Source organism: Gossypium hirsutum, chromosome A12, assembly GCF_007990345.1.
Source record: "Gossypium hirsutum isolate 1008001.06 chromosome A12, Gossypium_hirsutum_v2.1, whole genome shotgun sequence".
NCBI classification, from domain to species: Eukaryota; Viridiplantae; Streptophyta; class Magnoliopsida; order Malvales; family Malvaceae; genus Gossypium; species Gossypium hirsutum.
In genome coordinates, this window is record NC_053435.1 from 30452628 (window position 1) to 30524716 (window position 72089).

At 35.6% G+C, this 72089-nt stretch overlaps 1 long non-coding RNA gene and 1 pseudogene across 3 annotated transcripts; one reads left to right on the forward strand and one right to left on the reverse strand.

Annotated features, from left to right (window-relative positions):
• The first annotated feature begins 37430 nt into the window (after positions 1 to 37430).
• Positions 37431 to 40143, forward strand: LOC107926199 (cytochrome P450 81Q32-like; annotated as a pseudogene).
• Positions 40144 to 41246: 1103 nt separating this feature from the next.
• Positions 41247 to 44939, reverse strand: LOC107926210 (uncharacterized). Of its 3 annotated transcripts, none has more exons than XR_001692172.2 (4): positions 44347 to 44939; positions 43698 to 43761; positions 42758 to 42832; positions 41247 to 41453 (listed from the first exon to the last, which is right to left on the reverse strand). It is a non-coding gene; the product is annotated as an uncharacterized lncRNA (long non-coding RNA). The 3 variants fall into 3 exon arrangements; XR_001692171.2 differs by having other exon boundaries at positions 41542 to 42832; XR_005906636.1 differs by having other exon boundaries at positions 41247 to 42832.
• Positions 44940 to 72089: the final 27150 nt, after the last annotated feature.

Sequence of the window (72089 nt, forward strand, 5' to 3'; positions counted from 1 at the left end):
GTGCTCTTGACACGCCTGTATCTTCCAACCGTATAACTCTCTGACTATGACGTCGGCAACAATTTAGGGTCACACAGCCGTATCACACACCCATGTGGCTAGACCATGTGGTCAATTAAAAATAAAGGAATTTTTCATAAAAATGGTGCAGACTTCACACGGTAGAGTACACGCCCATGTGGGTAGGCCGTATCTCTCACACGGCCAAGACACACGCCCGTGTCCTAGACCATGTGTTTATTACTGGGCATACTGACTTACAGAATTTAGGTGTAGGGGACACATGGCCATTCAACACGCCCGTGGGGTAGACCGTGTGTCACACACGGCCTAGACACATGCCCGTGTGTCTACCCATGTGGACCATTTATAAGCTATTTTCCAAGCCAATTGTCACCCTCAATCATTCAACACCATGGCACTTTCACATCTTCATAAGGTCGTTCTATTACACATTCAATTAGCCACACCATTTGGAAGCATTCTACACCAATTTCATGCATAATCAAATGTGTTACTATAACCTCAAGTTACACATTCATGTCTATAGTTAACTAAGTTATTCCTTATTTCCAAGTACTTAATTCATTCCTCATTACATATCCATCAAACAAACCACATAGCACATCATCAAGGCATTAACACATGCATGCATGAACAATTAGACATTACAACCCAATAATCAATTATGAGCCATATCACATTCACAAAATAACCAAGTCCCCTATACATGCCATACTAAAAATAAAAATTTCACTATACCCAATATTCTTTTGATAGTGTGATCGAATACTCTGACAGCTTTCAATCCCAGAGCTAGCTTGGCGAAACTATAAAGGATGGAAAGAAAGGGGGTAAGCATTAAAGCTTAGTAAGTCCACATGCAAATAATATGCAATGATAGTAAACCATAATCATACAAAGACATAATATCATAATCACAAGAATTAATCATCATCCAATCATTTTGGCTCTTTTATCAAGTGTTCATGTATATACTTTCTCATCACATATCATTTTTTATCAAGGCATTATTCATAGGTTTAGCTTACATACCTGTACACATCGTAGTATATCATATAACCATACCTCTTTAACATGCCCTCCTCAGGACTTTCATCACATACATTACATTACCCGTTGAACACTCAGAATACTATTGGATACGCAGAAAACTTGCACATATGTGCTACATATACATACATAGCCAAAGCTACCTCATAACATGTAACACTCTCAATGGAGCTACTCACAGGCTTGCTCATATAAGCTATCGGTCAAGGTGTAACTACACGGGTTGCTCACACAAGCTGTTAGGTATCACATCCATTATGAACTTGGACCAACTCAACGAGTTCGGATGCTCGCATCCATAATGAACTTGGACCAACTCAACGAGCTCAGATGCCTCAAATATATCACAAACCTAGACCAACTTATTAAGTTTGGATTTCTTAATTCCTAATGACATGTCACTTGTATCCTAGACTATTTGTAGCATCCCGATTTTGGAGCTAGTCGGAATAGTGATCTCGGGACCACAAATTCAAAGTCAGAGAAATATTTTATTATTAAAATAGAGTCATAGCATGTCTATAATGGTGCATGAAAATTTTGGTGAGTTAATTTTGACGTTTGTGAGCCTAATTGCAAAAAAGGACTAAATCGCATAAAATACAAAAGTCCTAAATTGATAGCTAAAGGTATCAAATAGTTAGAGAACCAAATTGGGGGTCTTTAGAGGGTAATTATACCCCTAGAAATAGAGTGGCTGGCCATAGGAGACATATGTGGTCAAAATTTTCAAAATTTGTTGGGTTAGGTGACCAATTTTGACTAAAATAGAATTAAAAAAAAAAGAAGGATGATATCATCCCTTAAAAAAAAGAAGGATGATATCATCCCTTACTCATCTCTTTTCTCCACCAAAAATTAGCCATTGAAGGGGGTTTGAGAGCTTAAAATTTTTTAGCAACTTAATGCACTCAGAAGTAAGTGATTTTCATGTCCTTTGTTAATGATTTTTGTATTTTTGAGACCCTTGAAGCATGAGCTTTCAATTGAGGGGTATATCTTGCAAAATGGTTGAAGGTATAAGGTTTTTCCATGAGAGCATTTAGGGTTTTTTCTGAAATTTTATGGAAGAATATGAGTCTTAGTTGTGTAATAGACAACTTTTGTGAAAGGTGTTACCATGAAAACACCTAAATGGACTATTTTGCACAAGTTGTAAAATAGTTGATAAATGTGTGAAATATGATGAATTTGGAGTTTCTATAAGAGTAAAAAGAGTTCAAATAAGCTTAAGATCCAAAGAAATTTGATAAAAATCAATTTTTGATCATAGAGGTAAAATAGTCATTTTTGCCAAAGTCTAGGGGCAAAATGGTCATTTTACCGAAGATGTGAATTTTGATTTGCCTAATTTAATTTAGTGACTAAATGAGTGTATTTTGTTAATATAGATCAAGAATTGTCAAATCCAAACCTAGACTAGGGGAAAGCCAAGCAAATCGACTAAACCGACTAGTCATATATGTTTTGTAATCCGAGGTAAGTTGTATGTAAATAATACAACTACGTTGTTAACATATGTATTGAATTGTATTGAGTTAATATAGTATGAATTGTTCGATTGTGAAATTGAGAATGTATAATGATAACTGAGATAGTGGAAATTTCGTTGTAACCTTAAGAAGTAAACCGAATATTCATGCCATAACGTTTGGGTCATTTGTTTGTAAGCCAGTGTAAGACATGTCTGGGACATGCATTAGCCACATTATGAGAGCCAGTGTAAGATCATATCTGAGACGTGGCATCAGCATTGAGACTAGAGCCAGTGTAAGACATGTCTGGGACATGTATCGGCCTCGAGACTTAAGCCAGTGTAAGACATGTCTGGAACATGCATCGACTACATGGCATCGACTTGTGATATGAGCCAGTGTAAGACCATGTCTGAGACATGGCATCGACACCTTACCCACATTTGAGGCTTAATGAATATCCAATAGTGTTTCAAATGGTTCAACAGTGAACGTTATGTTCTTAATCTAATGAGGAAAGTATAACCGTGTTGTGAATAGTACAGGTACCTAATTGGTACGTATGAGATATGAGCTCTATCTATATATAACTTGTGATTTGTATGGACGGAAATGAGTAAATTATACTTATGCCTACTTTGGTATTATGAGCATGTTGGTTATTGATATATTGTTGTTGTATATTTATTTATACGCAACTTACTAAGCTTTTATGCTTACTCCATTTCCTTTCCATTTCCTTAAAGTGCCGCCTATTTAGCTCCAGGATTCACCGAAAGTCAGGGATATCGATCACACTATCAACCAAAGCATTCGATATAATTCGATATAAAGCCATCACTTTATATTTTGTGTTATTGAGGCTTGGCCACATGTGTTGGCTTGGGTTGGAAACCCTTCAATTTGTATTAAGCCTTGAGTGATGGCTAACATTCATTTTAAATTTATAAAAGATGCATTCTCATAGTTGAATGAATGTTTATTGTGGTTGATTTAGTTATAGGAGTTATACTTGTTTCGATATTGGTTGGTATTTGAAAGGAACTATATATGTAAGGATGGCAATGAGGCTTTGTAAATAGCCTTATACTGTACACACGGGTAGGCACACAGGCATGTGTCTAGGCCGTGTGTGACGCATGGTCTACCCCATGGGCGTGTAGTCTAGCTGTGTGTCCCCTGCACGTAAAAATTTCATGTTAGTATGCATGGTAATAAAAACACGGGTGGAGACACATCCGTGTTTCTTAACCGTGTGGAGGACACAACCCAGCACACGGGCGTGTGCCTTGGCCGTGTGACATCTTGAGCATGCTAACGTTGAAAACAGAATGTCCATGTTTTTGCACACAGCCTAGGACACAGGCGTGTTGTGGCCATGTGAGGGACACGAGCCATTGACACGGGCGTGTGTCTGGCCATGTGAAAACCCCTGTAGGTGTGAATTAGAAATTAATTCTACACAGGTGTGGGACACAGGCGTGTCCCAGGGTGCTTAGGCCTTGCGAGCCACATGGGCCATCAGCACGACCATGTTGAAATGGTCACACGGGCATGTTATCCTTCCACACGGGTGTGTGCCCTGTTTTAAAAGAAAATTTCTTAAGGTTGGTTTAAGGACCCGAAATGGTTCCGAATAGTTTTCAACGGTCAATTTGAGGCTCGTAGGCCCATAATAAGAAGATTAAAGTAGAAATTGAAAAAGTTTTAATTTGGACTGAGTCTCGGTAATTTGAGATGGGTTGTATGCATCAGATCAAGTTAGGTAATGCCTTGTAACCCACCCCGACGTGGGTTACGGGTATAGGGTGTTACACTATTCCTAAAGTTCAAACGGGATTCTTTCTTATATGCTCATAGTATCTCCATCGCATTTGCTCGTAACGTCGTGGATAACGACCAATATCATTCATACTTACAAAGTTGCCATTAGGCATAACATACATAATATTGATAAAACATTTATCACATAATGTCAACACATCAAAATATAATACATTGCATATTATTTACACATGTACTTACCTCGGTACAAAATGATGGTAATCGAGCCTAATCGTCATATACTTTATTCTTCCCTCGATCAAGACTCGTATCACGTTTTTCTTGATCTATAATACCAAATTTAACTTGTTGATTAATCACATTATTCAATTCAATCCATAATTCATGCTTTGGTAAAATTACCTTTTTACCCCTATCTTTTCACTTATTTACAATTTAGTCCCTAGGCTCGTAAATGAAATAAATGCCTTTTCTTTGATACCCAAGCCTAGCCAAACCTATACCATGCTCATATCAGTCCACATCTTCCTTTATTTCACATTTTTACTACTCACTTTTATAAATAAGTTCCCCTTTTAGGTGTTTTCACTAAAAATCACCTAGTAAAAGATGTTTATCATACATCAAACATTCATATTCCTCCATTAATCATCAAAATACATGCATGTTGTACATGGGTAAAATTTCATACATGAACCCTAGCTCAAAATATAGCTAGAAATGGATATGTCATGCTTCAAGGACTTCAAAAATGCAAAGAACATTAAAAACGGGGCTAGGGAGCACTTACAATCAAGTTTGAAATGTTGAAGAAAACCCTAGCTATGGCTATTGAAAAATTCAACTATCACTTGGAGAAGATGAGCACATTTTGCTTTGATTTTTCCCTTTGTTATTCTTTTAATTACCAAATGACCAAAATGCCCTTAGGGTCTTTCTTTCAAATTTTTCCTATGCATGTCTATTTTTGTCTAAAATTATAGAAATTGGTCAAATTACTAATTAGGACCCTCTAATTAAAAATATAAAGCAATTCCATGCTTAAATCTTCTAGAATCCAAGTTTTGCATCTTATTCAATTTGGTCCCTTAAGTGCAATTAGACATTTTATGCATAGAATTTCCTCATGAAACTTTCACATAAGCATGTATTCATATCATAGACCTCACAAGAATCATATAATAATTATTTCTATCTCATATTTATGGTCTCGAAACCATTGTTCCGACTAGACCCTAATTTGGATTGTTATAATATTTATGCTTACCAGTGGTGTTGTTCGTGTAACATCCCGAAATAGGGCTTAGTCAGAATAGTGGTTTCGGGAAAAAAAATATGACATTAAAATATTTATTTTATGATTATTATGAGGCCTAGAATATGAGTGTATGCATGTGTTAAAGTTTCATGAAGAAATTCTTTGAGTAAGGTGTTCAACTGGAAATTGGGGACTAAATTGAATAAATTGCAAAACTTGAAATCTAGAAGAAATTTGCATGAAATTACTTTTGGATATGAATTAGAGGGTTTTGGAGAGTAATTTTCTCAATTTCTAAATTTTTGGACAAAAATGGGCTTACATGGATGAAATTTTAAAGGAAAGGCATGAGGGTATTTTGGTCATTTGACTTTTTAATAAAATAAAATGGGAAAAATCAAGCCAAAATCAGCCATCTTCTTCCCCATAGCTGCCGAAATTCTTTTGTCACCAGAGCTAGGGTTTTCAAACATTTCAACCTTAATAGTAAGTGCTCCCAAGCCCCAATTTTAATGCTCTTTGTAATTTTGAAATCCTGGAAGCTTGTTCTCTCCATTTCTACCCATATTTCATGCTAGGGTTCATGTTTAAAAATTTACCCATACATGATTTACTTGTATTTTGAAGGATTATGGAAAAATATGAAGGTTGGATGTGTGTTAAACATCTTTTCCTAGGTGATTTTCATGAAAAACCCTTGTAAGGACCATTTTGCAAAAATTATAAAATGTGTGGTAGAAATGAGAAAATAATGGGAAATATGGGTTGCCATAAGAGAGAAAAGTGTTCAGCTAGGCTTGGGTAAGATGGAAAATGCATGTGTTTCATTATACGAGCCTAGGGACTAAATCGTAAAAATGTCAAAGGTTAGGGGCAAAACAGTCATTTGGACCGGGATGAGAATTAGAATTGTAATGTATAATGTGGGGTATTAATGATATAATTTTGTTGTTATAGACCCCAAGGAACAAATTCCGGAGGTTGATCGAGGTAAACGCAAGGTTTCGGAATAACCGAAACACAGCTCCGAAACAAATACCAGGTAAGTTCGGATAACACAAGTAAACTTGTAGTATGCATAATTGTATGATTTATGAATGTATGATAACTGTATATTTTGATGGTATGAATATTCATGAAATGCATTCTTGATAATGAATTGTGGTTAAAAGTCTCGGTTGAGGTTGAAAAAGGGAATTCGATGGGTAACTCATAATTACGGGTGATTTGAGATCCTGCATGTGTTCAGAAAGGATTTAGCCCAGACGGGTAATGTAACACCCCTATCCCGTATCCGTCGCCGGAATAGGTAAAGGGGCATTACCGGACTTGAAACTCATATCCGAACAGTAAAAATTTTGAATATATTTTTTTTTATAAAGAAAGTTCCTTTAGGTAAATACTAAAGACAGTCAAGGATACAATTTAACTGCTATAAGTACACATTCAAAAGATGCCATTTTCGCATGGCTTATATACATTAACCAAAATATTCTTCGGCCACTGGTCTATTCTTTACATGCCATAAAATAATTCAAAACATAACAGTAACAAGCAGTGGATAGTGATAGTGTGACTAGTTGCTGACGATCCCCGAGCCTGTAGCTTCCAAATGAGATCTATAAAACAGAGGAAACAAAGTAAACGGAGTAAGCATTACAATGCTTAGTAAGTTTTAAGCAGTGTCAACAGATAACAATCAAATTATAACATAGTTGTTCGTATTTTTATTTCACTCTTCCTTCGGGCATACCATCCCTTTACCGAATATGCCCATCTCATCATATATAATAGGCAGATAAATTCTCACTTGATAGTGATCTCTTATAAACATAGGTACATTACACATTTTCACCTAACTTTCCACATTGACCAAACGCACAATAATCATAGAACAGTCTTATTGCTTTACTCACATATGCATCACATAACGACCTTGTGATTTAGTCCAAATCAAGCTTAAATATAATCTCAAAATACATACCTGACCAGCTTAACGCATTGAACGTATTTTTTACCAATCGTTACTGTGAGGTCGTATAATCTTATGCTTTACTCGAATCTTCAGCGAAACCTTTAGCTCGAATAGTCCCCACACGTAGTTATCGGGTCTTACCCAGACAAAATCTCCACACGTAGTCATCGGGTCTTACCAGGACATAATCTCCACACGTAGTCATCTGGTCTTACCCGGACATAATCTCCACACGTAGTCATCGGGTTTTACCTGGAATATATTTCCAAGTTTCATGTACATTTATTCACATGTTACAACATTCACATCGACTGTCATATTTGTAATTCATTTGCCTCATCAAATATCTAATAATACACACCTTTCACATTAGGTCATTCGGCCACAATATACACACATCTCCTACATATTTCACACTAGCCGAATCACTAGCCATTCGGCTTTACCACATATACATATCTCATACATATTTCGCATTAGCCATTCGGCTTTACCACATATACATATCTCATACATATTTCACACTAGCCATTCGGCTTTACCACGTATACATATCTCATACATAGTTCACACTAGCCATTCGGCTTTACCACATATACATATCTCATACATATTTCACATTAGCCATTCGGCTTTACCACATATACATATCTCATACATATTTCACATTAGCCATTCGGCTTTACCACACACATATATATTTATCTTGTACATCAATTTCAGCAATAGCTTATAAGCAGCTCAAATAGTTTCATCAATGTTTACAACAAAATCACATATTCACTACAAGCTGCTTTTCCTGAGCAATAGTCACTAAATTATTTATAACTGGAACTACAAAACTCAAAATCAATTGCCGTTAATTTTCCCTGAATATAGACTCATATATATTCCATCCATAAAATTTTAAGAATTTTAGGTTTGGCCAATCAACACCAGATTTTTCTTAAAGTTTCCCCTGTTTCACTATTTGACTAATCTGACCACTCTTCACTACAAATCAAATTTCTCATTGTATAGAATTAAAAATATGTTCTATTTGATTTCATTTGAAACTAGACTCATTAAGGAGTCTAAGCATATAAATTTTATCTTATAACCATTTTTTAAAAATTATAATGATTTTCTAAAAACAGAACAGGGGATTTCAGAGTCATTCTGACACTGTCTCACACAACTTTAAATATCTCTTTATAGGAAATTTCTTTGCTTACACGGTCTCTTTTATAAGAAACTAGACTAATTAAGCTTTGATTACATATTTTATTCAGCCTATAATTCCACACCAACAATTTATAGTGATTTTCTAAAATCACGTTACTGCCGCTGTCCTAAGCAAGTTATTACAATTTGCTCTTAAATTTCCAAGTCCAAACACTTATGAACTTACCATTTGAGTTTAAGACATATCATGGCCACATCATATCTTATTAAATCAACTCATTATGTCCTATTATGATTGAATTTACTCAATGTTTAATCACTTAAAACTTACCTCGGAAGTTGCCGAACGATTACGATGGCTATTCGATCACTTTTTCCTTTCCCTTATCCAACTTTGATCCTCTAGGCTCTTGAGCTAAATCAAACAATTTACTTCCCAAATTAAACATAGTCATACGACGTCCATATACATTTTATACTAGCCGAAATGTACCATCAAGATATACTTTACTCAAATAATTTACATTGGCCGATCATGTATAATGTTTTGTAGCTTAATAAATTTATTATACATTATGTATTCATAATATTTGTGCAGCCAATTGTCCATGGTCATACACACACAATCAAAAATAAATAACAAATTTTCATATCCTTTATGCCCTAAGCCGAATACACTTGTCATGTTCACCTACATTTTTCAAGTACAACATTCTCATATTCGGCATTAGTATCAAGCATAATAGCCAATTCTTCCCACCATTTCCAAACCATTTCATCAATGCAATCATACCATTACAAATCAACTTAAAATAACCATATCTAATAATCAAATACCTATAGCATTGCACATTTCTCACATAGCAAGTACAACTAAATTCATTATTAATATATATATCTAAACACTTAACTACAAGATTTAATCACCATTATCAAATCATAAAACAGCTTATAACCATCATCTATATTTACTTCACATAAATCGAAATAACCATTACATCATCTTTAAAACACTTAGCATTTTACCCATTTAATCAAGCCAAATCTCAAGACCATTCCATCACACAAATTATACCATAAATCATACTTACAATTTAAGTTAATGCATGACCGAAAATCACCATCATTAACATCATTAACATCATTATCAAACCAAAACCAAAACACATCTATCATCCGTATACCAAGCTTACCAAAACAAACTACTATGAGTTTCAAGCTTATTGACCGAATCTCAAACCTCAAAATTCTAAGTTTAATCTATGGGATAAGTAGAGTTTGAACTAATCATCTCAAACATGCATAGATTTTCAAGAATCATTCAATACATACCTCATTCTAGCCATCTTCTAAGCCAAAAATCAAAGCAACCAAACTTTCTTCCCCCCCTTTAGGCTAATGCAATGGAGGAGAAGAAAAGACCCAACTTTGTTTTTTTCTCACCCTTTTAATTATTTAATTCCTCTTATCACTTATGACATATAATAACTTGATTTATTATAAAACTATTTGATATTATTTAACTAAAATATAACATACAAAATGCCAAAATGTGTCATTCATGCCCATCCTTGTCGTCCACTACCAAGAAAAAGGAATGTTTGACATGCAAGTCCCTCATGCTTCAAACCATGCAAATTTTTAGCCACTACCAATTAACCTATGACATTTTCAAGATTTTTCACATAAGCCCCTTTTTATTTATTTCACATCCAAATGACAAAATTAAAGCATGAAATTTTCACACATACTTATTCATAAATAATAAGCATAAAATATAACAATTAATTATTTTTGTGGCTCGGTTTTGTGGTCCCAAAACCACTTTCCGACTAGGGTTAAATTAGGGGTGTCACAGGTAATCCGTTGATCTTAATTATGAAAAGGATCTAGCCCGGACAGGTGTCCCTTGACTGATTTAGCCTCCCGAAGAATATGTGTGCATTATGGATTTAGCCCGGACGGGTAATCCGATGAGGGTCTGAATTTAGCCTGGACTGGTAATTCAGATCCGAGCTCATTAAGAGTGTTTGTCGTAATAAGGGATTTAGCCTAGACTGGTAATCCCGACATCACCTTATGAGTTCATAAAATGGGGGATTTAGCCTTGACTGGTAATCCAGCCATAAGATGTGAGGTTCGCGGGAGTGCATATATGAAATGATCATTTAAATGAATTGACGGTTAATGGGTATTCCATCGAGATTTCCTAGAAACTCAACGAGATTAACATGAGATGTTTGTGAAAATGAGATGTTGAATGACGAGCTCATCTAGTTAAATTATTTGATGCTTGATAATGTTACTAACTCATTGATTAACTGCATGTAATAGGGAACCATTTCATAATTGTTGGTTTCCTTATCTATCATGGATGCATGTTAAATAGTTGGTAAGTTTACTTTCCTGTCATTCGAGCTTACTAAGCATGTAGATGCTTCTCTTTTTCCCTGTCTCAAAGAGCTCGAGGACTCTTAAGAGCTAGAAGACGATTGGAGAGTCAATACACTATCAACGATACAAGCTTTGGTATAATGACATTTCTATTTTGTACAATGGCATGTATAGGATTTTTTCTCATTTTGTTATATGTGTCATTTGCTTTGCAAAATGAAGGCATGTAAAAATATGTTTATTTCTTTGTATGTGGCCATGAAAATTGGCTTAATGGAGTAGGCTACGACCTATGAATCTATACATGATTTTATTTACATGTGATGGGTTATTACCAATTGGCAATGAGTCGCGTGAACGAGCCACTTTCGGACAAATTAAAGTGACATGGAAACCCATAAACACTAAATGGGAAATAACCTTTCATGTATGAAACCAATGATATGAGGTTTCCATACAATAAGATTCATCAAAGATTTACAGTTGCGTAGTCGTGTTTTATTTCAAAAATTTAGAACCATTATGTATAGTTGGTAGAAAGGGTGACCATAGGCTTGGAAAATAACCTATTAGGGTCCACATGTTTAGACACACAGGCGTGTGTCTAGGCTGTGTGTGACACACGGTTCCTTCCCATCGGTGTGGGATATGGTCATGTGTCCCCTACACTTAAAATTCTAAATTAATATTGCACACGAGTAGGCCGCACAAGCGTGTATACTTGTCGTGTCTAAAAGACAGTGTTGTCCACGGGTAAGCAGTACGGGCGTGTGCTATGGCCATGCTGATAAGTCAGTGTTGCCCACGGGTGAAGGGCATGGACGTGTCCCAAGTCACACAGGCTTGTGTGACCACACGGCCCACTCACATGGGCGTGTGGTAGTTCAAATTAGGGAAGTATTCCTAAGATATCCAGGGTCTATCGAACACTCCTAGTTTGTCCTGAACTACCTTAGGGTGTGTCTAGGGCCTCGTAAACCTATATAAGAGACGAGTTGTTCATAGGTGAAATGTTTTAAATTTGAGTAAAACTGGTGACCCAAAATTGGTACGTTTCAAAATGTAAAGTCCCGGTGATGCCTCGAACCCTACCCTGGTGTTGGGTACGGGTGAAGGGTGTTACATTTAGTGGTATCAAAGCTATGGCTTAGTCGGTTCTAGGACTATCGTAGAGGATGTCAAAGTTCGCTATACATGCCATTATTTGAATGATTGGTAGTGTGACATCTCCTAATTGTTTAAATTGTTTTGAACATAGTAAATGACTTCCAATGAAGCGCAAGATGAGTCCGAGGGAGCCGAGAGCCATGGTCCAGCTTCTGTACAACGAGCTGTATCTAGTAGTAGTAGAAGGCTGATGTCAGAAGGCTAAGAAGAGGCCCGAGCTGCCTTCTTTGATATGATGGATGAATGGTTTGGGGATTATCTAAGAAATTGCCCCAATATACTAAGACCTCCCCCGCCCTTTAACCAACCTGATGAGGATATGCCCCGAGGTATGGCACCAATGAGAATTGGTAAAACCTCTGTTGATAAGCTTAGAAAGTATGGGGCTGAGGAATTTAGAGCTAAAGTTGATGATGACACTGACAGAGCCGAGTTCTGGCTTGAAAATACTATAAGGGTGCTAGATGATTTGTCGTGCACACCTGAGGAATGTTTGAAGTGTGTTGTGTCCCTTTTGAAGGACACTGCATATCATTGGTGGAAGACCGTATCCTCGGTAGTGCCAAAGGAATATATTACTTGGGATTTCTTTCAAGCAGAGCTTAGAAACAAATACATTAGTCAACGGTTTTTGGACCCGAAACGAAAGGAGCTCTTGGAACTCAAACGAGGGAACAAGACTACAGTAAAATATGAGAGAGAGTTCGTAGGACTAAGTCAGTATGCAACTGAATGGGTCCAAACGAAATCGAAAATGTGTAAACGCTTTGAGGAAGGTCTGAATGAGGACATTAAGTTGTTGATTGGGATCTTGGAAATACAGGAGTTTGCCTCATTGGTCAATCATGCCAAGAAGGTCGAGGAACTTAATAATGAAAGAAAATAAGCTAAAAGGGAGGCTCGAGTTGCGAATAAGAGGTTTAGCAGTAAGACACTCTCATTCTCTACGAAGAAAGCCAGGAGCCAGCATGAACGCTCCACTTTGTCAGCGGGATATTCAGGTAGAGCGAGAAGCTCTAAACGACGAGGTCAGAAGTCTTCCTCCCCGATGGTGACTAGTGTGGGGCGTGTAGATGGCCAAAAACTGAAGTGTAGGAGCTGTAACAAATTTCATTCCGGAGAGTGCTGAATGAAGAGTGGCGCATGTTTTAGGTGTGGTTCTTTTGATCACTTTCTAAGAGACTTCCCAGAGCAAGCGGAAAGAGAAGTGGATGTAACCCTGAAATCGAGTACTCCTATTCCACGAAGTAGACTTCCGAAATACCCTTGAAGTGCTAGTGGTAGTCGAGTTATGACTAGAGACACTGCAAAATCAGAGGTTAGAACCCCGGCAAGGACGTATGCGATACGTGCTCGAGAGGAAGCCGCTGCTCCTGATGTTATTGCGGGTACTTTCTCTCTTTTTAATACAAGTGTTGTTGCTTTAATTGACCCGGGGTCGACGCATTCATATATCTGCATGAGGTTGGCGTCTAGAATGAACATACCTATTGAAAATACGAAAGATATTATTAGAGTGTCAAACCCATTAGGCAAGTCGGTCCTATTTGATAAAATCTGTAAGAATTGTTCTTTGACAATTCGAGGTCATTATTTACCGGCTAACCTTATGTTGTTACCATTTGATAAATTTGATGTAATACTTGGTATGGATTGGTTAGCCCTGCGTGATGTAATTGTAAATTGTGGTAGTAAGTATATTAAATTGAAATGTTTGGATGGTGAAATTCTGCAGGTCGAATCAAGAGAATTGGGTTCGCTGCTGATGATAATCACGGCAATGGTTGTCCAGAGATATATGAGGAAAGGATACGAAGCTTACCTCGCATTTGTGTTGAATACTAAGGAAGCTAAATTGAAGATTGAGTCTGTGCCGATAGTATGTGAGTATCCAGATATGTTTCCAGAGGAATTACCCGAATTACCTCCTGAAAGGGAGATAGAGATTGGTATTGAACTGGTTCCAAGGACAACTCTTATTTCTATTGCTCCGTACAGAATGGCACCAACTGAGCTGAAAGAGTTGAAAGCACAGTTGCAAGAGCTGATGGATAAAGGATTCGCTAGGCAAAGTTTTTCACCTTGGGGTGCCCCCGTATTCTTTGTTAAGAAGAAAGATGGTTGGATGAGGTTATGTATCGATTATCGGCAATTGAACAAGGTAACTATCAAGAATAAGTATCCTTTACCAAGGATTGATGACTTGTTCGACTAGTTGAGAGGAGCCACTGTGTTCTCTAAGATAGATTTGAGGTCTGGCTATTATCAACTGCGAGCTAAAGACTCGGATGTACCTAAGACAGCTTTCAGGATAAGGTATGGTCATTATGAATTTCTTGTTATGCCGTTTGGGCTGATGAATGCACCGACCGTTTTTATGGACTTAATGAATAGGATCTTTCGACCATATCTGGATAAGTTTGTTGTTGTGTTCATTGACGACATTTTGATCTATTCTAAGGATAAAATAGAGCATACAAAGCACCTGAAAATCATGCTACAGGCCTTGAGGGAAAAGCAGTTGTATGCCAAGTCTAGCAATAGTGAGTTTTGGCTCTAGGCAGTCTGATTTTTAGGTTATATTGTTTTGGGTGAAGGCATCTGAGTTGATCCAAGTAAGATTTCTGCAATTGTCAAATGGAAATGACCTAAGAATGTAATTGAGGTTAGAAGCTTTTTGGGCTTAGTTGGTTACTATCGAAGGTTTGTGAAAGGATTCTCCATGATAACAACTCCGATGACGAGATTGCTACAGAAAGACGTTAAGTTTGAATGGATGGAAAAGTGTCAGCAAAGTTTTGAGAAGTTAAAGACATTGCTGACCGAAGCTCCTGTTTTAGTACTTCCTGAATCGGGAAAAGAATTTGTGGTCTACAGTGATGCATCTTTGAACGGACTTGGTTGTGTACTTATGCAAGATGGTAAAGTGATAGCCTACGCTTCATGACAGTTGAAACCGCACGAGAAGAACTATCCGACGCACGACCTAGAGCTCGCCACCGTTGTTTTTGCCTTAAAGATATGGAGACATTATTTGTATGGTGAGACTTGTCGTATATTCACAGACCACAAAAGTTTGAAGTACTTGATGACTCAAAAAGAATTAAATTTGAGGCAAAGGAGATGGTTAGAGTTAATTAAGGTTTATGATCTTATTATCGACTATCACCCGGGAAAGGCGAATGTGGTCGCCAATGCATTGAGTAGAAAATCCCTATTTGCTTTGAGAACCATGGACACTCGTTTGACATTGCTTGATGATGGTTCAGTCTTGGCCGAGCTGGAGGCTAGGCCAACATTTCTGCAGGAAATTCATGATGCTCAGCTTAATGATGATGACTTGCAGCAAAAAGGGCTCAATGTGAGTCTGGTGTTGAATCAGACTTCCGAATTGGTCCTGATGGATGTTTGATGTTCAGAAATAGGGTTTGTGTCCCCAAAGATAATGAAATTATTCAAAAAAATTTGCAAGAAGCTCACAACAGTCGTTTGTCTATTCACCTGGGAAGTACCAAGATGTACAACGACTTGAAGAAACTGTACTGGTGGAATGGTATGAAAAGAGATGTTTCTGAATTTGTATTGAAATGCCTTATATGTCAGCAAGTTAAAGCTGAACATCAAGTGCCTTCAAGTTTGTTACAGCCTGTAATGGTCCCCAAATGGAAATGGGACAGAGTTACCATGGACTTCGTGGCAGGATTACCTTTGACTCTGAAAAAGAAAGATGCCATATGGGTTATAGTGGACAAATTGACGAAGTCGACTCATTTTATTCCGATAAGGATAGATTATTCCCTTGATAGATTGGCTGACTTGTACATTTCTAAAATAGTAAGATTACATGGAGTACCACTGTCAATTGTTTCAGGCAGAGACTCGAGGTTCACTTCGAGACTCTAGAAGAAGTTACAAGAAGCCTTGGGTACGAAGTTAAGCTTTAGCACAGCTTTACACCCTCAGACTGATGGTCAATCTGAGTGGATGATTCAGATTCTCGAGGATATGTCGCGATGTTGCATCCTCGAATTTCAGGGTAGCTGGGAAAAATACCTACCTTTGGTAGAATTTGCCTACAACAACAGTTTTCAAACGAGTTTGAATATGGCACCCTATTAGGCCCTGCATGGTAGGAAGTGTAAAACTCCATTATACTGGACTGAACTTAAGGAAAGTCAGATTCATGGAGTTGATCTGATTAAAGAAACTGAAGAAAAAGATAAAGTGATACGACATTGTCTAAAAGCGGCATCAGATTAGCAAAAGTCTTATGCAGATTTGAAAAGAAAGGAAATAGAGTTCCAAGTTGGAGATAGAGTATTCTTGAAAGTATCTCCATGGAAAAAAGTGTTGAGATTTGGTCGGAAAGGTAAACTGAGCCCACGATTTATCGGACCGTATGAGATCACCGAAAGAATTGGACCGTTAGCTTATCGTTTGGCGTTGCCACCTGAACTGGAAAATATTCACGATGTGTTCCATGTATCTATGTTAAGGCGATACCAATCAGAACCCTCTCATGTGATTTCACCGATTGAGATTGAAATTCGACCGGACATGACTTATGGAGAGGAACCGATCAAGATTTTGGCTCGTGAAGTTAAACAGTTGAGGAACAAAAAAGTGGCTTTAGTAAAAGTTTTACGGTATCGACATGATGTAGAAGAGGCTACTTGGGAGCTGAAAGAAACCATGAGAAGCCAATATCCGAACCTGTTTACTGGTAAGACTTTCGAGGACGAAAGTCCTTAAAGAGGGAGAAATGTAACATCCCGAAATAGGGCTTAGTCGGAATAATGGTTTCATGAAAACAAATTCGACATTAAAATATTTATTTTATGATTATTATGAGGCCTAGAATATGATTCTATGCATGTGTTAAAGTTTCATGAAGAAATTCTTTGAGTAAGGTGTTCAATTGGAAATTAGGGACTAAATTGAATAAATTAAAAAACTTGAAATCTAGAAGCAATTTGTATGAAATTTCTTTGGGATATGAATTAGAGGGTCTTGGAGAGTAATTTGCCCAATTTCTAAATTTTTAGACAAAAATGGGCTTGCATGGATGAAATTTTAAAGGAAGGGCATGAGGGCATTTTGGTCATTTGGCTTTTTAATGAAATAAAATGGAAAAAATCAAGCCAAAATCAGCCTTCTTCCCCATAGCTATCGAAATTCTCTTGTCACCATAGCTAGGGTTTTCAAACATTTCAACCTCAATAGTAAGTGCTCTCAAGCCCCGATTTTAATGCTCTTTGTATTTTTGGAATCTCGGTAGCTTGTTCTCTCCATTTCTACCCATATTTCATGCTAGGGTTCATGTTTAAAAATTTACCCATGCATGAGTTACTTGTGTTTTGATGGATTATGGAAAAATATGAAGGTTGGATGTGTGTTAAACATCTTTTCCTAGGTGATTTTCATGAAAAACCCTTGTAAGGACCATTTTGCAAAAATTATAAAATGTGTGGTAGAAATGAGAAAATAATGGGAAATGTGGGTTCCCATAAGAGAGAAAAATGTTCGGCTAGGCTTGGGTAAGATGGAAAGTGCATGTGTTTCATTATACGAGCCTAGGGACTAAATCGTAAAAATGTCAAAGGCTAGGGGCAAAACGGTCATTTGGACCAGGGGAGAGAATTAGACTTGTAATGTATAATGTGGGGTATTAATGATATAATTTTGTTGTTATAGACCCCGAGGAACAAATTTCGAAGGTCGATCGAGGTAAACGCAAGGTTTCGGAATAATTGAAACACAGCTCCGAAACAAATACCAGGTATGTTCGGATAACACAAGTAAACTTGTAGTATGCATAATTGTATGATTTATGAATGTATGATAACTGCATATCTTGATGGTATGAATATTCATGAAATGCAATCTTGATAATGAATTGTGGTTAAAAGTCTCGGTTGAGGTTGAAAAAGGGAATTCGATGGGTAACCCGTAATTATAGGTGATTTGTGATCCTGCATGTGTTCAGAAAGGATTTAGCCGGGACGAGTAATCCGTTGATCTCAATTATGAAAAGGATCTAGCCCGGACGAGTGTCCCTTGAGTGATCTAGCCTCCCGAAGAATATGTGTGCATTATGGATTTAGCCTGGACGGGTAATTCGATGAGGGTCTGAATTTAGCCTGGACTGGTAATTCAGATCCGAGCTTATTAAAAGTGTTTGTCGTAATAAGGGATCTAGCCTGGACTGGTAATCTCGGCATCACCTTATGAGTTCATAAAATGGGGGATTTAGCTTGGACTGGTAATCCCACCATAAGATGTGAGGTTCTCGAGAGTGCATATATGAAATGATCATTCGAATCAATTGACGGTTAATGGGTATTCCATCAAGATTTCCTAGAAACTCAACGAGATTAACATGAGATGTTTGTGAAAATGAGATGTTGAATGACGAGCTCATCTAGTTAAATCATATGATGCTTGATTATGTTACTAACTCATTAATTGACTGTATGTAATAGGGAACCATGTCATAATTGTTGGTTTCCTTATCTATCATGTATGCATGTTAAATAGTTGGTAAGTTTACTTTCCTGTCATTCGAGCTTACTAAGCATGTAAATGCTTACCCCTCTCTTTTTCCCTATCTCACAGAGCTCAAGGACTCTTAAGAGTTGGAAGACGATTGGAGAGTCAATACACTATCAACTAGACAAGCTTTGGTATAATGACATTTCTATTTTGTACAATGGCATGTATAGGATTTTTGAGTATTTTGTTTTATGTGTCATTTGCTTTTCCAAATGAAGGCATGTAAAAATATGTTTATTTCTTTGTCAGTGGCCATAAAAATTGGCTTAATGGAGTAGGCTACGACCTACGAATCTATGCATGATTTTATTTACATGTGATGGGTTATTACCAATTGGAAATGAGTCACGTGAACGAGCCAATTTCGGACAAATTAAAGTGACATGGAAACCCATAAACACTAAATGGGAAATAACCTTTCATGTATGAAATTAATGATATGAGGTTTCCATACAATAAGATTCATCAAAGATTTGCAATTGCATAGTCATGTTTTATTTCAAAAATTGACAACCATTATGTATAGATGGTAGAAAGGGTGACCAAAGGCTTGGCAAATAACCTATTAGGGTCCACATGTTTAGACACACAACCGTGTGTCTAGGCCGTGTGTGACACACGGTTCCTTCCCATGGGTGTGGGCATACGGGTAGGCCATACGTAAAATTCTAAATCAATAGTGCATACGGGTAGGCCGTACGAGCGTGTGTACTTGTTGTGTCTAAAAGACAGTGTTGTCCACGGGCAAGCAGTACGGGCGTGTGCTATGGCTGTGTTGATAAGTCAGCATTGCCCACCGACGAAGGGCATGGGCGTGTGTGACCACATGGCCCACTCACATGGGCGTGTGATAATTCAAATTAGGGAAGTATTCCTAAGATATCCAGGGTCTATCGAACACTCCTGGTTTGTCCCAAACTACCTTTGGGTGTGTCTAGGGCCTCGTAAACCTATATAAGAGACGAGTTGTTCGTAGGTGAAAAGTTTTATATTTGAGTAAAACTGGTGACCCAAAATTGGTATGTTTCAAAATGTAAAGTCCCGGTGATGCCTCGAACCCTATCCTGGTTTCGGGTACGGGTGAAGGGTGTTACAGTTCGGATAATGCCTACCATGTGGCCATTAGTCCTATCAATGTATATTTTTTTTATCTTCATCAAAATCTGAAGGATCTGTTAATCATTAAGCTTTTGGGGCATCAGATTAAGAATTAATGACTTGCAAAAGACAATTTGATTATATCCCCTTGAAAGTGCATGTTTATCCTTACTCTTTCTCACAGTTTTTCTAAACTTTGGGCGTTCTTCCACTAGATTAACAGTGAATACCATTATTTCCAATTTTTGAGGTAGATCTATAACGTATGGATCTTGCACACTTTCTCCGTCAAAAGAATCTAAAATTGTTGGACATGTGAGTTCAACTCCTGATTGCTTCTTTTGTCCACCCATCATTTCCTCAACTAGTTTTATAGCTTCTTGTAGTGACGTTCCTTCCAGCCCATCCTGGTATTCTTCTATATGTGTGAACCCTAGACTATAATTACATGCAAACCTCTAGAGTATTACATGTGAACCCCATATGTTAGATTTGTGAGACCCTAAACTATTATTACATGTAAAACCTATATATTGCATGCGAACTCCATAATAAACCCTAAATTGTTATTACATGCTAACCCTATATATTGCAGGTGAACCCCATATGTTAGATATGTGAACTTTATATGCTGAATGTGTAAGCTTGTATGATTACCACGAAAACCTGCTAATAATAATATGTGAACCCATGTGTTTAATTATGCGTACACTATATATGTTAGCATGCAAACCCTACCTATGCGAGCTCTACTTATTAACATGTATGTATGTGTTAGCCAAACTAAGACTGTTAATATATGTGAAGATATTGTATATGTGAAATTTATGTGAATAAATTCATGAACACATGCCATTAAATGTCAATATGAAATATTGAAGGTAGCATCAAATGATGATAAAAGGCATAACATGCTAGGTATATATGCATTATTACATGGAATTAGGTAAGGAGGATGAAAGAGTTCCATAAGAGATAGTGGCAATTTAAGTCCACACCAAACGTCAATACTGCACGAAGTATGCGGCAATGTCGTCAAAACTAGATAAACCGGGAAGATAGTTTAAAAAGCCATCCAAAAAACTAGGCAACCGGGATGGTAAGTTATTGTAGTAAAAATCATCGTTTCAAATGACAAGTGAACGACCATCGTCACCAGAAGTCAAACCCAAGATAGTCAGTTATTGTTATGTGTTTTGGAGTATCGAGCAATGCTCGATGGAAGATAGGATGGGTGGGTGGGAACTTTAAATCATAAATTGCATTGCATCATATATAAATCGTTTATACATTGATTTACTATATGTTCCATGTATTATGCTTGGTTCACTACTATGCTATTAATTACATGTTTTACCGTTTGTCTTCAATTATATATAATGGTTTAAAAATTAGACTCACATTGAGTTGTCATAAGCTCACTCCCCTTTCTTTATCTCTTAGGTAACGCAGCAAATTAAGACTCAGGATGGCATCGGAGGAACCTCGGATTAGTAGGTCGATTTTCATTATTATTACAGTTTTTATTAAAGCTTCCATTAATCATTTTATTTCAGGTTGTAATTATTAATTATTTCTTACTTTTATTGTTAAATATGACTCCTATTTTCAGTCAAATTTGAAAAATAATCTTTCAGTTAAACTCTATTTACTTGTTTCAATCAAACACTGATTAGTTTAGCTTATTTTATTATTATTTGATCTATGAATTTAGCCTATAAATAGGCTCTTTTACAACCTTAGAAAATATACCCATTAGAGATTAGAACTCATAACATATTTAGAGAATTTTGTGTTTACGTTTTGTGGGTTCTTTGTTTTCGGGTTTTCGAGGTTTAGTTTTTATCTCCATCTTTTGTACTCTTCATTCTTTTGCCATTATAGTAAAATTATCTTTGCCCGTGGTTTTTTATCCTCTTTGGAGGGGTTTTTCCACGTTAAATTTGTGTGTTCCATTTCTCAATTTATTCTGCTATTTTCTTATTCGTTGCTTAATCGAGTCGAAATCCTAACAAGTGGTATCAGAGCTAGTTCAATTTTCATAGATCAGCCCATTCAGAGATGCAACAACAAGGTTTGAAATTGAAAAGTTTGATGGTGAGACAAATTTCAATCTGTGGCAAGTTAGGATGATGGCAATTCTAGTTCAATCCGGTTTGAAAAAGGTTGTTACTGGGAAAAAGCCTGAGAATCTAAATAAAACTGAATGGGAAGAGCTTGATGAAAAGACTTTGTCTGCAATCCAGTTGTGCCTCGTGAATACGATATTGCAGGAGGTATTGATGGAGAAGACCTCATCCGCCTTGTGGAAAAGGTTAGAAACTTTTTATGCGACTAAGTCACTGGCTAACCGTTTAGTGTTAAAACAACGTCTATTTACGTTTCGCATGAACGAAGGTGAGGTTCTTAGAGATAACATTAGTCAATTCATTACTCTTTTAAATGATTTAAAGAATGTTGAGGTTCATATTGACGATGAAGATCAGGCTAAGCTATTATTGTGCTCTTTACCCCCTTCATACAAGTCTTTTAGGGAGACCCTGATTTATGGCAGAGACAAACTCTCGTTCGAAGATGTGAAGGGTCATTTGTTGAGTAGAGACAAACTGAAAAATAAGTTTGGTTTGGATACCAAGGCAGATAGGCAACCTTCCATTTTGGTAGCATCAAAGAAACGAGACAAAAGGTGTCGCTATTGTAAAAATTTAGGTCACGTCAAAGCAAATTGTTATAAACTACGAAATAAAAGAGCTGCTGAGAGTAACGAGGAAGATGTAGCTGGTGCTAATTTGGCCGATGAAAGCGGTGATGATTTCCTATTAGTGTCAACTAGCAATAACTCCAAGCTCACGTTTGAGTGGATCCTAGATTCAGGATGTTCTTTTCACATGTGTCCCAATAGAGAATGGTTCTCTACATACAGTTCAGTTGAAGGTGGAGTTGTGCACATGGGAAACGATTCATCTAGTAACGTAATTGGTATTGGTACTGTTAAAATGAAAATGAACGATGGGACGATTAGGACACTCTCAGATGTCAGGTATGTACCTAATTTACAAAAGATTCTCATCTCCTTAAGTATTTTAGACTTGAAAGGATGCAGAATCAACATCGAGTCGAGCGGCATTAAAGTATCTCGTGGAGCTTTCATTTTGTTAAAAGGTAAAAGAACTGGCAGTCTTTATATTCTGGAAGGTTCTACAGTGACCGGTGAAATCGAACGTCCCTCGTCCGTTACGGAGTTGAAGTCAACTTGTTTGGAGCGGAGGCAACTTGGTCAAATGAGGGAAAAAAGTGTGACTGTTTCGTTGAAGAGAGGTTCTCTTTTGGATGCAGGTTTTGAAAAGTTAGGGCACTGTGTTCGTGAAAATCAGACCCGGGTTAGTTTTGATTTGGCAGGGTACAAGTCGAAAGCTAGAAGTCTTCTAGTTTCTAAGCACAAATTTGACTCAGTTAATTCCCTGCATAGTTCAAGATAGGCTCGTGGCGAGCTTTGGCAAAGATGGCGTTGTGGAAATATGAGTCAAGGTGGAGATTTGTTAAATATGACTCCTATTTTCAGTCAAATTTGAAAAATAATCTTTCAGTTAAACTCTATTTACTTGTTTAAATCAAACACTGATTAGTTTAGATTATTTTATTATTATTTGATCTATGAATTTAGCCTATAAATAGGCTCTTTTACAACCTTAGAAAATATACCCATTAGAGATTAGAGCTCATGACACATTTAGAGAATTTTGTGTTTAAGTTTTGTGGGTTCTTTATTTTCGAGTCTTCGGGGTTTAGTTTTTATCTCCATCTGTTGTACTCTTCGTTCTTTTTCCATTATAGTAAAATTATCTTTCCTCGTGGTTTTTTATCCTCTTTGAAGGGGTTTTTCCATGTTAAATTTGTGTGTTCAATTTCTCAATTTATTCCGCTATTTTCTTGTTCGTTGCTTAATCGGGTCGAATTCCTAACATTTATATCCTAGATAGAAGTAGTTTAGCTTTTTTATTTTAATGCACGACACTTAGTTAATACTCTATTAATTGCATGCTATCATGGTTTAGAAATATATTATTTTAAATAATTGTTTTTTGCTGTTTTCAAAATACTGAGAGTTTTGGTAAAATCCTTTCTTAAAAACTTTAATCGATTTTCAAAACAGTCACGTTAATAATGTTGTTTTTCTAAAAACAAAAGACCGTTTTTCATACAAATCAATGCAAACAAAAGAAGGGTTTCACAAAATCACTTCGGTGATCGAATGTAACTCCTTTCACTTAGCCGAAACTCAAAGGTCGGGTCGAGGGTGTTACATGAACATTCAAGGCTCGAGTCTGATTTTTTTTCAATGTTCATAATATATTTTAAGGTAAACTATAAAAATAGTCATCTAATTATTTATGTGTTTCTATTTTGGCCACTTAAGTTTAAAAGTTTCTATTTTAATCACTAGCATTATCGAAATTTAATATTTTGGTCACTCGTCCATTAAATCTTTAATTGTAGCTCTTTTTATTGGCATAATAACAAATTTAGTCCTCCAACATTTTTAGATTCTATCAATTTAGTCTTAATTCTAAAATTTTAACAATTTTAGCCGTCAACTTTACACATTGGTCAATTTAGTTTTACTTATTAAAAATTCAAAAATAAAAAAATTTATTTAAAAGTTCTTTTTTTTTTGAGAAAAGTACATAAAATTTTATAAAATACATTAAAATTATAAATGAATGAATATTCATTTTTCTTTTTTTTTCTAATATAAAATTTATTTATTAAAATAATACTTTTACAAATAAAATATTAAAAAACATAAACAAAAGTTAAACTAGTTCAAACTTTTCCTTCTTTTTTTTGTTTTATAAATAATAAATTTTATTCTGTGTATGGTGTTATTCCTTAGTCCTCATCAAGGATGACCTTTCCATAAAATATGATATCCTTTCCATAAAGGATATCAGTTTGCATAATTCCTTCAAATATTTCTTTGACTGAATATTAAATCATTATTTAATAATTCTAGTGAAAATAGTTCCAATTAGAATTTATATGAAACTCAATTCATATTTTATTTTAAATGGATCCCACATCAAATATGTACACATACCATTACTAATATTTAACTTTGTCAAATCCAAAAATTGTAGAAAAACAATTATAAAGATACAAAATCAACATCAAAAGCAGCAGATTAAGGACAAATTTAAGTAATAGAATATTACAACATGAACTTCTAGGGGGTGGTACTATGGTGTCTTGATCCTTGAATCTACAAAAAATATATATAGAAATATATGAAAGATGTATTTTTTTACATAATTTATTTCAGTTATATTTCACATAAATTTGGGGGCAAGATAGCTATTACTTTTTAATGAAGACACTAAACAAGGGTTGAATTTGCTAAAAATTTTAAAGTTGGAGTTGGTGGACCATGAGAAGTTGTTGATGTTGTATAGTGAGGTTGGGGAGTTGTTGAACTAGTGCTCTGAAAATAAAAAGTAAAAAAAAATTATCAATAGAAACATGAAACAAGTTGCAAAATAATTTAACTTCACTACAAAATCCGACAACCTACATGTGTTCCTACAACCCCTAGGGTCACGGACTTAGATTTTTCCCACACAATCCATGCGGCCTTAGGCAGTTTCTTCGTCCCAAAAACACCTAAGTCATCCTAACTCGCACCAAATTAGGATTCAACAAAATTCCTCTAAGGAACCCATGAAGAACACCAGAAGAACGAAAAAAGAAAGAACTCGATTACAAAATCAATGGTACAGATCAAAGTACATCAATGGTACAGATCAAAGAACTCGATTCCTCTAAGGCCTCTATTTATAGTTGAGGCTCCCCAAAATCAACTATACAGATCAAAGTTCATTAATGGCTAAGATTAAAAGCTATCTACAAATCAAATCTCTAAGATTACAGAATCGTATCTTTTAAAGATTATATATCATATCTAGGGTTGCATATCTTTGAAGATCACTTTTCATATTTGCCAAGCTCTATAGATGGGCCTTCAATCTATCCAAGCAACGGGCCAGTCCAGTTGGGCCAAATGACCTCTTTTGAACACGATGGATTGCACAAGTGTGCCATGGTTGTGGGCTCTCATGTGTGACCTATGACACTATAACTATGTCCTATTTGGAAGGATTTTTAGGAACCTCTTCTTGCTCCCTCTCTTTATCAATCTTGCCCCACAACGACTCACCCGTATTCAATGCCAGAATAGGGTTATGGAGCATTATCGGACTTATAGCACATATAACTGTACTTTTCTTATGCATTCAATCAATTCGTACAATCATAATCAATTTGTCCCTTGCAATAGTTTACAAGGCCTTGAACATGCTTTAAAAATAGTTCGGGACTAAATAGATAATTCAGAACAAATTTTGGAAACTTAAAAAATTTTGCTTCAAACAGGGGACACACGCCCGTGTGGGCAAGCCGTGTGTCTCATACGGCCACTAGACATTCCTATGTCACTGGCCGTGTGAAAACTAGGGGTACATACTGACTTGGGTCACACAGCCAACCACACGCCTGTGTGTCTAGCCCATGTGCCCTTCGAAGTGGCTACGCACGCCCGTGTGCCAGGCTATGTACTAGGCCATGCCAAAACTGTAAGGTATATTGACCTATGCAACACGGCCAAGTCACATGCCCGTGTGCTAGGTTGTGTGCCAATTAAGGGGTATACTAACTTGTACCACACGGCCAGTCACACACCCGTGTGTGAGACCGTGTGGAGTATACTAACTTCATTTTAATTTTAACACCAGGGGAACATGACCCTGTGTCACACACAACTGAGACACATGCCCGTGTCTCTACTCATGTGGAGAAAAATAGGCTATTTCCAAAGCCAATATGCCACCCTATTTTTACATATCTGCACAAATATAATTTGCAACATTTTATAACTCAATAGGCAGCCAATCCACAACATTTCATGCATATTTTATACCAATTTGACATATAATTCAAATACCTAAAAAATATCGTGCATTTTCCATTCATATGTCTACTACTTACCAAAACATACCATATTTGAATACTTATACACAACCAAAACATTATACCAAGTTAAGCCAATCACATGGCTTTAACTCATACCACAACATGTACCAAAATCTCTATCTCAAGTAACCATAACTATCATTTTTATAACTAGCCTATACATGCCATATTTACAAATTTCCATGAGTTCAAAGGTATGAATCGACAATTGGATAGTGTGGTGCGTAACTCCAACTTATCCGAATCGAGCGAGCTATTGAACCTCTATAAAACATGAAAAAGAAACAGAGTAAGCTTTATAGCTTAGTAAACCCGTATAATTCAGAATTTAACTTACCATTTATACATAACCAAACAATTAAACAAAGTATATCAAATTCACTGCCAAATGCCTATACATAAGCATTCATCAACAAGTTAGTCACATAAGTGTATGTAATCATCCATTATCTCAATTTAATACTCAATATATTGTATCATATCAAATTCACATATATCATGTGCATCATTTGTAACATTTCACTCTCAATCATATAAACAGTAATTCATTCGATAACAGTAACTCATTCATTTAAATAGTACTTCATCCATATACAGTAATTCATCCGTGTAACACATAGCTTTTTCACATAACCAATAACAAAATTTATGCCCGTTGAACCTATTAGAGTATCGAGGGATTGTGACAACCCAAATTAGACCCTGGTCGAAATGTGGTTTCGAGACCACATTACCGAGCCAAAAATTTATTTTTGTGTTTTAATTACATAAATTTTTGTGTGACAGCGAATATATGAGAAATTAAATGCTTAATATTAGCTTTAGGATTGTGAATTAATTCGAAAAGGACCTAGTTGACGAAGTTAGAAAAGATGATAGATGAATTATAAGGAGTAATTAATAATAGGGAGAGGAAGCATGGCTTTGCATGTCAAATTGCCCATAAAATACATGGTGGCCGGCCAAGGAGTGATGATGCTCCACTCATTCTAATTTAATATGTTTTTTTTGGTTAACAAATGATGGGAATAATAATAGGAAAGTGAACAAAAAAAAATGGGTGTTCATACTTGCCATCTCCTAGCCGAAAAACCAAGAAAAAGAAAGGGAGAAAAATTTTGAAGAAGTTCGGCCATTGCTTGTATCTAGGAGGAGTGTTTGATGTTGTGGCATGAAAATGAGGGAGTTTGAATGCTTAATAAGGAGGGAAGAAGGAGTGTTCATGTTTTCTTTCTTTTGCAATTGTCGTAACTAGAGGAAGAAGAGGAAGCAAGATTCGGCCAAGGTGGTCCTTTAGATCAAGGTATGTTCAATGATATTTTTGGAAGTTTACACAACCTTTGGGTGATGAGTCTAAATTCTATCTATCCCATGGTTGGATTTGGGGTTGTTGGAGAGTTAGGATTCGGCTAAGGAGCTTAAAAATTTTAGTTGATACCTTGATGCTATTAGCATGCTAGTTATATGGATGTGTTAAGTTGCTTGTTATGTTAGCATGAAAGTTGAAATTGTTAAGCTATTTTGTTGGAGGTGCCGAATTTAGGACTAAGAAGAGAATGAGTATTCGGCTAACATAGTGGAAAGGTGGGTGTTGCCGATTGCTAGATTTAGACTATGGGAGTGGCTATAATGGGCATTAAGATGTGGAACTTAAGAAATGTAGTTATATGTGGATTTACATGATGTTACAAATAGATGTGAAAATATGCTAGATTAGGAAAATTCGATCAAGTGTTCATGAGATGAAATTAGGTGTTTAAATGATGTTATAGTTGACATTGTACATATATACATACATTCAGCCATCTAATTGAGTATGAAGGTGGTGTTAAATCTAATTGTGATGCCCATTCCGAAGTATATATACATATATATATACATAAGTATGCCCATTCGTGATGTTACCTTTAATTATGTGTATAATCGACTAAATGGGTAATTAGTGAGGATGGTTGCCGAATATACAAACATACATATGCATGTGTAATTGAATTATGAATGTTTAGCAAGATGGTTAAACTAGTTGATTTATTGATTAAGCTCAAGGAGTTAAAGGAGGAGAATCAAGCAAAGGCAAAGAAAAGATCATCGAGTAGCCGAGTTGGAACCGTCTTACCCAACACAAAGTAAGTCATTAAGCATATAGTTTGTATTAATTTAAATGGTCATAACGTCTATGTAATGATGCTGAATGGAATGATAAATATATATATACATGTATGCATGTGGTGATGAAAGTGTTGAATGAAAAGAAAAGAGGTGAGATATATTGAGTCGTTGATCTCGGCACTAAGTGTGCGGGTAAAAACATTTATGATCATGAGATTGGCACTAAGTGTGCGGGTTTAAATTGTACAGCACTAAGTGTGCGAGTTTGATTATATAGCACTAAGTGTGCGAGTTTGATTATATAGTACTAAGTGTGCGAGTTTGATTATATAGCACTAAGTGTGCAAGTTTGATTATGTAGCACTAAGTGTGCGAGTTGATTATATAGCACTGAGTGTGCGGACTTAATATATACTTTTGAATCACTATGGACACTAAGTGTGCGACATTATTAAGTTGATCACGGACAGCGGATCGGGTAAGTACCTTGAGTTCATGGCTAATAGGCGCTATGTTTATATTTGGAGTTGAGCTTGGTAAGTTTGAACCTATGTGACAATTATAACTGAAGTCACGTACATAAGATTTATCGTGGAATAGGTGAAAAGTCGTTTAGTTGTATGATTGTAACGAAAATACAATGATGTATGAAAATGCCTCAAATATCCTATTGATTAGTATATGGAATGTGAATGCATGACTTGGTATGAGATTGAACCGATAGGTCTAAGGAACTATGGTATGGTTCGGTATGGATGGAGTAACTAGCCTCGTTCCATGTTGTTTCCTCTTGTGATAATGTTATTAATGGATGGTAGTGCATTGCTTATGACTTACTGAGTTATATACTCACTCGGTGTTTCCTTGTCACCTATTTTAGGTTTCTTGGACTCGTCTCTTTTTGCGTGATCGGGCCGTCATCAAAGTCATCACACCGGCTAGCAACTTTTGGTATCTTCTTTTTAGTCGGTCTAGGAGAACATTTCGGTATGTATAGGCTAATATGTTTTGTTGAAATTTGGTATGTAAACTTTTAGCCATGCGAAAATGGCATAAATGTTCGGATGGGTTTGGTTCTATAATGTTAGGTCGTAAGTCTTGGAAATTCGATTATTATGCCATATGTCATGGTTGATTATTTTTGGTGTCAAAATTCATGATATGGCAATAGTGTAGTAGGGAGATGTTTGACAATGATTAGCCCTTGGCATGGCTAGTCATGATCATGATTTGTGATATGTATGATGAATTACTAGTTAGATCAAGGAGAAATCACGAAATAGGCATAGTTGCTTTAGTAACAGATGCTGGCAGCAGCAGTGACGTGAGATTGGAAAATCACTAAAAATAGTACGAGTGGAATTAATTAATGAATAAATTATGTAATCGAAGCTAGATGAGTCTATTTTCATATAGAAGAAACGAAACGACTATATGAGCCGTATGTTAGGAGATAATTAAACTCTTGTGAAACAGGGACAGAGCGATTTCTGGATTCCCTGTTCCGACTTTAGAAATTCATTATAAATTAACCAGAGATAATTAGAAGTCATGCCATATGTGCATGGATTTCTCTTCGAGTCTAGTTTCTATAGAAACAAACGACATCAGTAATGAAGCCCTGTACAGGGAGATATCCAAGTTGTAATGCGCAAAGGTCAGTGTAGTCGATCCCTGTAATATGGGAGACTTCGACTAATAAACTGTACTAATTGGCCCAACCAAAAATTCTATAAAAAATATGTAGATGGGCATATGAGTCTAGTTTCAGGGAAAATTTACGGAACTGGATTTCGAGTTTCAGAACTCAAGATATGATTTTTAAAGTGACTAGTACGCAGATTGGCAGCTTGTCTGGGAAATTTTTTTTAAGTGGTTTGAAGTCTGTTAGCACCTCGTGTTCGACTCCAGCGACGGCCTCGGGTTCGGGGTGTTACAGGGATACTCGGGTGATATATGTTACATATAAATCATTAATTCATCGATTCATTATCATTTCTACTCTTTCAAGCTATGATCAGTAAGCTCCTTTTGAGCTTATGGACAGTAAGCTCTATTGAGCTGAAACAGTAAGCTCCGACGAGCTGAAAATAGTAAGCTCTTACGATTTGATATATTGGTAAGCTCATATGAGCTATGGTGAGTCCTCAACACATGCAGGATCTCAACCTAAACGGTAACCTTAGTGACATGTCACTCATATCCTACGAATTCCTACGGTTCAAACGGGGCTCGGTAACCATTAGACTATATCAACAAGGCATTTGAATTTCAAGTAAATCATTTACTCAATTACATACATCCATTTCAATTAATTACAAGTATTTAAAAGTTTGATTCAAATTATACGAACTTACCTTGAGTTGCTCGGATGAAAATTATTGACTATTCGTTCACTTTTCCTTTGCCCCGATCTAATCTCGATCTCAGCTTGTCTTGATCTATATATTATCAAATTTAACACATTCAGCATTCGGTCTATTCAATTTAGCCTATAATTTACAATTTGGAAAATTTACACATTTGCCCCTAATGTTTCACATTTTCACAATTTAGTCATTATCACATAAAATTGCAAATTCATGCAATTTAGTACAAATTCATACTGGTTGAATATTACCCATTCCCATATCAGCCCATATTTTCAATTTATTCACACTTTTAACCACCACATTTGACATTTTCTCAATTTAATCCTTTTTTGACATTTTTGTCAAAAATAACTTTACAAAAACTATTAATCTAACATTAAACCTTCCAAATCTATCATAATTCATCAAATTACTCAAGCATTCAACAATGGCAACATGATAAATCTTTAACAATTTCAAAATCTAGGGTACGGGCTAGCTAGAATATGAAGAAACGATCTCAAAAACGTAGAAATCATTAAAAACGGGACTAAAATCACTTACCAATTTAATCCCAAAGTGACCGAACCCTAAATGCATGAAAATGGCTTCCTCCCTTTGAATATTCGGTTGATGATGAAGAACATAAAAAAATGATATGTGATTTTTATCATTTAATTATGTTTTTACTAATTAAATTACAAAATTATCCTTATTCATAACCCATTTAAATACCTTAATATATGTCCATATATGTCCACTCACCCTTCAAATGGTTTAATTACCATTTAAGGCCACCATATTTAAAAACCAAAGCTATTTGACACCTTTATCTAATAGAACATCACTTTTGCGTTTTACGCTATTTAGTCTTTTTTCTCAAATTAACTATTTAAACGATAAAATTTCTTCACGAAATTTTCACACATACATGCTATCATATTGTAAACATTAAAATAATAATAAAATAAATATTTTGAATTCAGATTTGTTGTCTCGAATGTAACACCCCTTACTCGTATCCGACACCGAGACAAGGTTCGAGGCATTACCGGACTTAAACTCACTCAAACATACAAAATCAGGACATAAAAATGAATCCAAATTAAAACCGTTCATACAAGTGCAAATTTTCCCTTATATGGGCTTACAGGGCCAAAACATACGTTGGGAGTGGTTCGGGACTAAACCGAAAACTTTTGGAACTTCTACTACACTTAGAAAATTTTCATACTTTGGAGAGTTACACGTCCGTGTGGGTAGGCCGTATGGTCACACACGCCCGTGTGGCTTGGGACACGCCCGTGTCTTCAGCTTGTGTAACTCTCTGACTATGACGTCATTAACAAAATAAGGTCACACGGCCAAGTCACACGCCCGTGTGCTTAGGCCGTGTGGTGAATTAAGTGCAAACTTCACACAACCTGGGCACACGCCCATATCCTGAGGCCGTGTCCTCCACACGGCTGAGACACATGGTCGTGTCTCTATCCGTGTGTTTACTATTGGGCCTTCTGTTTGCATTAATTAGGGTACAGGGGACACACGGCTGGATCAGACGCCCATGGGACGGACCGTGTGTCACAATCGACCTAGACACATGCCCATGTGTCTAACCATGTGGACAATTTCTAGGCTATTTTCCAAGCCATTTTTCACCCTTAAACACTGACATACTCATTTCATGGCATGCAAAATGACACATTTGATTATTCAAGCATTCACATTCATGGTAAAATTATGACTTGGTAATGTCAACATATCACCTATTCAAACTATCATGCTTTCATATGGCATTCCACACCAATTTCATATTTGTCTATCATATTTACTAACCTACTTTCAAGTTACACACTTGCATCACCTTTATTGTCATGCATATTAATTCATATTTCATACACCAAACATACATGCCATCCATCACACTCATTAACCATAAGCAACCATAACCATATTAAAGCCTAAGCACATTTGCATGCATGCACCAATAATTAGGGTTACAACCCAATAATCAATATGAGCCACCTCTCATGGCCATATACAAAATAATAATAATACCTTCATGAGCCAACATATTTGGCTAATCAATATGACACATAACAAAAAGACGAAGTCCCTATGCATACCATACTCAAAATGTTGAGACTAACTATACCCAAATGTCTAGTTGGTAGTGTGATCGAGCCTCCGACGTCCTTCGATCCCTGAGCTAGCTTGGCGATACTATAAGAAAATGAAAAGAGATAGGAGCAAGTATAAAGCTTAGTAAGTTTACATGCAAATAAATAGCAACATAATCATATATATAAATACCAATGACATAACATAGTTTACTTATGTGTTATCATAAATTCATAGGCATAACTTACACAATTTCAATCTTACCAAAAGTTCCTCACATACCAAGCTCATTCATATAAATTTTTGTGCATGTCTGTACCAACTCGTAACACATTGTCACATTTCCTCATCATTGACTTACTTATTGAATAACTCACAGGTTTACCCATTGAACACTGGGAATACTATCGGATACACGGAAGACTTGCACATAGTGCTTCAAACATAGCCACATGCTACCTCATATCACAATCACACATTTCTCGCTCTTGAGATAATCACGAGCCTGCTCACACAAGCTGACAGTCAGGACGTAGCTACTCGGGCTGCTCACACAAGCTGACAGGTACCTGCAACACATGCTGGGCTACGTAGCCACCGGTAGAATGTACAAGACTAGCACCCGGATTTACATAATCACATATACACATAATTTCATGAGCTCATAATCACATAGTTCCTAGTGACATGTCACATTGTATCCTACATTATTCCTAAGATTCAAATGGGATTTTCTCGATAATGCATATTCATCGAACTCGTTCACAATGTCATGCTTATAGGCAATAAAGTCATTCATACACTCGTCATAATAATTAAACATAGAGATTCATACATAAATAAAACATTCAAACATGATATATCATTTCATTATTTACATATGAACTTACCTCGGTACAAAATATGGACAATTAATTCGATTTAGTCCAAAATCTTATTCTTTCCCCGGTCTAGGTCCGGACTCCGTTTTTTTTATCTATAATAGCAAATTCAGTTCATTTAATCATCACATTATTCAAATCAGTCCAAAAACTATATTTAGGCAAAATTATGATTTTTCCCTAAACTTTCACATATTTACAAATTAGTCCCTAGGCTCGTAAAATGAAATGTGTTCATTTTATTTGTTACCCAAGCCTAGCCAAATGTATTCCATGCTCATGTCAGCTCACATTTTCCTTTATTTCACATTTTACTACTCATTTTTACACCTTTTTACAAACAAGTCCTTTCCATGCATTTCCATAAAAAATCACTTAGTAAAAGATGTTAAACACACATCAAACTTTCATATTCTTTTATTAAACATCAAAATAAAAACATTTCACACATAGATCAAATTTCATATATAAACCCTAGCTCAAAATATGGCTAGAAATGGATAAATCATGCTTCAAGGACTTATAAAATGCAAAGAAAATAAAAAACGGGGCTAGGGAGCACCTACAATCAAGCTTGAAAAGTTGAAAACCCTATCTATGGAACCCTTGAAAATTTCGTCACACAAGGAGGAAGATGGACACAATTTTTACTTGATTTTTACCTTTTTATTTTTTTATTTACCAAAAGACAAAAACGCCCTTTAAGCCTTTTCTTTCAAAATTTTCCTATTCATGATCATTTTTGTCCAAAATTTTAGAACTTGGTCAAATTTCTATTTAAGGATCTCTAATTAATGATCCAATGCAATTTCATGCTTGAATCTTCTAGTACACAAGTTTTACAACTTATTCAATTTAGTCCCTAAAGTCAAATTGGATATTTTAGGCATAAAATTTCTTCATGAAAATTTCACACAAACATGAAATTGTATCATGAACCATCAAATAATCATAAAATATTTATTTCTATTTCAGATTCGTGGTCGCGAAACCACTGTTTCGACTAGGCCCTAATTTGGGATGTTACACCAAAACCACTGTTTTGATTAGACCCAAAAATGGGTTGTTACAATGACTTTCAACTTGCTTCCTCACTTTACATCTTTTAGGTTCTTCAAGGTATTTTTTTAGGATATGGTGGAGCAATTGATTCCATGTTTGCCCTAATCTAAAATTTCTCGATTGGAAGAGGAGACATCACACACATAAGCAAATTTTTGAAAGACCTCTCTCCTATAACCAATGAATACATCATCTGAAATTTCATCCCTCTTCCATAATATGGTAGAAATTGCATGGGGACATGGGACATTAGTTAAATCCCAAGCCTTACAACTACAATACGATTTTTCATGGTCAATCACATACATCAGTCCAACATACGACTTCAGACCTTTCAGCCCGATTTCATCTTACATGATAGTAGGAACTATGCTTTTTATTTCATTCTAATTTTGCAACAACTTTAGGACAGAATAAACCCACCCATTCCTTAGACTTTTTCATGTTTTTCTCTACCTACCCATTGTATAAACCCTCATAGCCTCTTGCCAACTATTAAAGGCTATTGACCTTGTTGGAATTATTGCAGTATTAAAAGCTTTAGAAAAGTTGTTGTCCATAACATCTGAGTGACATCTAGTGTCAAAATATGCGCTTAACCAATTTCTTGGGGGTTTACTCAGCAAACTTACTTGAGCTAAATGAAATTTAGTATCTATTGTAACTTTACAGCAAGCCCAAAAAACTAGCTTTAGTTCATCACCAACATGCACTTTCCACCAAATGGCATAGAAATGGGTTTCTTATAAAAATAATACAAAGAAATAATTACTAAAATTGTATGAGATACAAATTAATTGCAGAAATAGGCCGGAATTTATAGTGAACATGACTGCCGCCACATTGTCAGGCGACACCATCCAAACTCTACCACTAATTATCAGTTAACCATGCTATGAGAAAAAAAGTAATTTATTAAGTGGTGTCATCCGATAAATTAGCAGCACCGGTATAAATTTTTCAGAAATATCAATATTTCCTCCTAAATACACTAAAAATGGGATACGGGATAAAAATAATTTTTTTATCTGTAACAACTCTTTTTTTTCTCATTTTCTTAAACAAGCTTTTTTTTCTTTTTCGTTTTGCTAAACAACTGGACTTTCCTTTTTTGGCTAAGGAAGGGAGTATATACAGGATATTGTGCCGCCTGACAGTGTGGTAGCACCTATTAACGATAAATTTTTTTTAAAACTTTCAAATCTCACCTGACACATCGACAACACCATTTGATGTCAACTTTTTTTTTCTCTTTCAGTTTTTTTATTAGGCCTTCTTTTAAATAAAAAAAACCCATAGATGTTGCTTGGCAACACCACTATAAACCTGTTTTAGTTCTTTTTTTTTACTTTTTTTTAAAGAATAAAATCGATACCATCAAATGTAGCACCACTATAAAAAATATTTTTTTGTATTCATATAATTTATTTTTTGTATTCACAAAATATTAGTATTTTTTAGGTGTCGCATAATGACTTGGCGACACTAGTTAAATTTTTTTTCTTACCTCAGTAGGATTGATGGCTAAGGAAATTGTTTACAAATTTGAGAATGAAGTAACCGAAATCAAGTGTGACAATAAATCTGTAGTGACAATGGAAAAGAAAAATCAATTTTCCAAAAAAAACCAAACACATAAAAATCAAGTATCATTGTGTTTGAGAAAATAAAAGAAAAAAATGAAGTAAAGTTGATCCATTGACCAACTTGCAAATATTCTTTACCCAAGGCAAATTTTGAAGGATTAAGGGAAAATGTTGGTGTTTCCGTTAAAATAAGACAGAAATGTTGAAAATAATGTTATTTTTAATGTTTAAAATATTATTTTATTTTAACTTCTTCTGACATGGACGGGTGCTTAGGATATAGTTGAAGATAAAAGTTTTTGCTATAAATATGTGTAAATTGTTGGGCTAAGACATTCAAGTAAGAAAAGAAAAATTGTTCTTATACTTTTTATTTTCTTGCTTCTAAGTTTTCCTCTCAAAAGTTTTTTCCTTGTTTCTTCTCTCCTTTCCAACGGTCAAAGTTTTTTGACATCGTGGGTGTATTTATATTGGAGAAAAGATATCCATTGTATACTAAAATATCGCCTGAAACCCTACAACAAATCTTAGTTTGAGCAATGAAAATGGAAGAAATCTTAATCTACTCTTTGCTTTCGGCCCTTATACTATGGGTGGCCACCAAGTTAATCACCTCAACTCACAAAAATCACCCACCAAGTCCTCTGGCTCTTCCGATTCTGGGTCATCTCCATCTCCTCAAAGAACCCCTCCATCGAACACTCTTCACCCTCTCCCAAAAACACGGCCCATCTTCTCCCTCAAGCTTGGCTCTCGTTTCCTGGTCGTCGTTTCATCACCCTCTACCGTCCAAGAATGTTTCACCAAGAATGACATCGTCTTAGCCAACCGCCCTCGCTTCATCATGGGCAAGTACGTCGGCTATAACTACACCACACTTGGTCTGGCTCCCTACGGCGATCATTCGCGCAACCTACGTCGACTCTCCACCATCGAGATCTTCTCCTCCACTCGTTTGAACATGTTTTTAGACATTCGTAGGGATGAAGTCAGCCGCTTGTTACGCCGATTGTACCAGGTTTCCGCCGATGTGTTCGCCAAGGTAGAGCTGAAATCAGTGTTTTCGGAGCTGACGTTTAACATAATCATGAGAATGATGGCTGGGAAACGGTATTTAGGGGACGAAGCTACCCAGAATTCTGACGAAGGGAGGCCGTTCCGGGAGATGATTAGGGAGCTTTTCGAATTGGCAGTGTCTTCATATCCTGGAGATTTCCTGCCAATACTGTAGTTGGTTGATTACGATCGATACATCAAGAGGATAAAAGATCTGGGTAGTAAAACAGATGAATTAATGCAAGGAATGATCCATGAACATAGAAGCAACAAAGGCGATTTGAACATCAAAAACACCATGATAACCCATTTGCTATCTATGCAAGAATCTCAGCCGGAATATTATACTGATGAAATCATCAAAGGACTCATACAGGTCAGTTGGAATTTTCTAAGTTCTTTATTATTTGATTCCTACATGCTTTTTCAGAAATCTCCAGAAAAAAGGATTGATAAGCATCGTATTTTTTATATTTTAAAATTATTGAGGATCAGGCAATTTGGACTTTGCTAATCGATGATAACATTCCCATTTTTTAATTCATTTCTTTTTTTGGCGTACTTTTTAATTCTTTTCTTCTTCCCAGTTTTGTCTTTTCTTTTATTTTTCCTATTTCTAACTATTGTTTTTTTATTTTTTTTTGGATATAAAAATTTATTATTATAGTATAGAGTTATAAACTTATCCTGTAAATTTATTATATATTTAGGTTCACAGTTACCATAGTAATTTTTTTTTTGGTGTTTGATATTTGCATTTATTATATATATATTGAATAATTTTATTATAATGCTTAGAATTATTAATAGTCTATTTTCAACTTAAAAATAAGATGATAATGCACTCGAACTCACATTGTCTTATATTGGTAACAATGCTCATGTTAATTCGAATTAATACTCAATCGACTATTATATATTTAAATATGAGTAAAAAATGATAATTAAACTTAAAATTATTAAAATATATATATCCATGTTATATTAAGAGATATTAATATTTATTAATAATAGTTACAATAATTTTTAATTATGTTTGAATAAAATTATTAATATTTATTTACTAACATCAAATATTATTCTATATATAAATATCTTTTATTTAAGTTGAAACCATTTTTTTTTAATCAAGAGGGATATTACTAAGCTTACATCACATAATTTATTATTGGTTTGAATTTATTTTTGCAGGTCATTTTAAATGCAGGAACTGATACAACAGCAATAACATTGGAATGGGCAATGTCTAATCTGCTGAACAATCCTCATGTGCTAGAAAAAGCTAGAGCTGAATTAGACAAACTTGTCGGTCAAGAAAAACTGGTGGAAGAAGCTGATGTCGCAAAATTACCTTACTTACAAAACATAATTTCAGAGACACTTCGACTATATCCAGCAGCTCCACTGTTAGTTCCACATTCGGCATCTGAAATTTGCAGTATTGGAGGCTATGAAATACCCAAAGACGCAATTGTGATGGTGAATGCTTGGGCTATTCAAAGAGACCCCAAGTTATGGGATGATGCATTAAGCTTTAAGCCAGAGAGGTTTGAGGAAGGCAAAGAGATGAGTGACCAGATTTATAAGTTGATGCCGTTTGGATTAAGAAGAAGAGCTTGCCCTGGAATGGTATTAGCTCAACATGTTTTGGGGTTGACATTAGGGGCATTGATTCAATGTTTTGAGTGGGAACGGGTGAGTGAAAAGAAAATCGACATGACTGAAGGCCAAGGGCTTACTATGCCTAAAGTTCAACCATTGGAAGCCATGTGCAAAGCAAGTCAGCTCGGGAAGAAGTTACTTAGTTTCTGAAGTTGTTTGAGATTAGTAAACATTTTGTTTTTCGTTTTAATAATTTTTCGTGAAAAATGTCTTTCATGGCTGTGGCTTTCTGCTCGAAACCTGGTTTTTCATTGCATTTCATGATTTTACCTTTACATTGCAACTTGAGGGCAAAGAAGAATGTAGAACATAGAGCATATATATATATATATAAACTATTATAAGCCTTATCCAATTTCTTTATTATTTTAGGATTAAAGATATTAATGGATCGAGTTATTTACTCAAACTTAAAAGTTTGTTTAAATTTGAAGAAGATTTGGACTAAAATATTAGACTCCAAAAATGAGTTTAAATAAAAAAATGATCCATTTAAAATATAGATGGGGATCAGGCTTGAACATTCGAGGCCTGAGTTTGACTCATTTTCTATTTTCATAATATATTTTAGGGTAAACTATAAAAATAGTAATCTAATTATTTGTATGTTTCTATTTTGGTCATGTAGGTTTAAAATTTTTTATTTTAATCACTAATGCTATCGAAATTTAATATTTTAGTTACTTATCCATTAAATCTCTAATTGTATCCCTTTTTATTGGCATAACAACAAATTTAGTCCTCCAATAATTTTAGATTCTATCAATTTAATCCTAATTCTAAAAGTTTAACAAATTAAATCATCAACTTTACACATCAATTTAGTTTTACTTAAAAGTTCAAAAATTAAAAAATAAAAAACTTTTATTTAAAAGTTCTTTTTTCAAGAAAAGTACATAAAGATTTTGTAAAAATACATATAGATTATAAACGATTGACTACCCATTTTTTTTAATATGAAATTTGTTTATTAAAATAAAACTTTTACAAATAAAATATTAAAAAAAACACAAACAAGAGTTCAAAAATTTTATCATACGTCTCCTTAATCCTAATCAAGGATAACCTTTCCATAAAATATGATATCCTTATAATTCACTCAAACATTTCTTTGACCGAATATTAAATCATTATTTAATAATCCCAGTAAAAATAGTTCCAATTAGAATTTATATGAAACCCAATTCATATTTTATTTTAATTAGATCCCCGGTGCTTACATATTTAATATGTACACATATCATGTTTAATATTTAATTTTGTCAAACTCAAAATTTATAGAAAAACGGTTATAAAGATAACAAAATCAGCATCAAAAGCAGCAGATTAGGGACACGGTTAATTGAGTAGCAGAATATTACAATATGAACTTCGGGGAGTGGTGGTACTATAGTGTCATGATCCTATGAGTCTCTATAACGATTTTTGTAGACTGTAAAAAAAGCCATTAATCTAAAAAAAATCAAAATATATGAAAGATGTATTTTTTTTACATAATTTATTTCAATTATATTTCACATAAGTTTGGGGCAAGATAACTATTACATTTGAATGAAGAGACTAAACAAGAGTTGTTGAATTTGCTGAAAATTCAAAAGTTGTGGCTGGTGGACCATGAGAAGCTGGTGATGTTGTATAATGAGGTGGGACAGCTGTTGAACTAAATACAAAGTAACAAAATTTTATCAATAGAAACATGAAAAAAGTTGCAAAATAATTGAATTTCACTACAAAATCTGACAACCTACGTGTGTTCCTACAACCCGTAGAATTGTGTCCTATTTGGAAGCATTTATGGAACCTCTTCTTGCTTCCTCTCTTTATCAACAGAAACATGAATCAAGTTGCAAAGTTATTGAACGTCACTGCAAAATCTAATAGCCTACATGTGTTCCTATAACCCCTAGAATTGTGTCCTATTTGGAAGAGGAGAGATCACACGCGTAAATAAAGTTTTGTGTCCTCCTTTTATCAATTTTGTCCCGCGACGACTTTTAACTTGCTACATCGTTTTACATCTTTTACACCACGTTTGGTTGTGGTGAATAAAATAAGATTGTAACAGAACAAAGCTATAATTAATAATTTAATTGTTTAGTTCAATGAAATAGAATAGAATTATAAAGTATTTTTATATTTGGTTGAATGGAATAAATATTGTAATAGCATAAAAAAATAGACTTAAATTACCAGTATACCCTTACCAAAATTTTTTTAAATAGATTATTATTGTTATTAAATTTTAATAGAATTATTATAAATATAATTTAATAAAAATAATAAATAATTTAATAAAAATCATAATATATAATATTTAAAAAATAATATATAACCTACTTTATTTTAATTTCTTACAACGGTTCTAGTTAAGACTCCGCTTTTAAATTTCTACAGTGTCGACAACAATTAATTTCCCACACTGGGAAATATTTCGTTCAAAAGAAAAGTCATATATGCAGAGTAAGATGAAGAGAGCAAAAGTACTATTTGTGCATATATGCAGTATTAAGTTTATCTTTAGGAATTCAACAGCAACAAAAAGTTCTTAAAGCAATTATAAGCTAAAAATAAATCTTTATTAGTAAATTGGCCCCTAAACTATACTCCAATTACCAGATTGGTCTTTAAAGTCTATTTTGGTAAATGTTATCTAAACTATCAATTTTATCTCATTTTACCCAAAAAGTGTATGACATTCTTATGTCATATTTTTTATTATTTGGTATTATTTTTTGGGGTAAAATAGGACAAATTAATAATTTATGTGCTACTTTTGACCACAAATAACTCTGAGGATCAATCAAGGGATTAGGGTATAGTTTAGGGGCCAATTTACTAATAAAGCCTAAAAATAATCCTACCACCCTCCAACTTCAACCCACTTCTTCTCATTTAACTTTTAGCTTCCTATCACAAACCATTTTTGCAACTCTTGGAGCTTGGTTTAGAGTAAAAGAAACATACCAACAGAATCCCCTCCTGGAGTTTGTGCTGCTATATATGAAACCCCAACATCAAGAAACAAACCAATTCCATTTTCTGGCATAGCAAGAACAGTCCTCTAAGCCAAATATACCGAAAAGTACAGCACTATAAAGAGTAATTGAGAAAGATATTATAATTTAAAATGCAAGACAACTATTTTTCGGCACAGCAAGGAGATTAGTTTGCACTTCAGTTATCACTCTATAGCTTTCGTGGCCAGATAGGCCAATTCTAAAGCCCATTGTTATGCCATCCATGAATGATATATAAGACTTCTTGTACTCTGAAATTTTGCTTACTAGAGAATACTCTATGATGAAGACTTGGAAAAAAAAACAAGATAAAGATATTAACTTCAAATAGCATGGTAATATGCAACATGCAAGAGTAAATTTCATCTGATAACCAATATAGGCAATATTATCAATACATTATTTAAGTTGTATTACATGTGTACTCGAAGATTTCCTTTCCCATCTCTCTCAAAAGAAGGGGGTTCACATTACATACAAATATTTGATCCCAACCATCTCGAATGTTTGTGTTAACAAGGGATATTATAATTGCATACAATTAGTACTAGGAGGAAAAAGAACATAGAAAACAAGTGAGGGTTTCAAATTGAGAAGCATGCAAGTAAAATCAAACGAATTTTCTTTTTTCCAAAAAAATGAGAAGGATAATTCTTTATTGTCACCGATATGAGCAATCATAAAGGTTTCCAGAAGGTTAATTGTATCATAGTCACAGCAAGAGTATATTCCAAGTTTGGGTAAACATAATAGATGTCTTGTGTGTTGGCTTGATTTTAGCAAATTGCAAACGTTTGTGATATCTATAATAGAGAAAAAACAACTAAGCATGACAAGTTTGTAGGTTAGATAGTATGCATTTACAAATGGAAGGGAAAAAGAAAAACCTTTGGCACAAAAGGAGGGTTTATGTCCTTCTGAATTTCAGCAACAACACTTTAATATCCATTCCTGCGATTCCCGTGAATGGTTAGCCCTAAAAACTCCCTTAACACTAGCAAAATGAAACATAGCCAACAATGATATATATACACAGTTTTCATTACAAACACGAAAAGCTATTTACAAGTATCTTTTCCCAACTAAAGAAGAAGGCGTGTTATTTCCTTAAGTACCTGCACAAAACGCAGGTGAGGAGCTACCCTCAACTAGAACACATTTGACCTTTGAACCCGATTCCCATTCTAACAAATATGCAAACAAGCAAATTCAAGCAGCAGAATATTAAACTTCACTACTGTTAAAATTTAACTTCAAACCCAAAACAAACAAAAAAATCCAAAATAAAAAAATTAAACTTAGCAAAACAAGGAAGCCCTAAATCAAGAAAAGAATCCAAAGGGAAATCACTAATGCACTGATAGAGCAATTAACGAATAGAAAAAAAAATTGTAGTCTTTACAGATACAATCCCAACAAATCCCAACCTGAAATTGAAATCCCTTACTATCTACAGAAAAAAAAATCATGATGAATCGGTACTAGCCATGATCATCTACAGAAAATAAAGGAAGAGTAAAAGAAAGAAGAAATTACAGGGTATTGGCAAAATGAATATCAGCTTCAAGAGCCTTGAGAGAATCCTTGAACGATTTCCTTATCTCCCCTATCTCTGTTTTCCTTTTCTTTTTCTTGCTCAAAAACTCTATAACTTATTCAGAGCTCAATCAAAAAACCTGTCGTGGGATGAGAATAATCGAACGATAACAAGGAGATAGGGTTAGGGGTGTGGTAGCTTGAGGTGCTTGCTGAGGGAGAATGGTGAAAGGCAAGAATGGGAGGTTATATTTTTTTTTTCCTGTATTTGGTGGAGGCTCTGTATTTCTATTCTTTGGTTCTGGTGGGGAATGGCTATTATGGGAGAAGGTGGAATAGGGGATGAATGAGATTTCATGGAATGAAGGATTCAGTGAACCAAACTAATGAATGACTATTTATCATTGAATTAGTCAAGAACCGTTTAGTTATTCATGGAAATCAAACGTGGTGTTAGGTTCTTCGAGGAATTCTTTTAGGATATGGTGGATCAATCAATTCTGTGTTTGACCTTATCTAAAATTCTCACTTGGAAAAGGATATATCACATGTAAACAAATTTTTTATAGACCTCTGTACTATAACTAGTGAATATATCATCTAAAATTTCTCCTCTCTTCCATAATATGGTAGCAATTGCATGGGAACATGAGATACTGGTTAAATCCCAAGCCTTACAATTGTAATGTCATTTTTCACAATCAATCACATACATTAGTCCAACATACTACTTCAAACCTTTCAACCCTATTCTATCTTACATGACAGTATGAACTATGTTTTTTATTTTGTTCTAATTTTGCAACAACTTTAGGGTAGAATACACCCACTACTCCTTGTACTTTTTCATGTTTTTCTCTACCCTGCCCATTAGATAAAACCTCATAGCCTCTAGCCAACTAATAAAGGACACTAACCTTGTTAGAATTATTATAGTGTTAAAAGTGTAACACCCCTTACCCGTATCTGTCGCCGGAACAGGGTACGAGGTATTAACAAATTATAGTATATACTATTAAACAAAACCCAACAAAAATATGGCGTGCAATTTGATCATTATAACATATGCCATTAACAATACAAACCAACTTCAAATGCTTCGTACAAAATGATTAGTTTGATACTATAAGTAGTAATTTGAACCTAGACAATTATGACACGTAACAAAATAACTAAGTCTGCTATACATGCCATATTTCAAAATGTTGAGTTCAGATACCAAGAGTATTGATAGTGCGTGCAGATCTTCTACGATCTCTGACTCCTGTGCTAGCTGGACGACACTATAAGACAAAGGAGAGAAAAGAAAGTAAGCTTATAGCTTAGTAAGTAAGTATATAAATAACAAATAAGAAATCTAATATGTTTACAACGTAACTCAATTATATCATATTTTTAATTTTATTGTTTACTCCAATTTGATCAAGCTGTCCCTCCTGCGTCATGATCACTAAATAAATCATAACTCGAGTTACGATACTAAAAATTCAAATCTGTAAAATTTCCCTGAATCTAGACTCATAAAAATTCTTACTAATTTTTTTCTAGAATTTTTGGTTCAGCCAATTAGTACAGTTTATTAGTTAAATTTTCCCCTGTTACACAGCTTAACTGATCTGACCTCTGTTCATTACGAATTGAATTTCTCTCAGTACACAATTCAAATAACCATGAAACCTGTTTCATTTAAAACTAGATTCAATAAGGAATTTATGAATATAAACTATATTTCTTAATTTGTTTTGTACAATTTTTAATTATTTTTCAAAGTTGAAACAGGGGATTTAATAGTCATCCTGAGCAAGTCTCACACAATTGTAAATATCTCAAAATATAGAATTCCTTTGCTTGCTCTGTTTCTTTTATATGAAAATAGACTCATTAGGCTTTAATTTCACATCTCATTCAACCTCTAATTAAATTCCTTCTATTTTTGGTGAATTTTCAAAATCACGTTACTGCTACTATCCAAAACAGTTTTAATGCTAATTTCATTCTTTCACACATTCTTTATACTAACCTCATTTTAACTTACATATATATATATACTACAAATCATTTTCATCACATTTCATACATCACAAGTGTAGGTCTATGACTACAATGTCACCACAAAACCATCCCGTTGAACAATTCGAAAAAATCCTTGATACTTGATAGTTTCAGCACACAGCCCCACCATCATATCTCATTTAATTCGGCTCTCTTGTACACATGGTGAACACTTAGTACCACTCATGCGACCTAGTCGATTTATCTCATAGCTCTCTTGTCTACATGGTGTTCTTCACTTGGAATCACTCATGCTACCTAGCTACATTCATCTCTCACGTAGCTCTCTTGTCTACATGGGATACATTCCGTATCACACTTGTGACCTAGCTACATTTATCTCTCACGTAGCTCTCTTGTCTACATGGGATACATCCCGTAACACACATGTGACCTAGCTACTATATAGTATCTCGTAGCCTTCTTGTACACATGATGTGCACTCGGCACCATACATGTGACCTAGCTACGCTCCCTCTATTTTATTCGATTTTTCCGAATGTTCAACCGGGATCTCTCTCTCTATTATTTATTTCCATTCTTTCAATAGTCGATTTATACTTCAACATCAGCTAATATATATATATATAATAGGTTGAAATATAAAAATGTAAATGAAATTAATGTATTATTTATATACAAACTTACCTCTGTGCAAAATATGGGAATTTTGCAATTTACTCCAAAACTTTCTCCTTTCCTCGTTCGAGGTCGATTCCACGCCTTTCTTGATCTATAACAACATATTTAGCTCATTTAACACTCAAACTATTTATTTTAATCCAAAAATCACATTATACAAAAATTACATTTTTGCCCCCTAACTTTTACAAAATTATGATTTTTCCCCAAGGCTCGGAAATTTAATTTCAACCCTTATTCTTATGTTTAATGACCTACTGATCATTTTTCTCTTCTATGGAAACATCAAATTCTCACTCTAACACATAGTTATGAACAATAGGTATTTTTATCGATTATGCCGTTTTGCTCGTTTTCGTTAAAAATCGCTTAGAAAAGATCGTTCTCCTAACTTCAAACATTCATATTCTACCATCAAACAACAAAATACATGCCTATCATTCATGGGTAAATTTTTAAACATAAACCCTAACTCGAACTAATGGTAGAAATAAGTAAAAGCTACGAGGATTTCAAAAATGTGAAGAACATTAAAAACGGGGCTTGAATTCACTTACTATGAAGCTTGAAAGTTGAAGAAACCCTAGCTATGGAGGAGAGAAATTTTCAGCAGCAACTAATGAAGATGATAACCAATTTTTTGTTATTTTTCCCATTTTATTTCATTTAATATGCAAATGACCAAAATGCCCTTACTACTAAACTTTCAAAAAAATGCCCTCCATGTCCAACTTTTGTCCATAACTTAAGAATGGGTCAAATTTCTATTTAAGACCTCCTAATTAATATCCCAAAGAAATTTCATACTAAAAACTTCTAAAACACGAGTTTTACAATTTATTTGATTTAGTCCCTATTCTCAACTTAAGCGCGAAATGCACAGAATTTTATCACAAAATTTTCATGAAATCATGAAATCATATCATAAACCCCAAAATAATTATAAAACGATTATTTCTATCTCGGATTTGTGGTCACAAAATCATTATTCCGATTAGGCCCTAATTCGGGTTGTCACAAAAAGCTTCAGAGAAGTTGTTGTCCACAACATCTGAGTGACATCTAGTGTCAAAATATGCCCTTGACCAGTGTCTTGGGGTTATTCTCAATAGACTTACCTGAGCTTAATGATTAATCTTGGTAATTAGTTCAACATGCCTTTGAAATTTAGTCTCTATTATAACTTTATAAAGCTAGCTTTAGTTCATCACCAACATGCACTTTCCTACAAATGTCATAAAAATGCCTTCCACAGGTTTTTTTTATAAAAATAGTAAAAAAACATAATTACGAAAATTTTATGAAGTACAAATTAATCATAGAAATGAGCCGAAATCTATAGCAAATATGGGTGCCTCCATACTGTGAGGAAGCACCATCCAAGCTCTACCATTAATTATTAGTTAATCATACCATGGGAAAAAAGTAATTTTTTAAGTGGTGTCACTTGACATATTGGCAGCACCTGTATAAATTGTTCAAAAATATCAATATTTCCTCCTAAATACACTAGAAACAATATACTGGATAAAAAATATTTTTTTTTGGTTTGAACATTTCTCTCCCATTTTATTATACAAGCTCTTTTTTTTCTTTGTTGTTTTGTTAAACAATTAATTTTTTTTTGCCACGAAGGGGGTATATATAGGGTGTTGTAGCGCTTGGTAATGTGGCAACACCTATTAACAATCAATTTTTTTAATTTTCAAACCAGTGTCGCCTGACACATTAGCAACACCATCTTACATCACCTTTTTTAATAAAAAAAACCCCACCAGTGTCACCTGGCGACACCACTATAAAAACAATATATATATATTTCTATTTCAACTCTTTTTTTCCCTGTCAGACCTTTTTAGAAAAAAAATAACATCAACGTCGTCAATGTGTGAAGCGACACCACTATAAAATTTTTTTTAGATCCATATAGTTTATATTTCATATTTGCAAAATATTGGTATTTTTTGGGTGTCGTCTGACCACTTGGCGCTTTTTTTTTACCTCATTAGGATTGATGGCAACAAGGGGAGAAAATCTAGGGTGATGTTGCTTGACAGTGTGGCGATATCCATGTTTACTGTAGAAAATACTCTATTTTCACAAATAATCTAGGTGCAATACAATTTTTGTAATTAATTTTTTTTATTATTTTAATGAAGAAAACCCGCCTTGTAATAGCCCAAAATTGGGTCTAGTTAGAACAGAGGTTTCGAGACCACAAAATACGAGATAAAAATAATTATTTTATGATTATTTTGAGGTCTATGATATGATTGCATGATTGTGTGAAAATTTCGTGAAGAAATTCTATGCATAAAGTGCTCAATTTGAAGTTAGGGACTAAATTGAATAAGTTGCAAAACTTGCATTCTAGAAGTTTCTAGTATGAAATTTCTTTGAAGTATTAATTAGGAGGTCTTAAATAGCAATTTGACCAATTTCTAAGTTATGGACAAAAATTGGACATGGATGAAATTTTTGAAAGTTTAGTAAAGAAGGGCATTTTGGTCATTTGGTAATTAAAAGAAATAAAAAGGGAAAATAAAGCCAAAATTGACTCATCTTTTTCATGGAGGCCGAAATTAGCATGGGGGAAGCCATGGCTATGGTTTTCAAGCTTTCCAATCTCAATAGTAAGTCCATTCTAACCCCGTTTTTCAAGTTCTTTACGTTTTTAGAATCCCGGTAATTTGATTAAGCTTATTCCAGCAATAATTTAAGCTAGGGTTCATATTTGGAAAAATACCCATAGGTGAAATGTGTTTATTTTGATGTTTTATGATAGAATATGAGGTTTTAAATTATTTTAGACAACTTGTGCTACTCGATTTTGAGTGAAAACGAGTAAAATGACTTAATCGGTAAAAACACGTAATAGTCATAAGTATATGTTAGAGTGAGAATTTGATGTTTCCATAGAAGGGAAAAGTGATCAGCATGTCATAAAACATAAGAATAAGGGATGAAGTTTAATTCTCGAGCCTAGGGGCAAAAGTGTAAATATGCAAAAGTTTAGGGGCAAAATTGTAATTTTTCCAAAGTTTGAGTTAAGGAATATTTTGAATAGTAAATTAATTAAATAAGTAAAATATGATGTTTTAGATCCCGAAAAATGAGATTTGAACCTAGAATGAGAGAAAAATAAAAAATTGGGAAAGTTGGTAAAATGGCCGTTTTAGTATCGAGGTAAGTTCATATGTATAATAAGCATTAATTTATGCATGTTTCAATGTAAAATTGATATATTTACTGTGATTGCCGAGGTGTTGAAAGTATGTAAGTTGGTGTGATAATAATACAACAATAATGCTGTAATTTGTATTTGAAAGTTAAATTTAGTGAATTAATTGAATTATGTTAAATTAAATGTTTATGGTGCCCAGTTTATGAATTGATTTAAAAATATGTCTATGGTACATGAAGTGCATTGAATTATCATACATAAATGTGATTTCTATGATTATGGATATTATGGGAAATTGTAAGTTCATATGATTTTTAATAAGGCAATGTGTAATTTAATGTTATTGCCTTGATATTAAATGAGATGTAAGTTTATTGTAAGTAATACATCAAATTTACTTGTATTATGATATTTTATAATAATATTGGAATATGTTTGTTGATAATTACTTGATTGGTGAAATTGTTGGAAAAGAGAGAGAAATCCCGGTTGAACCTTCGGAAAGATTGGATGATACAGATGGTATGTAGCTAGGTCACATGTATGGTGCTGAGTGCACATCATGTGTACAAGAGAGCTACAAGACATTATGATGTAGCTAGGTCGCATGGGTGATACTATGTGTACACCATGTAGACAAGAGAGCTACGGGATATATGTAGCTAGGTCGCATGCGTGGTTCCAGGTGAGGGACACCATGTAGACAAGAGAGCTACGAGATAAACTGGCTAGGTCACATGGGTGGTACTAAGTGTTCACCATGTGTATAAGAGAGCCGAACTATATGATGGGTGGAGCTATGTGCTGAAACCACCAAGTATCGAGGATTGATCCGAAGTGTTCAACAGGAGACTCTCTATGTATTGCTTTGTGAGTTTTGTGATGAATAAGTGCAGGAACTTGGTTATGTGAATGATGTGTACATTAAGTGATCGGGATGTGGTAAGGTTATAAACAAGTAAGTTATATGTGAGGATGATTTTATGGTGACCTTGTGATCATGGGCCTATACTTGTGATGTATGAAATGTAGTGAAAATGATTTGTGATATGTATGTTAAAATGAGGTTAATACAAAGAAAGTGTGAAAGAGTGAATTAGCAATAAAACTGTTTTGGATAGTAGCAGTGATGTGATTTTGAAAAATCACAAAAAATAGTAGAAATTGAATCAGAAACTTAATGAGATATCAAATTAAATCTTAATGAGTCTATTTTCATATAAAAGAAATAGAGCAAGAAAATGAGTTCTATATTTTGAGTTATTTATGTTTTTGTGAGACTAGTTCAAAATGATTACGTGATCCCCTATTCTGACTTTGGAAAATCATAAAAAATTATAGAAAAATAATTAGAGGCTCAAACTTATATTTTTAAAATCCCTAATGAGTCTATTTTCAAGATAAATCAACAAGAACATTATCCAAGTTCTGTACTGTAAGATAATTAATTTTTAGTGAGGAGAGGTCAGAACTATTAGAAAGTGAAACAGGGGAAATTTTAATGAATAAAATGTACTAATTGGATAAACAAAAAATTATGAAAATTTTATGGTGGAAAGATATGTCAGGGAAAATTTACAGATCTTAATTTGAAGCTCTTTAGCTCAAATTATAAATAAGTAAGTGACTATGACTCGTGTGGACAGTTTGATGTGAGCATTTATTAGTAAATTGTGAAATCGTACTTACAAGAATGCTATATACATTAAGGATGTGGAATGGAGAGGAGGAGGAGGAAAATAAATATATGTGGAATACATGGAAACTATGGTATATGAAATATTGATATAATGAAATAAATGATATGTGTTTATAAGAAAACAGAAAGAGAATGATATGTATCATGACATGTATATATATATATATATATGACTAGTCTCAATGTAATGCTTGTTGGGTATGGAGTTGAATTGAAATGTTTCAAGCAAACATGTTATTCTACGCATCTGAATTGTGGTATTTTATAAAGATATGATCTAGCTTTAAATATGAATGCTTGATGATTAAGCTGAAGATATTTGGTAAGATGATAATCTTGGTATAAATGTATAAGTGTGTAAGAGATTAAGGTTGACCAAAGCTTGGAAAATAGCCTAGGTATATTCCACACAGGCAGAGACACGGCCATGTGTCTCAGCCATGTATGGAACACGACTTTGGGACACGGGCGTGTGGAGCCTTAAAGCATGAAATTTCTAAGATTTTCGTAAGTTCTTGGTTTAGTCTCGAACCCTTTCTAAAGTATGTTTTGGGCTCCGTAGACTCAAATAAGGGACTATGTGTAAGTGAATGAACGTTTTGAAATATGAATGAAATTTTATGGCCCGTATTTTAGTTTAATGTTTGTATGTTTGTCCGGTAACGCCTCTTACCTTATCTCGGCCTCGAGTACGGGTATGGGGTGTTACACGCCTTCCATAAAATATATGCTTAACTTTCAACAAGTATAGCATCTCTTCTAGAAATCCCTAATACATAAAAAGGGTTAAGTGGTTATACCAAAATATTAGCAACCATGGGTTTAAAAATATAAGAAATTAAATAGGTATTTTAATAATACAAAAAAATAATTACGAAAATGATATTGCACCCAAATTATTCATGAAAATGGGGGTGTTTTCTATAATAAACATGTGTGTTGCCACACTGTCAGGCGGGCAACACCTAGTTTTCCTCCTCTTGCTTCCATTAATCCCAGTGAAGTAAAAAAACATAAATTTTTAACTGGTGCCACAAAGTGATTAGGTGACATCCAAAAAATAGCAGTATTTTATAAATTTAAAACATAAAATATACGAATACAAAAAAAATATATTTTTATAGTGGTAATGCTCGACATAATGGCTGTGACAGCCCAAAATTGACCCTAGCCGGGAAGTGGTTTCGGGACCGCTAAACCGAGTCACCGAAAGGTTTGAATGTGATGTTTATTGTCTAGAATATGTAATCATGAATGTGTAAAAATTTCAAGCTTCGATTTAGTCGATTGCATGTGAATTTAGTCAATAGGACTTATATGAGAAAATTTTAAAATGTGATAGGTCAATGCATGAGGACCTATTAGTGCATGTGGAAGAAAAAGGGGACTTGCATGTCAAATTCCCCCTCCCTAATATGTAGTGGCCGGCCATGCTATAGGTGGAAACATGTCTCCAACATGTTATGCTAGTGATGCATGTTAAGAATAATAAAATAATAAGCATGGTGATTAAATAATGAAAGAAGGGTGATGGAGAAAAAAAAAGTACATGGTCTCACCCCCCCCCCCTTGTTGCCGTGAATTGAAGAAAGAAAACAAAAAAAAAAAGAGTTCATTCTTGAACATCCTTGGCCGAATAGAGGAAAGAAAGGAAGGGGAAAAAGGCTTGAGAAAAATCGGCTATGGTGGTGGTTAGACTAAGGTATGTTTGATGTTGTCTTTGAGATGCATGCATGTTTTAAATAGCCCATGTTTAAACTTTGAATCTTGTTGATAACATGAGCAATCGGTCATGAGAAAGTGTTCAAGGAAAAGGTTGTTGATGAAAGAAATTAATGTGTTAAGGGATTATATGAAACTTATTCATGTTTATATATGTTATATGCAACGAAAATGGTTGATGATTTTGGAGGTGATTAGCTTGAATCGGCCACGGTATATCCATAAACACGATCTATGCTTGTTATGTTACTCATGGTTAAAACAATTCGGCTAGGACATTCGGCCATGGATGGTTGTATTTCTTTGATGTTGTTTTTGATGCCTTAGGGCATTGAGAGTTGATTATAGATGAGGTGAGCTTCTTGATTTAAAAATTTGATGGATGTTAAGCTAATTGGGCAACCAAAGGTTCAATATTTTTGTTATGAGGTCATATGTGCATTCGGCCATGGTCTTTGCTTGAATATGAGAATTGTAATGTGATTTTCCTAAATTGTCTATGAATTTGGTTGTTGATTTCATGGTAATGGTATATTGAATCCATGAGAATTTAGTAAGGTTGCATTCGGCAACTTACTTGAAATTAAAAATCGATGTCTAAGCTTAGGTGATTTCGATGATGATATATGTGTGTATACATAAGTATATTTAGTTGATTCGGCTTTGGTAGTTGCATGAGATTATTAGCCGAATATACTAACATACATATACATGTGAGATTGGATTGTAAAAATTTAGCAAGGTGGTTAAACTAGTTAAATTATTGATATAGCTCAAGGAGCTAAAGGAGGTGAATCGAGCAAAGGCAAAGAAAAGGTTATCGAGTAGCCGAGTTGGAACCGTCTTACCCAACACGAGGTAAGTCATTAAGCATGTAGTTGGTATTATTTCAATGGTCATAATGTTGTGTATTGATGCTGAATGGAAAGAATAAATGTACATATATATATGCATGTACGTATGTGATGATGAAATTGTTGAATGAAATAAATGAGGTGAGATGTAATGAGTTGTTGATCTCGGCACTAAATGTGCGGGATAACCATTTATGACCATGAGATTGGTGCTAAGTGCGCGGGATTAAATTGTACAGCACTAAGTGTGCGATTCTACTTTGTTGCACTAAGTGTGCGAAATGAATATGATGCACTAAGTGTGCGAATTGACCATGCGGCACTAAGTGTGCGGGTTTGACTATGTAGCACTAAGTGTGCGATTTGATTACGTGGCACTAAATGTGCGAGTTGATTATATAGCACTGAGTGTGCGGGCTCAATATACATTCGTGAATCATTATGGACACTATGTGTGCGACACTATTGAGCTGATCGCGGACAGTGGATCGGGTAAGTGTCTTGAGGACATGGCTAATATGTGCTATGCGTATACTTGGTGTTGAGCTCGGTAAGTTGAACCTATGTGACAACTATACTTGAAGTCACGTACATAAAAATTTATCGTAGGATGGGTGAAAGGCCGTTTTGTGGTTTGATTGTAACGAAAATAAATTGATTTATGAAAATGCTTCAATGTCCTATTGATGAGTATATGAATTGTGAAGGCATGAATTGATATGAAATTGAATCGGTAGGTTGGTGGAACTATGGTATGGTTCGGTATGGATGGAGTAAATTGTCTCATTCCATTTTATTCCTCTTGTGATAATGTTATTGATGTATAGTAGAGCATTGCTTATGACTTACTGAGTTATAAACTCACCCGGTGTTTCCTTGTCACCCATTATAGGTTGCTTGGACTCATCAATCTTTGCGGGGTCGGGCCGTCAACGAAGTCATCACACCAGATAGCTAGTTTTGGTACTTTCTTCTTAGTGTGCTTAGAAGATCATTTTGGCATGTATAAGCTAGTACGTTGTGTTTGAATTATGGCATGTAAACTTTAAGCCATGCGAAAATGGCACGAATGTTCGATTGAGTTGGATCGAGGGTAGGCATGAAATGGACCTAGTTACTTTCGTAACAGATGCTGGCAGCAGCAGTGTCATGAGATTGAAAAATCACTAAAAATAGTAGGAGTGGAATTAATTGATGAATAAATTATGTAATCGAAGCTCGATGAGTCTGTTTTCATGAGGAAGTAACGAAAAGATCATATGGGCAGTATATTAAGAGATAATCAGATTTTAGTGGGACAGGGCCAGAACGGTTTCTGGATTCCCTGCTCCAACTTTGGAAATTCATTATAAATTAACCAGAGATAATTAGGGGTCGTACCATATATGTGCAGATTCCTCTCTGAGTCTAGTTTCCATAGAAACAAACGGCAACAGTATTGAAGCCCCGTGCAGGGAGATATCCCAGTCGTAATGGGCAAAGGTCAGTGTAGTCGACCCCTGCAACTTGGGGAACTTTGACTAATAAACTGTACTAATTGGCCCAACCAAAAATTCTAGAAAAAAATACATAGATGGGCACATGAGTCTAGTTTCTGGGAAAAATTACGAAACTGATTTTCGAGTTACGAAACTCAAGATATGAATTTTAAAACGACTAGTACACAGATTGGGCAGTGTCTGGAAAATAAATTTTGTAAGAGGGTAAAGCCAGTCAACACCTCGTGTTCGACCCCGATGACGGTTTCGGGTTCGGGGTGTTACATTTTATTGGTATCAGAGCTATGGTTTAGTCGGTTCTAGGACTGCCATAGCACGTATGAGTCTAGCTATACATGCCATAATGTTAATGTTTAAAAGGGTGATGACTTCTGACGGTTGAAATGTTTTTGTCTTGATTAGTAAATGGATCCCGGTGAAGAAAGAACCCTAGCGGATGACGTTGAGAGCGTAGCGGCTGCTCCTGCACAAGGGACGCCGCCTGTTGAACCCCAGTCATCTGCGAATAATCAAGGTGAGGGGGCTAAACAAGCCTTCTTTACCATGATGAATGAGTGGTTCGCGCAATATGCCCGAGCCAACCCGGCTGTCCAACAATTCCCAAATTTGAATAACCCACCCCAAGAGCCTGTAAGGCCGTCAGTCGCTGATCCTGTGAGGCTGAGTAAGCTACCTGTAGACTTGATTAGGAAGCGTGGGGCCGAGGAGTTCAAGGCCATAGTAACTGATGATGCCGAAAGGGCCGAGTTCTGGCTTGATAACACCATTCGGGTGTTCGATGAATTGTCATGCACACCCGATGAATGTCTAAAATGTGCTGTATCTTTGTTGCGAGACTCAGCCTACTATTGGTGGAGGACATTGATTTCCATAGTCCCGAACGAGCGAGTAACTTGGGACTTCTTTCAAACGGAATTTCGGAAGAAATTTATTAGCCAACGGTTCATTGACCAGAAGCGTAAGGAGTTCTTGGAACTCAAGCAAGGCCGTATGACTGTATCTGAATACGAACATGAATTCGTAAGACTTAGTAGGTATGCCCGGGAGTGCGTAGCTGATGAGGTTGCTATGTGCAAAAGATTTGAGGAAGGATTGAACGAAGATTTAAAGCTACTAATGGGTATTCTGGAAATAAAGGAATTCGTAACACTAGTCGAACGAGCCTGCAAGGCGGAGGAACTTGGAAAGGAGAAGAGGAAGGCTGAATTTGAAGCTAGAGATTATCGTAAAAGATCGACGGGTAAAGCTCCGTTCTCAGCTGTGAAGAAGTTCAGGGAGGACATTAGTAAGTCGAGGGCGACTACGGGAATTTCCATCAGGGCAAGACCATCGATGGGCTCCCGAGCTACTTCGGTAGCTAGTGTGGGCAATAATCGGCACGAGAAACCTGAATGTCCCCAATGTGGAAGACGACACCTAGGTGAATGTTGGGGCAAGTCTACTAACAGGGCCTGTTACGGATGCGGTTCGAAGGACCACTTCATTAGAGATTGCACGGAGCTGGATGAGAAGAATAAGATTCAAGGTGCAAGACCTAGTGGAGTGACATCTAGAGGTAGACCACCGAGAATTTTTGGAGGCAGGGGTGGTAGTCAGAGGGGGGCTTCTGATACGGCCGATCGCGCCGAGAACCGTGCTCCTGCTAGAGCATATGCCATTCGCGCACGAGAGGAGGCATCCTCCCCCGACGTCATCACTGGTACCTTCACTCTCTTTGATACTAATGTGATTGCATTGATTGACCCTGGTTCTACTCATTCATATGTATGCGAAACCTTAGCAACCAGTAAGACTCTACCTGTTGAGTCTACTGAGCTCGTAATTCGAGTATCAAACCCTTTGGGTCAATGCGTACTTGTTGATAAAGTGTGTAAGAGATGCCCTCTATTAATCCGAGAATCCTGTTTTCCGGCTGATTTGATGCTTTTGCCGTTCGACGAGTTTGATGTTATTCTTGGTTTGGATTGGTTAACCGCGCATGATGCGGTTGTGAATTGCAAAAGCAAGACTATCGATTTGAGGTGCGCAAATAACGAAATAATCCGAGTTGAGTCTGCGGACTTAAGGGGGTTGCCAGCTGTAATATCAGCAATGTTGGCCCAGAAATATGTAAGGAAAGGGTGCGAAGCATACCTCGCGTATGTACTTGATGACAAGGAGTTAGAAAAGAAACCCGAATCGGTGCCGGTGGTTTGTGAATACCCGGATGTTTTTCCTGAAGAGTTACCGGGTTTGCCACCTGTTCGGGAAGTAGAGTTTGGAATTGAGCTTGTACCTGGAACTACGCCAATTTCGATCGCTCCGTATCGTATGGCACTAACTGAGTTAAAAGAGTTGAAAGCTCAGTTGCAAGAATTGACGGATAGAGGTTTCGCTCGACCGAGTTTCTCGCCTTGGGGTGCACCAGTATTGTTCGTGAAAAAGAAGGACGGAACCCTGAGGTTGTGCATTGACTATCGTCAACTGAATAAAGTGACGATAAAGAATAAGTATCCGTTACCGCGTATAGATGATCTGTTCGATCAATTAAAGGGAGCATCGGTGTTTTCAAAGATAGATTTGAGATCGGGTTATTATCAGTTACGGATTCGAGATTCGGACGTACCCAAAACTGCTTTCAGAACGAGGTACGGTCACTATGAGTTCTTAGTGATGCCGTTTGGGCTCACTAATGCCCCTGCGGTGTTTATGGATTTGATGAATCGGATCTTTAGGCCGTACTTGGATCGGTTCGTAGTTGTGTTTATTGATGACATCTTGGTCTATTCAAGAGATGAGGCCGAACATGCTGAGCATCTGAGGCTAGTGATGCAAATTTTGCGGGATAAGCAGTTATATGCTAAGTTCAGTAAGTGTGAGTTCTGGCTAAGAGAGGTTAGCTTCTTGGGTCATGTGGTATCCGCATCGGGTATTCGGGTTGACCCGAGCAAAATTTCAGCCATACTTAACTGGAAGCCTCCGAGAAACGTTACCGAAGTCCGGAGCTTTCTAGGGCTCGCCGGTTATTACCGACGATTTGTCAAAGGTTTCTCGATGATAGCCACACCAATGACGAAGCTACTTCAGAAGGATGTTAAGTTCGAATGGACGGAGAAATGTCAGAAAAGCTTCGATCAACTGAAAACTCATCTGACTAAAGCTCCAATTTTGGTGCAACCCGAATCGGGTAAAGAGTTGTCGTTTATAGTGACGCATCCCTACTCGGGTTGGGTTGTGTATTGATGCAAGAAGGTCGAGTTGTGGCCTATGCGTCGAGACAATTGAAGCCACACGAGAGAAATTATCCGACCCATGATCTCGAACTAGCCGCCATTGTGTTTGCATTGAAAATATGGCGACATTATTTGTTTGGTGAGAAGTGCCATGTGTTTTCGGATCACAAAAGTCTCAAATATTTGATGACTCAACGGGACTTGAATCTGCGACAAAGACGTTGGCTTGAATTGTTGAAGGATTATGAGCTTGTCATTGATTACCACCCGGGAAAGGCTAATGTGGTTGCGGACGCCTTAAGCCGGAAATCACTGTTTGCTTTGCGAGCGATGAATGTACACTTGTCTGTTCTACCTGACAATGTGTTAGTAGCTGAATTAAAAGCCAAACCATTATTGACTCATCAAATTCATGAAGCTCAGAAAGTCGATGATGAATTAGTTGCAAAACGAGCTGAGTGTGTTCCAAACAAGGAATCGGAGTTTCAGATTGATGATGATGGTTGTTTGAGGTTTAGAAGTCGTTTGTGCGTTCCAAGGAATTCGGAACTCATTCCGATGATCCTGAACGAAGCCCATTGTAGCCGAATGTCAATTCACCCGGGGAGCACGAAAATGTACAACGACTTGAAACGTCGATTTTGGTGGCATGGTATGAAGCGAGACATCTCCGACTTTGTTTCGAGATGTTTAATATGTCAGCAAGTGAAAGCGGAACATCAAGTGCCTTCAGGGTTACTTCAGCCGATCATGATACCCGAGTGGAAATGGGACCGAGTCACAATGGACTTTGTGTCCGGACTGCCATTGTCCGCAAGTAAGAAGGATGCGATTTGGGTTGTTGTTGATAGGCTGACTAAGTCGGCTCACTTTATCCCCGTGCGTACGGATTTCTCATTGGATAAACTAGCCGAGTTGTATGTTTCTCAGATTGTGAGATTACATGGAGTACCTATTTCTATCGTGTCGGATAGAGATCCGAGATTCACCTCGCGATTTTGGAAGAAATTGCAAGAAGCTTTGGGTACCCAGCTGCATTTTAGCACCGCTTTTCATCCCCAAACCGATGGTCAATCCGAGCGGATAATTCAGATACTCGAGGATATGCTGAGATGCTGCATCCTTGAGTTTAGTGGTTCATGGGAACGGTATGTACCTTTGATTGAATTCGCTTACAACAATAGTTTTCAATCAAGTATTAAGATGGCACCTTACGAGGCTTTGTACGGTCGTAAATGCCGTACACCATTGTTTTGGACCGAGCTTGGTGAAAGTAAAATTTTCGGAGTTGATTTGATTAAAGATGCTGAACAGAAAGTAAAAGTAATCCGTGAAAGTTTGAAGGCAGCCACAGATCGTCAGAAATCGTATGCGGATCTGAAACGGAAGGACATTGAATATCAGGTGGGAGATAAAGTGTTCCTTAAAGTTTCGCCTTGGAAAAAGGTACTTAGGTTTGGCCGTAAGGGCAAGTTGAGCCCGAGATTCATTGGGCCGTACGAAATCTCCGAACGAGTGGGGCCAGTTGCGTATAGATTGATTTTGCCCCCTGAGCTTGAAAAGATTCACGATGTCTTTCATGTTTCGATGCTTCGACGCTATCGATCTGATCCGTCGCATATAATTAGCCCATCAGAGGCTGAAATTCAAGCCGATATGAGTTATGAAGAAGAACCGATACGTATCCTAGCTCGTGAGGTGAAAGAGTTGCGAAACAAAAGGGTTCCGTTGGTTAAGGTGTTGTGGCTCAAACACGGGATCGAGGAAGCAACCTGGGAACCCGAGAGCTCGATGAAGGAACGATATCCAAACCTATTTACTGGTAAGATTTTCGAGGACGAAAATTTCTTAAGTGAGGGAGAGTTGTGACAGCCCAAAATTGACCCTAGCCGGGAAGTGGTTTCGGGACCGCTAAACCGAGTCACCGAAAGGTTTGAATGTGATGTTTATTGTCTAGAATATGTAATCATGAATGTGTAAAAATTTCAAGCTTCGATTTAGTCGATTGCATGTGAATTTAGTCAATAGGACTTATATGAGAAAATTTTAAAATGTGATAGGTCAATGCATGAGGACCTATTAGTGCATGTGGAAGAAAAAGGGGACTTGCATGTCAAATTCCCCCTCCCTAATATGTAGTGGCCGGCCATGCTATAGGTGGAAACATGTCTCCAACATGTTATGCTAGTGATGCATGTTAAGAATAATAAAATAATAAGCATGGTGATTAAATAATGAAAGAAGGGTGATGGAGAAAAAAAAAGTACATGGTCTCACCCCCCCCCCTTGTTGCCGTGAATTGAAGAAAGAAAACAAAAAAAAAAAAGAGTTCATTCTTGAACATCCTTGGCCGAATAGAGGAAAGAAAGGAAGGGGAAAAAGGCTTGAGAAAAATCGGCTATGGTGGTGGTTAGACTAAGGTATGTTTGATGTTGTCTTTGAGATGCATGCATGTTTTAAATAGCCCATGTTTAAACTTTGAATCTTGTTGATAACATGAGCAATCGGTCATGAGAAAGTGTTCAAGGAAAAGGTTGTTGATGAAAGAAATTAATGTGTTAAGGGATTATATGAAACTTATTCATGTTTATATATGTTATATGCAACGAAAATGGTTGATGATTTTGGAGGTGATTAGCTTGAATCGGCCACGGTATATCCATAAACACGATCTATGCTTGTTATGTTACTCATGGTTAAAACAATTCGGCTAGGACATTCGGCCATGGATGGTTGTATTTCTTTGATGTTGTTTTTGATGCCTTAGGGCATTGAGAGTTGATTATAGATGAGGTGAGCTTCTTGATTTAAAAATTTGATGGATGTTAAGCTAATTGGGCAACCAAAGGTTCAATATTTTTGTTATGAGGTCATATGTGCATTCGGCCATGGTCTTTGCTTGAATATGAGAATTGTAATGTGATTTTCCTAAATTGTCTATGAATTTGGTTGTTGATTTCATGGTAATGGTATATTGAATCCATGAGAATTTAGTAAGGTTGCATTCGGCAACTTACTTGAAATTAAAAATCGATGTCTAAGCTTAGGTGATTTCGATGATGATATATGTGTGTATACATAAGTATATTTAGTTGATTCGGCTTTGGTAGTTGCATGAGATTATTAGCCGAATATACTAACATACATATACATGTGAGATTGGATTGTAAAAATTTAGCAAGGTGGTTAAACTAGTTAAATTATTGATATAGCTCAAGGAGCTAAAGGAGGTGAATCGAGCAAAGGCAAAGAAAAGGTTATCGAGTAGCCGAGTTGGAACCGTCTTACCCAACACGAGGTAAGTCATTAAGCATGTAGTTGGTATTATTTCAATGGTCATAATGTTGTGTATTGATGCTGAATGGAAAGAATAAATGTACATATATATATGCATGTACGTATGTGATGATGAAATTGTTGAATGAAATAAATGAGGTGAGATGTAATGAGTTGTTGATCTCGGCACTAAATGTGCGGGATAACCATTTATGACCATGAGATTGGTGCTAAGTGCGCGGGATTAAATTGTACAGCACTAAGTGTGCGATTCTACTTTGTTGCACTAAGTGTGCGAAATGAATATGATGCACTAAGTGTGCGAATTGACCATGCGGCACTAAGTGTGCGGGTTTGACTATGTAGCACTAAGTGTGCGATTTGATTACGTGGCACTAAATGTGCGAGTTGATTATATAGCACTGAGTGTGCGGGCTCAATATACATTCGTGAATCATTATGGACACTATGTGTGCGACACTATTGAGCTGATCGCGGACAGCGGATCGGGTAAGTGTCTTGAGGACATGGCTAATATGTGCTATGCGTATACTTGGTGTTGAGCTCGGTAAGTTGAACCTATGTGACAACTATACTTGAAGTCACGTACATAAAAATTTATCGTAGGATGGGTGAAAGGCCGTTTTGTGGTTTGATTGTAACGAAAATAAATTGATTTATGAAAATGCTTCAATGTCCTATTGATGAGTATATGAATTGTGAAGGCATGAATTGATATGAAATTGAATCGGTAGGTTGGTGGAACTATGGTATGGTTCGGTATGGATGGAGTAAATTGTCTCATTCCATTTTATTCCTCTTGTGATAATGTTATTGATGTATAGTAGAGCATTGCTTATGACTTACTGAGTTATAAACTCACCCGGTGTTTCCTTGTCACCCATTATAGGTTGCTTGGACTCATCAATCTTTGCGGGGTCGGGCCGTCAACGAAGTCATCACACCAGATAGCTAGTTTTGGTACTTTCTTCTTAGTGTGCTTAGAAGATCATTTTGGCATGTATAAGCTAGTACGTTGTGTTTGAATTATGGCATGTAAACTTTAAGCCATGCGAAAATGGCACGAATGTTCGATTGAGTTGGATCGAGGGTAGGCATGAAATGGACCTAGTTACTTTCGTAACAGATGCTGGCAGCAGCAGTGTCATGAGATTGAAAAATCACTAAAAATAGTAGGAGTGGAATTAATTGATGAATAAATTATGTAATCGAAGCTCGATGAGTCTGTTTTCATGAGGAAGTAACGAAAAGATCATATGGGCAGTATATTAAGAGATAATCAGATTTTAGTGGGACAGGGCCAGAACGGTTTCTGGATTCCCTGCTCCAACTTTGGAAATTCATTATAAATTAACCAGAGATAATTAGGGGTCGTACCATATATGTGCAGATTCCTCTCTGAGTCTAGTTTCCATAGAAACAAACGGCAACAGTATTGAAGCCCCGTGCAGGGAGATATCCCAGTCGTAATGGGCAAAGGTCAGTGTAGTCGACCCCTGCAACTTGGGGAACTTTGACTAATAAACTGTACTAATTGGCCCAACCAAAAATTCTAGAAAAAAATACATAGATGGGCACATGAGTCTAGTTTCTGGGAAAAATTACGAAACTGATTTTCGAGTTACGAAACTCAAGATATGAATTTTAAAACGACTAGTACACAGATTGGGCAGTGTCTGGAAAATAAATTTTGTAAGAGGGTAAAGCCAGTCAACACCTCGTGTTCGACCCCGATGACGGTTTCGGGTTCGGGGTGTTACAATGGCGACACCGGTGTTATTTTTTTAAGAAAAAGATCTTGACAGGAAAAAAGAGTAGAAATAGAAAAAAAATTACAGTGGTGTCACCTAACACATTGGTAGCATCGGTGGCTTTTTTAAAAAAAAGGCCTGATAAAAAAAAAAGCTGACGTGAGATGGTGCCGTTGACATATCAGGTGACACTAATTTGAAAATTTTTAAAAAATTACAGTTAATAGGTGCCGCCACATAGCCAGGCGGCACCAACACCCTATTTGTAATAGACTATTTTCAGTGAAATCGGAACAGTAGATGTAACACCCCTTAACCTTTATCCGTCATCGGAATAGAGTTACAGAACATTACCAGAATTTTTCAGATCAAATACAAACATTTCCTAATCATCTAGCATTTACATCATAACTTAATTATATTGTCCCTCTTTTGAACCCTCGAGGCTCAAAATATATGTTAGAAAAAAATCTTGACTAAATCAAGTAGTCCGGGAATTTTTCGTGAAATTTCAAAAATTTTCCTAAATACAGGGCACACACGCCCGTGCCACAGGTCGTGTCTGACCGCGTGTAACTCTCTAACTTAGATCACATAGCCAGCCACACGCCCATGTGCTAGGGAGTGTGACACATACGGCTGAGACACACGCCCGTGTCTTTGCCCATGTGAAATTATGATACGCCCCGGCTCGGGAAGGAGAGTCGAGTCGTAGATGTGTCCGATCGTGAATTGGAGTAATACTCGAGGGTGGACGAAATAGGTTAAGAAAGAAGAGATAAAGGCTCAAATTTAGTTCAAAAGGGGTTATGAAATGTATTGAGGATGATAGGTGAATGAAAACCAAGTATTCAAGTTGAACCAACACAATATAAGTGTGTTAACCCGGGACTTATACGAATACTTAGGAAAGGTTAAATGTTGTATGGATGGAAAACGAATAAAATGGAACCTTGACCCACTATCAAAGACGATAGGAACCTCGGTATAACTTGAACGCCACACTTTGGGTGCAAAGTGATAAGTTCGAAATACAAAAACGGGTTGACGCCACAAGGGTTACTTGATAAGTCTAACCAGTCCTTGGAGAACAATGAGAGTTGAAAACAAACTCACAAAGTAAAAAAATTTCATATAAGTTTTAAAAATATATTGTCTGACCTTAAAACGAATACAAAGCAAGCTATTTATAGCTAAATTCCTAAGGTAGCCGAATGGACTAATAAGATGCTGAATGGTCAGCCAAAATTAAAACAAAAGAGACTAGAAATTTCCAGCAACCTTCCTAAGACATTTTTGGGAAGCTTCATGCATGAAGAAGTCAATTGGACAGCTTCTAGATGTAATCCATTCAGCTGGACATTAATGGAAGTATTGGTGAGCTGAATAAGGGGTCTTGGTTCGGCCAATGAAGTTGAATGCACCTTAATGAAGCCTCCTTGTGAGTTGAACAGCTTGACCATTTTTATTGACGTTTTGGGCACACAAAACAGCTCCTAAATGCTTCTTGGGAGTATGAAACGTCAACCTTGGTTAATTAAGCAACAGACATGCTTTGGCCGAATGGTCACTTGGAAATTCCCCAAACAACAGCTCTTTGCTGTACCTGAAGCAATACCAGCTTTAATGCTGTTCAATAACGTCCCCCCTTGCATGCTTTCATTAATGCCGTCCATGCATGGTGAATATCTCATTTAATTCATGTTTTGCTTCCCTTTAAATGCCGTTCCATACATGGGAACATCTCATTTAATTCATGTCTTTGCTGCACATTAAATCAGCAAGCAGCTTCTTTAATTTCGTCCATTAAATGACCACATGAAAAACCACAAACAACTCCTTTAATGCCGTTCCTTGCATGTAGAACAGCATCTTTAATGCATGTCTTGCTGTACATTAAATTCGGCCAACATCCACTTCCTTAAATTGCCGTCCAAGCCATTAAACCTGCAGCCAAATAATTAAATTCGGTCATTAATATCTGGTCATTAAAAATCAGCATCTTAAGACAAATTAAATTGGCAGCAATTTGATCAATAAATATGCTCATAAATTCGGCTGAAACTAATGAAAAAACATCAATAAATTCGGCAACTAAGACACATTTAATTCAGCATCCTAGACAAGTTAATTAAATTTGGCTGAACATTAAATAACAGCTTAGGCATAATAAATCACCAATAAGACACATTAAATAATTGTAATAAGGCAAACACATTTATGCTAGGTAATAATTAAAACAAATTAAACATGCAATAAACAAACATAATTAAAATGTCCAGATTTCTTAATTAAACACTTAGTAATTATTTGAGCTAAAATAACTAACTCAACTAATTAATTTATTCCAGCAAATTAAATTAAAAGAGCTAAAGAGCTAATAACGAGCTCAACGAGTTAAATTGAGCTTGAATGAGCTGACTTGAGCACGAATGAGCTAACTTGAGCTCGAATGAGTTGAACCACACGAAAAGAAATTCAAATGAGCTAAAAATTAGCTTCATCTTGCACTTGGGGCCCTCGTGTTTAGGCCAATCTCGACGGCGTTGGGTTGTGACATTACATGATGCGATCAGGATCACATCATATTATCTGGGCATTCTGTTTTGAAATTCTAAGGTTTCAAAGGACACACAGCCAAACCACACGCTCATGTGTTATTTGTGTGTCTCACACAGTCCAGTCACACGCTTGTGTGCCTGGCCGTGTGGACTCAAAATGAGCCTTAAGCATCAAGTTTACGATACCTTGCAATTTTGAACCCCAGGCAATTCAAAAACCATTTATTCAACCAATCCAAAACACATTCAAATACATCTAAAACATGTCAAAACAATCAACCTAATGACTTAACCAATCTATCCTTATAAGTACTTCACATATAATATCCAAAACAATTCAATTAAACACCATTCAGGCCAATTCTAAATTCATTCCGATTTCAACTCTAATTTGCCTATGTCGTGTTCATTCATACATAAACTAAAGCATACCATTTTATAGCCTCAACATAACACATATGTTCATATATATAACCAACCAATTTCAAATTTTAACATCATTTACAACCATTTCCCAAAATGACAAACATAATACATCCTAGGTACACGCCATTACCAAAAAGAAGTATACACCACAACGTTTTGAGTTCGGGATTGTTGTGGATGTTGAATCGACAATCTAACTTTAACCTAACCTGTCCACGGAAAACAAACCGTACGCTGAATATAAACTCAGTGGTATTTCTATAATCTGAATACTTTGAGTAAGTAGTATAACTTGTACATTAAAATCATACAATATCCATCAACATTCAATTAATCAATTCGTAGATAATCATTTATCACACATTCAATTTTCTTCATTTGATATCCCAGATAGCTTTTCACAATTGAACACAGTTCATGTTACTTTAACCATAATCCAATTCGCCATTCAATTTCAATTATAACACTGTTTTATTCATTTACCGCTATAACATGACTCGGACTCAGACGAATACACGGATCCAACGAAAACACACCAGTTTGGCACCCAGTGCCTCATCGGATAATTTGAAGTAATAGATTGACACCCAGTGTCTCATTGGCCATGCCAAAGTAAGTTGGTACATAGTACCTCATCGAATTTATCCGAAGTAATAAATTGACACCTAGTGTTTCATCGACTCGAAGTCGAAATATCCCTGAACTCTTCCAATCCTATGGCATACCAACTATATTTGACTCAGTCCGACATAGTTAATAGGGTTTCAATTCACTTTTCAAGTATAACAAATATCCAATGTTTAATTTCCACAATAACTGCATATTCATATCAATTTCATTACACACCAAATTAATCCATCTCAATTATAAAACAAAGTAATTCTCACCTTCCATACTTACCATAAACAAGAAATCAAAGTACGACAATTTTAATAATTAAATTCGGATTATAGAAATACAAACCGTAATTTTCTGAGCTACTCCTCGTTGAATTTTTCTTTTCCCTTCCTTGCCTAGTTTTCAGGCACAACATTAGCTACGGAAATTGAAACAATTAAAAATCATTAATACACACAATGTCACATTCAATATTTCAGTTTTTATTCATACCTAAATTTCAATTTAGTCCGCAAACCGAGACTAACTTTATTTCTTCAAAACTAATTCCATATTTTCATTCAATTTTCACTTTAGACTAAATTCAACTCTCTAATTTCACTTAAATACCTGATTTTTGAAATTTTCTCAATTTAGTCCCTATTACTCAAAACTTATAATTTATTTTACAATTCAATCCGTTTTTCATTTCTAGCTTAAAATTCTATCAATTTAGTCCCAAATACTCAAATTATTCAACATGAACAACATCTAAAAATCTAATAATTTCTAAAATTTCAACATAAATTAAGTAGTATTTAACACTAGGATTTCAAAAACATAAAATTTACAAGAAAATGGACTAAATTGACTAACCAATTTGAGCTTGAACCCTTGAAATCCCTAATTTTCTCCTTCTTTTCTTTTCTCCCTTTTCTCCCCTATTTCATTTCCTATTCTGTTCTTTCTTTTTCTTTTTCTTTTTTTATTTCCTTTATTTTAATTAATATCATATAATAATATAATAATACTTTCTTAAATAATAAGTAAATATATAATTTTTATAAATATATGTATATAAATATTACACATGTCACTGACATTACCAAACACTTGTAAATTTTAGGTTTAATTGCTTTTTAGTCCTTTATTTTTTCTCTAGTCTATAATTCAACCTTTTCTCTATATTTAATTTAATCCTTACACCTAATTATCCTTAATTCAAGCTAATTCACATAAATAAAACCTAATTAACCACACAATTAACTTCGTAAATATTTTTAATATATATTTACAAATCCGTTTTATAAAAACGGAGATCGAAAAGTACACTTTCTAATACCCGTAACTATCGAGTCATTACAGTGGATTTTGGGACCACAAATCCAAGTCAAAAAGGAAATTTATTTTAATACTATTGCATGATCTATATTATGATAGGAAAGACGTACGAAAAAATCGATAATAAAATTTTACCGGTTACATGTTTAATTATAGAAAGGACCAAATTGCATAAAATACAAAAGTTGAGTTCTAGTACTATAAGTATCAAATAGCTATGGAATTCAAAACTTGAGGTCCTTATATGGTAATTATTCCATTAAGAAAAGTTAGTAGATATTTTTGATGATTCATCCATGGAAAATTAGAAAAAGAAAAGGACTAAATTGGAAATTGAAATAAATAAAAGATGATAAATAAAATAAATATCAAATATCATCATTTTATATCATCTTCTTCCCCAAATTCTATGGAAACCCTAGGAAAGAGAAATAAAATCAAACAAGCTTAATTAGGTAAGTAATCATGTCCCGTTTTTAGTCATTTTTATATTTTTGAGATCGGAATAACCTAATCTAACTATTTTGGGGATCAATTTAAAAAGATATGCAAGTATTGAAATTTTTCTATGGATGAATATGCTGAAAATTGGAAATTTTTGGTAGAAAATGAAAGGTTGTTGATAGATAAACAACTTTGGTAAAGTGAATTTTCATGAAATTATGATTTAGGGACTAAATTGTAAAGATATAAAATTCATGAAAAAATTATGATTTTTTATGAAATATATGTGCTATAAATGTTATATATCAAAATCAATTAGGCTTGGAATAAAGATTAAATTGCATAAATTTCATTTTTCGAGCCTAAGGACGAAATCGTCATTTATAGAAAGTATAAGGGGCAAAATGGTAATTTTTTCTAGGGTATGAATTGAATTAAATTGAGCATTAAATGGATCAAATTGATATTAAATTCATTTATATAGATCCGGATAACCCAAATACGAAGTTAGATCGAGGGAAAGAAAAAGTGACAGATTAGTAGATTTCCTTATACGAACAAGTGACGAGGTAAGTTTGTGTAACTAAGTTTTGTGTATTTAGATATTTGATTTGAGTGTGGTAGATGTGAATTGTATAAATGCATTATATATGAAATTGATCACATGTCTGTTTATGCCCGATAAATAATGACTCCCATTTAAATAGATGGAATTCGATGGATACAAGATTTCCATGTTGGTTGTAGTCTTGCATATGTTGCAGATACACTTTAGCTCAAAAGAGCATCCTGTTATAAGCCCTCTCGAGTTTCTTGATACATGGTTCCTACGGGCATCTTGATCGGTAGTGATTTTGCATGTGTTGCGGGCTACCGCAGCTCTTTGTGAGCGTCCTGTTATATGATCGATTGTGATCCTGCATATATTGTGGAAACAAACGTAGCTCTTTATGAGCGTCCTAATATAGGCTCTTTGTGAGCTTCCTGACATGGCTTGCTTGGACATTCTGTTATTGCTATCCGGAGCTCCCTTATAATAGCTCTTCGGAGTTACCTGTTAAGCTCAATGAGCTTCCTGTTCTAAACTTTTATGAGTGTCCTGATTTAGCCCAGATAAGCTTCCTGTTACATGGCTAACATGAGCATCCTGTTATATGGCTCGAGAGAGTGCTTCCTAATTATGTGCTCTAATCGGGTACTTCTGAATATGAGTTGACGTTTTACAGTTTTGTACACTCTGAGTATGCTACATGTGTATCCATCGATATTTCAAATAAATTCAACGGGAATAGTTTTAACATGGTTGAATTGGACTTAAGATGATTGATTATAGAAATGTATATGTCATATGGAAATATGATATGAAAAGTACATGTTAATGAAAGTTATTACATGATGAGCTCATATTTGATTTTTGATGTTTACATGATATACATGATTAACAAGTTTCTTCAGATCATATGTGCTTAGGAAAATGGCCATAATGATTTGGATGCATGTTTGTATACTTATTTTGAATGTACATGATTAGTAAGTTAAATTATTGTTATAGGAACTTACTAAGCATTTGAAATGTTTACTCGATTTTTTTATCTGTTTTATAGTCTCAGAAGCTCGTAAAGGTTGGAATCGGTTGGAGTATCATCACACTATCCTTTAGCACGTTTTGGTATAAATAGCAAACTTATTTTGGTATAATGGCATGTATAGGCTAACTTGGTCAATGTTGGCATGTAAATGGTTGTTTGTAAACTAGCCATTGGAATGGCTAGTAATAGTATATTTAGTAACTATATACTTGAGGTTATAATATGGTTAATATATGTGTGCTAGGTATGATTAGATTAAATTATGTTAAACATATATGTCTTTTAAAAATGTAAGTTTGAATTCATGTGATGATATATCAAGTATAATGTTAATGTTGGCTTGGTTTTAACATCTTGAATTGGTTGGTATATGTATGCAAGTATTAATGTAGGTACAAGGAAAAATTTTGGTGAGAAATAAGGCTTGGAAATGGCCTTGTTTTCGTCCACACGGGTAGAAGCACAGGCTTGTGTCTCAACCGTGTGTGACACACGGCCATGCGCACGGCGTGTGGTTTGGTCGTGTGTCTCCTGCATCTTAAATGTTGAGAACAGTATGCTCAGAATTGGTCACAAGGGTAGAGACACGCACGGCTCAACACATAGGCATGTGTCTTGGTCGTGTTAATCTTGCACCTAATTTTCGAAAATTAAATTGTCCACACAGCCTAACACACGGGCGTGTGATTGGCCATGTGACTCAAGTCAGGGAGTTACATAGGTAGGAACATGGGCTAGGACATGGTCGTGTGCCTTACATCAAATGCCCACATAGCCTGGGACACGGGTATGTCACTTGGCCGTGTGAGCCATACGGCTTGACCACACGGGCATGTGTCCCCTGCACATAAGAAAAATTTTGAAATTTTGCGA